Raw genomic sequence first — 68,916 nt, 5'->3', positions numbered from 1 at the left:
TCCTCCTGACTAAGTTGTACAGCCTCCTAGACACACCTGTCTATCTGGATCCAGTGGTGATGGACAGACTTTATCTGATCATCACAACAACGGTCATTATCAACCGTCAGACATGTCGCATAGTGTTGTATTTGAACTGTCCCCATAAGGAAATGTGCGGTTTGGAGACAGTGACAACACGGTCTGAGTCTGCCTGTCTCAATTCTTAATTACAAAATTTGGATTATTGTCAACTGTTGTCAATTGTCAACCTATGAGTCTCACCGCGTGCACATGCTTATCTTGTACAAAGTATGAGGTAGGCTGTACCATTTAAGAACACAGTTGTTATGAGGAAAGTTGTCCTCTTTCTTGCCCAGCTGCAGACATCCTTGTTTACGGATTAGACCGGAGGAAAACCGGTTCAGACTCGACCCGTTAATACGGCGGTCCGTTCTCTGGAGGGATGCGGCCGGGACAACTGTCTCAACAGCGCCCTCTGGTGGCGCAGTGAGTGCGGGAGGAGAGGAGTGTGTAGGGATGATAAAGAAACACGCAAAACCTCAAGGACCAGGGAGAAACGTTAAAACGTAGAACCCGCAGGAGTAGCCGTTCAGTGCTGTTATTGCATATATTACATGCATGTAAAGGATTAGCAACTAAAACCAGCTTCTTTTTTGCATTTGCACCCCTTACTGTTGGGATGAAAAAGTTACATTTTCAAATTAATGTAAAAAAACGATTAAATGACTTTAGAACATTTTATGTGATGTCAGAGTTGTATGTTCTATCATGGTTTGTTGTATTTTGATGATTAATTAAACATTTTAAAATCTACTATTAATTTTGAGCATGTTTTTTGTCAGCCAAAAAAAAAAACACACACTACCCTTTGCACCCCCAGTTTTAAAACCTAGAATCTAAAACCTAGTCTATGGCTGAACTGAATGTGTTGAGCTGAGCTGCTGCTCTGCTGCTGCTGTGCTGTGCTGCTGCTGTGCTGCTACTGTGCTGCTACTGTGCTGCTACTGTGCTGCTACTGTGCTGCTACTGTGCTGCTACTGTGCTGCTACTGTGCTGCTGCTGTGCTGCTGCTGTGCTGCTACTGTGCTGCTACTGTGCTGCTACTGTGCTGCTACTGTGCTGCTGCTGTGCTGCTACTGCTGTGTTGCTACTGTGCTGCTACTGCTGTGTTGCTACTGTGCTGCTACTGCTGTGTTGCTACTGTGTTGCTACTGTGCTGCTGCTGTGCTGCTACTGTGTTGCTACTGCTGTGCTGCTACTGTGCTGCTACTGCTGTGTTGCTACTGTGTTGCTACTGTGCTGCTACTGTGTTGCTACTGCTGTGCTGCTACTGTGCTGCTACTGTGCTGCTACTGTGCTGCTACTGTGCTGCTACTGTGCTGCAACTGTGCTGCTACTGTGCTGCTGCTGTGCTGCTACTGTGCTGCTACTGTGCTGCAACTGTGCTGCTACTGTGCTGCTACTGTGCTGCTGCTGTGCTGCTACTGTGCTGCAACTGTGCTGTGTTGCTACTGTGCTGCTACTGTGCTGCTACTGTGCTGCAACTGTGCTGTGCTGCTACTGTGCTGCTGCTGTGCTGCTGCTGTGCTGCTGCTGTGCTGCTGCTGTGCTGCTGCTGTGCTGCTACTGTGCTGCTGCTGTGCTGCTGCTGTGCTCCTACTGTGCTGCTACTGTGCTGCTGCTGTGCTGCTACTGTGTTGCTACTGCTGTGCTGCTACTGTGCTGCTACTGTGCTGCTACTGTGCTGCTACTGTGCTGCTACTGTGCTGCTACTGTGCTGCAACTGTGCTGCTACTGCTGTGTTGCTACTGTGCTGCTACTGTGCTGCTACTGTGCTGCTGCTGTGCTGCTACTGTGCTGCTACTGTGCTGCTACTGTGCTGCTACTGTGCTGCAACTGTGCTGCTACTGCTGTGTTGCTACTGTGCTGCTACTGTGCTGCTGCTGCTGTGCTGCTGCTACTGTGCTGCTACTGTGCTGCTACTGTGCTGCTGCTGTGCTGCTACTGTGCTGCAACTGTGCTGCTACTGTGCTGCTACTGTGCTGCTACTGTGCTGCTGCTGTGCTGCTGCTGTGCTGCTGCTGTGCTGCTACTGTGCTGCTGCTGTGCTGCTACTGTGCTGCTGCTGTGCTGCTGCTGTGCTGCTACTGTGCTGCTACTGTGCTGCTGCTGTGCTGCTACTGTGTTGCTACTGTGCTGCTACTGTGCTGCAACTGTGCTGCTACTGCTGTGCTGCTGCTGTGCTGCTACTGTGCTGCTACTGTGCTGCTGCTGTGCTGCTACTGTGCTGCTACTGCTGTGCTGCTACTGCTGTGCTGCTACTGTGCTGCTACTGCTGTGCTGCTACTGTGCTGCTGCTGTGCTGCTACTGTGCTGCTACTGTGCTGCTACTGTGCTGCTGCTGTGCTGCTGCTGTGCTGCTGCTGCTGTGCTGCTACTGTGCTGCAACTGTGCTGCTACTGCTGTGTTGCTACTGTGCTGCTACTGTGCTGCTACTGCTGTGCTGCTACTGTGCTGCTGCTACTGTGCTGCTACTGCTGTGCTGCTACTGCTGTGCTGCTACTGTGCTGCTGCTGTGCTGCTACTGTGCTGCTACTGTGCTGCTACTGTGCTGCTACTGTGCTGCTGCTACTGTGCTGCTGCTGTGCTGCTACTGTGCTGCTGCTGTGCTGCTACTGTGCTGCAACTGTGCTGCTACTGCTGTGTTGCTGCTGTGCTGCTACTGTGCTGCTACTGTGCTGCTGCTACTGTGCTGCTGCTGTGCTGCTGCTACTGTGCTGCTACTGTGCTGCTACTGTGCTGCAACTGTGCTGCTACTGTGCTGCTACTGTGCTGCAACTGTGCTGCTACTGTGCTGCTGCTGCTGTGCTGCTACTGTGCTGCTGCTGTGCTGCTGCTGTGCTGCTACTGTGTTGCTACTGTGCTGCTACTGTGCTGCTACTGCTGTGCTGCTACTGCTGTGCTGCTACTGTGCTGCTGCTGTGCTGCTACTGTGCTGCTACTGTGCTGCTGCTGCTGTGCTGCTACTGTGCTGCTACTGTGCTGCTGCTGCTGTGCTGCTACTGTGCTGCTGCTGTGCTGCTACTGTGCTGCTACTGTGCTGCTGCTGCTGTGCTGCTACTGTGCTGCTACTGTGCTGCTACTGTGCTGCTACTGTGCTGCAACTGTGCTGCTGCTACTGTGCTGCTGCTGTGCTGCTACTGTGCTGCTACTGTGCTGCTGCTACTGTGCTGCTACTGTGCTGCTACTGTGCTGCTACTGTGCTGCTACTGCTGTGCTGCTACTGCTGTGCTGCTACTGTGCTGCTACTGTGCTGCTGCTGCTGTGTTGCTACTGTGCTGCTGCTGTGCTGCTACTGTGCTGCTACTGTGCTGCTGCTGCTGTGTTGCTACTGTGCTGCTACTGCTGTGCTGCTACTGCTGTGCTGCTACTGTGCTGCTACTGTGCTGCTACTGTGCTGCTGCTGTGCTGCTGCTGTGCTGCTGCTGTGCTGCTGCTGTGTTGCTACTGTGCTGCTACTGCTGTGCTGCTACTGTGCTGCTACTGCTGTGTTGCTACTGTGCTGCTACTGTGCTGCTACTGTGTTGCTACTGTGTTGCTACTGTGCTGCTACTGCTGTGCTGCTACTGTGCTGCTACTGCTGTGCTGCTGCTGTGCTGCTGCTGCTGTGCTGCTACTGTGCTGCTACTGCTGTGCTGCTGCTGTGCTGCTGCTGCTGTGCTGCTACTGTGCTGCTGCTGTGCTGCTACTGTGCTGCTGCTGTGCTGCTGCTGTGCTGCTGCTGTGCTGCTGCTGTGCTGCTACTGTGCTGCTACTGTGCTGCTACTGTGCTGCTGCTGCTGTGCTGCGCTGCTGCTGCTGCTGTGCTGCTGCTGTGCTGCTGCTGTGCTGCTGCTGCTGCGCTGCTGCTGCGCTGCTGCTCACTCTGATGGAACAGTTTGGGCCACGATAGAGCTTTCCGAGAGCAGTCCTACATGCACCTCTTTCAACTAGAGATATTTCACTGCACAGGCTTCACAACTGTCTGATGCTATAATCGGTTACTAGCTATTGTTCTTCCCACTAGAATCACTCTTGGGACTTACTAGACAAGTAAACAACATTTCACAAATAATTACTGGAACATACCATTTTTTTACTGATCCAATATTTAGTCAAATACACAAGTCAGCTTTGTGTTCCACTAGCTGGTGGTGGAGAAGGCCTGGTGTCATTGGCTGGTTGCAGGAGAGCTTTTTCTAACTCCATAATCTTGTCAAGGGCATCATCTAGCGCACCTGATGAAAAATATAACAGAAAATCAGCATTTTATTTAATTGTACACAATATAAACTGCAAAAGTTTTCCATGGTTGTTTCTATAATATAAAAACCATGAACAACATATGTTCTTGCATTTAACACTAGATTGAATCCTCTCATTGCAAGATGCAACAGCCAATTTGTCAATTGTACTAGAACATGTAATAAGTGAAATTGCACAAACGTTGCATTTGTTTAATAATGGAAATGGCTATTAAATAGGCCTACGATCTAACTGAACACTGTACATGTAACCACATAACATAATTATTCAACAATTGCCACATACCTAGATAACTTGTCACGATCGATAAGTCCGACCACAATGGCTAAGCAATATCTCCCGAACAGTGGAGGTCAAAACTAACTATTTAGCTAACTGGTAGCTTATAGATACGGTTCCACATTTAGCTGGTTAGCTAGTTATAAGTACAGGGCGGGCCCAACCCAATAAACAAAATAAAAATTTGTTAAGGGCCCCGCGATTGGTTCGGGCCCCCCCCCAAACAAACAAAAAAAATATCCCCCAAACCCTAGGGCCGGTGTTGGGCCGAAATCTCACCCCCCCCCCCTCCAGAATTCCACTCCCCTACGCGTGAAGGCGCACTGTCTTCCTAGCGTATGGCTATGTGTAGCTTGGTGAACCAAGGCGATTTTTACGAGTTAAATGTTAAGGTTCCCTCGTCTTAGGCTTGGAGGAAACTATATGATAAGCCCAGCCTGGACCTTCCCTTTGTGACTGGCTCGTGAAAAACATCTAATAAATGATGACATTTTGATTGGTGTTCCATCAAATTTATTTTAAACAAAAAACTAACGATATATTTAACAAAAGGTAGAAAATAAGTGATAATTTAAATAAGAGTTTTAACAAGTTTGAGGCTTGATCATGAAAACAGGTCAGGGATGTTTACAGCAGGCAGCACGGACATATTACATTTACATTTATTCATTTAGCAGACGCTTTTATCCAAAGCGACTTTCCAAGAGAGAGCTTTACAAAGTGCATAGGTCACTGATCATAACAACGAGATAGCCACAAAACATTGCGAGTAGCCAAAACATGAAGCACACATTGTGAACAACCAAAATAAGTGCCAAAGGGAAGAACCATAAGAGCATGTAGTTAAACAAGTTACAATTAAACAACATGAACTGCTATAAGTGCAAGTGTACCTGTGGAAAAAGCAAGCAACAATAATAAAAACAATATATCACAGCGAGTACAAAAATTTAAGTCAGTTACCACTAACCACAAGAGCAACAAGTCTCTAAGCAAGAGTCATTGTGATCCTTGAGGAAACTAACATCGGGTCAAGCGAACCATTCCTAAGTACCGTTGTACTCCCGGAACAAGTGCGTCTTGAGCCTTTTCTTGAAGGTGGAGAGACAGTCAGTGTCTCTGATGGAGGTGGGGAGTTGATTCCACCACTGGGGGGCCAGACAGGAGAAGAGCTTGTGTTGGGACCGGGCGGTCTTGAGCGGTGGGACCACCAGGCGGTTGTCTGAAGAAGACCGTAGGTGACGGGTGGGGGTGTAAGGCTGCAGGAGAGACTTGATGTAGACGGGTGCAGTCCCGTTCACTGCTCGGAAGGTCAATACCAGGGTCTTGAATCTGATACGGGCCATGATAGGTAGCCAGTGGAGAGAATATTCCTCTCAGTTGGATTTGAGCACAACACTGATGGAACCTTCTGAGGCAGCTGTCACAGCCAACCTGAGATTTTGGATAAACATTAAGACGAATTTGTGGAATGATAATGAATGATCAAACATTAGGAAGGGCAAAAACTGTCACTGTCACCTATAATAACATGACCTCTTATACAAAGAAATACCAATGCTTCATTATGAATGTGTCTAGTAGTGAAAAAGTATTGTACTCAACACCAGTTTACAAGCTATTACCCAGTTAGTGTTGCCTTCCAGATTGTCCACATCCCCGCATAGTTAGGGTGTGTCAGATCTTATAGCCCCAAGATATGAGGGGGGGGGGGGATTTCGGCAGGTATGAAACAGTGTTGCCAAAATCCTACTCCCCTTCTAACGTTTACATTTTTGCAACTAGTGTCAAAAGCTTTTTATGGCAAACTTTATAGGGCATGAGGAGCCACCAAAATAAGGAGGATTTACTTACTGTAATTCTCTCTGGATAAGAGCGTCTGCTAAATGACTAAATGTAAATGTAAGTGCAGCGCAACATAACTTATATTTTAATGAAACATGAATAAAATAGCCTACTGACAGTTTCCTCAAAGCCCAAGATGAGACGCACACATTTTTCCACAAGGAATTTGTCAATAAGTATCAAGGTAAGTGAGGGCGATCAGGCTAACTGTTACTGAACTGTTAACTAGAATGACAAATCATTAGCATCATCCACTTAGACATAATGTATGTATAGTATAGAGGATATAGACTACCTTACTAAAGCATTATAGTCTGCTTTTAATGAAGCATTATGGTATCAATTTGTTCTGTATGGTTGTCCTAGTGAACGTCTTGTGTGTAGCGACAATAATGTTCGCCGAATGCTAACATCATCAGTTAACATTTTTCTCTGGAAAATTGCAATGTCTGTGTTTATGTGCGTGTGTTTTCGTGTCAGTATCAAATGTAGTAGACGGGCAGGTTTTTGTGAGGGCTAGATGTCATGCTGTAAATCACTTGTCAGGTGGCTGAGCGGTTAGGGAATCGGGCTAGTAATCTGAAGGTTGCCAGTTCGATTCCCGGCCGTGCCAAATGACGTTGTGTCCTTGGGCAAGGCACTTCACCCTACTTGCCTCGGGGGAATGTCCCTGTACTTACTGTAAGTCGCTCTGGATAAGAGCGTCTGCTAAATGACTAAATGTAGACGCTACCCACCTCAGAGGAAAAATGAGGAGCCTCACAAACTAGAGGTTTGACCACTGCGTGCACATGTTCCCTGTTCTTAATGCTTAGAGCTTCTTACTGCCGTTGCAGTACTGTTCACTCGCTGCAGTTGCAGCTCTTTCTGCTGAGTTTGTGCACAGCTACAGGTATAGAAACATTCTCACACACACTTTGTTTGTGTAGCCTTGCTGGCCACAGCAGTGCTGTGTCTTTTATTCTTTTGATTAAAGAGACAGAAGGTGATTTTCAGCATAAGTCTGGAAATCTACCTGAATTATGTGCAGGAGCTTTGACTCAGCTCTTTCATCTCATTCCATAAGTTATAAATCTCTACTGCCATTTCAACTCTTTCCATAAACTGTTACTACCGCTGAGAGTGATGTACTGTTATGAACAGTGATGTCATGTACACCATTCTTATTAGTATTTCCCTATGTTTTTGTTGTGTATCACTCGCCGCTGACAATGGACGTCTGATGGCCTTTTTCTGCAGCTGCATAGCTGGAAAAGGTTTCTGCAACTACATTGTGGCCCTCCTATATCAGACAGCACATTGTGGCCCTCATATCAGACAGCACATTGTGGCCCTCCTCTATCAGACAGCACATTGTGGCCCTCCTATATCAGACAGCACATTGTGGCCCTCCTCTATCAGACAGAACATTGTGGCCCTCCTATATCAGACAGCACATTGTGGCCCTCCTATATCAGACAGCACATTGTGGCCCTCCTATATCAGACAGCACATTGTGGCCCTCCATTATTTGCAGCTTGGCCAGAAGACTGTTCCTGTTCCTCCACCTCTGGCCTGCACAAGTGATTTACAGCATAGACCAAGAACATCTCATATCATCTAGCATACCTTTGGTAGTCCTTCATTCAATTTAGTGAAATTATAAAGCCCTGTGGATAACAGTATGTCTTTTATCAACTTCAAAAGTTCATGGAAATGAACAATTAGGCATACTTACATAAGTCTAAGATTACGTAGCCATGAAGAATAATTATTTCATCCATTTGTTACGACTGACACCGATCATTTGCATTGCATAGCTTTGTAGCGTTCAACCTGTCAGCGTTACATGACACGTGTTCCTTGACCAAGATGATATCTTGTTCGTCCGGACTTTGGCTACAGTTCAAAATAGTTTAAACATCACGCAGTCCATAAGCCATGATTTACATGAAATTGATAAATTTAAGGAGGGTGATAATGACAGACACCGTTAACAAGTAGGATTGGTAACATGAAGTTTTGCAAAGTAGACTACAACACAAGAACATAGCCAGGGAATTAGGCACAGCGATATGAGGTGAGGAATGCTTTTAAACCCTTTAAATTAGCTGTGGTAAAATATTGACAAACTGTTACAGTGATTGAAGAAGGCAATGCACCATGAAGACATAACGTTATAGGAGGTGGAATTTCTTACCTGCGGGCGGCGACGTCGCAGTCGCATAATCGTGGTCCAGTTTCAAAGCTTTCTTTGCTATTTCCTTTATCTCGACTCCTACAGACGTTAACGGCTGCCGTTTTTGGCACCGCTCACACACATGATCCCTTTTTCCTTTAGGGGTGAAATTGTTCCAAGGAAAAAGGCTAGGGACCGCTTCTGGTTTCAAGCGGCGAAGAGTGATCCCTAAAACGTAGTCGTCTGATGTGAAGTGTCTGCTGCAGACATAAGTGCTCCCCTTTTTAATGGTAAAGTTTGGTCCTTCATCCCGCCGGATAGCCTGGATCCATTTCCGTCGAACTTCACCATTAACAGGGAAGGAATGAAACGACAGATATGGCTGCTTTTGGGAATAACAAGAACAGCCCGGTACGCTACAAGAACTCTTGCTCGTTGCTTGCGCCATTTGTTGCCATGACCGGAGAGGAAGAACATTGCCACGACGATTGCGTATTTCCGGTAAAAAAATACGGAAGTTGGGTGAACGGTCCATAGATATATATAGAACCATAGATATATATAAACATATACATATGTTATTATATGTTATTAACATATGTTTATATATATCTATGTATAGAACGGTCTATTCCGAAATCAAAGTCCAAGCAGGCATAGGTAGACCTATCCCTCTTATTCAGCCCACTAGGTGGCGGCACACACGCGCATACAAGCTTTTGACAAGAAATATTGTAGTGTAGTCAACTGAGTGAGCTCATAAGGTAGCCTATATAGTAAATTTATAATGCATATATAAATATATAGTAAATATGCAAGTTTGATTTTTAAAGATTTGCACAATAAGTTAAGCTCATTCATCCACTGGTTACATTTAGACATTTACATTTAGTCATTTATCAGACGCTCTTATCCAGAGCGACTTACAGTAAGTACAGGGACATTCCCCCCGAGGCAAGTAGGGTGAAGTGCCTTGCCCAAGGACACGACGTCATTTTGCATAGCCGGGAATCGAACTGGCAACCTTCTGATTACTAGCCCGCTTCCCTAACCGCTCAGCCACCTGACTCCCTCTGTACTAAAGCATCACAATTTGGACTGAAAATGCCTAGTTCTTCGTGAGCATAGTCTTGTTCGCTTGTTTATATTTTAGTTTGTTATTAATTTTATTATTGTGTGTGTGTCGTTTTATGTTTTGTTGCAGGCACAAATAAACTATGGTACTGTACAATAAGTAGGCAAGCCGGTGTTATGATTTTAGGATACTCATTTCATTATTTTACAGTGATCATAATGTGTAATACGTTTAATCTATACACCAGTCTCTTACACTGAGAACACAGGGGGAACAGATTTCCCTGGGGGCCTGAGGAAAGTGGTTCCCTCCTGTATATTACAGTCTGGACATTTATAAAGCAATCCAGTGATGCTGGTGATGTCTGTTACTGTGATCATCATGTATAACAGAGGGGAGAGGACAGTAGGAGGTGAAGTCCTGAGCAGAGGGTCATGAAACACTCTGGGTAGCAGTTTAGAAAGCATCTTTTATTGCAATAATTCCAACATTTCACAACCCATATCTCAAGATGTCTCTTTCCAGAGGAGAAAAGAAACAGTACAAAAATGTAAAGATTTTTTTCTTTGTCTTTTCTTTTTTTCAGTTTTACTTCTAAGTGCGAGAAAGAGAGAGACAGGTGGACAGAGGCAGCGAGATCTTTTTTCTATTAATCTATGATGAACAACATTCTCCTACACATGCAGCAGCACAGTCTGTAGAGGGCTCACACACACACACACACACCTAGTCTGCGGTGTCTCCCTCTCTCCTACAGCCTGGGGTACAGGGAGCCCGTCAGGAGGGAGGAAGGGAAGTTTAGTAGCAACACCTCCTCTACCTCCCAGCTGTGCTGAGTCGAGTGTGTGTGTTGAGTTAACATGGTCCCAGCCCCTCCCAGCTGTGCCCTGTGCAGACATGAACAACCACAATAAAAATCCAAACATGGATCCAGAAAACAAGCAAATAACGGCCGCTAACCCTAACCAGCTGCACCCTTTAACAGCTGAGGAAGGCCTTCGGAAGTTTTGGCATCTTGTGTGTGTAATCACTTCAGAATTGTGTGTGTGTGTGTAATCACTTCAGAATTGTGTGTGTGTGTGTGTGTGTGTATGTAATCACTTCAGAATTGTGTGTATGCAGTGGTCCACGGCATATCTCAACATCTCAGTGCATCAATAATACACTTCAGAACCAGAATCAACCTTCAATACACCTGCCTGACTGTGTGCTCTGGAAGTGTGCATGTGTACTGCCTGTGAGGTGAGGGTCTAAGGGACCCTGTGTACTGCCTGTGAGGTGAGGGTCTAAGGGACCCTGTGTACTGCCTGTGAGGTGAGGGTCTAAGGGACCCACATGAAAAGGCACAGAGAGAGCAGGACTTCCCGCCGGGAGCCCCAGGCAGAGCCAGAATAAGAGTCTTACAGCAACACTTAATCATTATAAAAACTTCAGAATAAAATACAAATCTTTAGATTACGATATTACTTTGGTCCCATCCAGTAATTTTTTCTTCATTCATGTCTACTTCCTTCTTCCTTCCTGTCTTTCTTCAGTTAGAAAAATAGACGCTTAAAACAGGGCTATCATTGGAATGTTTCCTTACAAAAATATCATTCATTTTTCTTTTTGTTTCCCAGAGAATGAAGATGAAAGCATGAAAAGGTTTGGCCCATGAGTAGTAGTATATGTGTGTATATATATGAGTATGTGGCATGTATGTCAACAAGTTGATTGTCTGCATGTTTTAAGTGGTACTAACGTGTGTGTGTAGATTGTCAGTGTATTCATACTGTAAAGCCTGTTCTCTTTTATTGATACAGTAATAGGATGTTTAAGTCCCTCTGCAAGTGTATAGTGCGTGTGTGAGCATGTGTGAGAATGTGTAAGCGTGTGTGTAAGCGTGGTCCTGCTGTAGTTTGGTCCTCCGGCCAGCAGGGGCAGGCTGTGATCACTCAGGCTTGGGCTCGGGGGTGTCGCTCTTGGGCTCGCTCTCCTCATCGCTCTCGATGCCTGCACGGCTTACGATGCGACGCATGGTGAAGGGGAGGTCCCCACGCCTGGACACACACACACACACACGCACACACACACACCAGGAGAAAACATAGCCAGTAGATTAGAGTACAGTATAGTAGAAAAGCACATACAAATTAGGCAGTTTATTACACTACAGTAGAGCAGAGCAGCAGGGCTGAGCAGCAGAGCAGGACAGCAGGGTGGAGGAGTGAAGCAGCAGGGTGGAGGAGTGAAGCAGCAGGGTGGAGGAGTGAAGCAGCAGGGTGGAGGAGTGAAGAAGCAGGGTGGAGGAGTGAAGCAGCAGGGTGGAGGAGTGAAGCAGCAGGGTGGAGGAGTGAAGCAGCAGGGTGGAGGAGTGAAGCAGCAGGGTGGAGGAGTGAAGCAGCAGGGTGGAGGAGTGAAGAAGCAGGGTGAAGCAGCAGGGTGGAGGGGTGAAGCAGCAGGGTGAAGCAGCAGGGTGAAGCAGCAGGGTGAAGCAGCAGGGTGGAGGAGTGAAGCAGCAGGGTGGAGGAGTGAAGCAGCAGGGTGAAGCAGCAGGGTGGAGGAGTGAAGCAGCAGGGTGGAGGAGTGAAGCAGCAGGGTGAAGCAGCAGGGTGGAGGAGTGAAGCAGCAGGGTGGAGGAGTGAAGCAGCAGGGTGGGGCAGCAGGGTGAAGCAGCAGGGTGGAGGGGTGAAGCAGCAGGGTGGAGGGGTGAAGCAGCAGGGTGAAGCAGCAGGGTGGAGGGGTGAAGCAGCAGGGTGAAGCAGCAGGGTGAAGCAGCAGGGTGAAGCAGCAGGGTGGAGGAGTGAAGCAGCAGGGTGAAGCAGCAGGGTGGAGGAGTGAAGCAGCAGGGTGGAGGAGTGAAGCAGCAGGGTGGAGGAGTGAAGCAGCAGGGTGAAGCAGCAGGGTGGAGGAGTGAAGCAGCAGGGTGGAGGAGTGAAGCAGCAGGGTGGGGCAGCAGGGTGAAGCAGCAGGGTGGAGGGGTGAAGCAGCAGGGTGGAGGGGTGAAGCAGCAGGGTGAAGCAGCAGGGTGAAGCAGCAGGGTGAAGCAGCAGGGTGGAGGAGTGAAGCAGCAGGGTGAAGCAGCAGGGTGAAGCAGCAGGGTGGAGGGGTGAAGCAGCAGGGTGGAGGGGTGAAGCAGCAGGGTGAAGCAGCAGGGTGAAGCAGCAGGGTGAAGGAGTGAAGCAGCAGGGTGGAGGAGTGAAGCAGCAGGGTGAAGCAGCAGGGTGGGGCAGCAGGGTGGAGGGGTGAAGCAGCAGGGTGAAGCAGCAGGGTGAAGCAGCAGGATGGAGGAGTGAAGCAGCAGGGTGGAGGAGTGAAGCAGCAGGGTGAAGCAGCAGGGTGAAGCAGCAGGGTGGAGGAGTGAAGCAGCAGGGTGGAGGAGTGAAGCAGCAGGGTGAAGCAGCAGGGTGGAGGAGTGAAGCAGCAGGGTGGAGGAGTGAAGCAGCAGGGTGGGGCAGCAGGGTGGAGGAGTGAAGCAGCAGGGTGAAGCAGCAGGGTGGAGGAGTGAAGCAGCAGGGTGAAGCAGCAGGGTGGAGGAGTGAAGCAGCAGGGTGAAGCAGCAGGGTGGAGGAGTGAAGCAGCAGGGTGGAGGAGTGAAGCAGCAGGGTGAAGCAGCAGGGTGGAGGAGTGAAGCAGCAGGGTGGAGGAGTGAAGCAGCAGGGTGGGGCAGCAGGGTGAAGCAGCAGGGTGGAGGGGTGAAGCAGCAGGGTGAAGCAGCAGGGTGAAGCAGCAGGGTGAAGCAGCAGGGTGGAGGGGTGAAGCAGCAGGGTGGAGGGGTGAAGCAGCAGGGTGAAGCAGCAGGGTGAAGCAGCAGGGTGGAGGGGTGAAGCAGCAGGGTGGAGGGGTGAAGCAGCAGGGTGAAGCAGCAGGGTGAAGCAGCAGGGTGAAGCAGCAGGGTGGAGGAGTGAAGCAGCAGGGTGAAGCAGCAGGGTGAAGCAGCAGGGTGAAGCAGCAGGGTGGGGCAGCAGGGTGGGGCAGCAGGGTGGGGCAGCAGGGTGGGGCAGCAGGGTGGAGCAGCAGGGTGGAGCGTACCTGAGCTTGCTCTTCAGGGTGCTGACTTCTCGGTTCATGGCGTCGGCAGACTCGGTGGCGTCCTCCAGCTCCCGCTGCAGCTTCCTGCGGTTGGCATTGGCTCTCTGGGCCTCCTCCTCTGCCTCCTCCAGCTGCCTCTTAAGCTGCTTCATACGTGAGTTCAGCTTGTCTGACTGGACACACACCACACAGGGGAGTCAGGGGAGCGCACACACACACACAGGGGAGTACACACACACACACACACCACACAGGGGAGTGCACACACACCACACCAAGCAGTCAGGGGAGCACACACACACACACCAGGGCCTTGTACACACACACACACACACACACCTGGTCCTTGTATTGTTCGGTGTTGCGTCTCTCGTCGTCCACCTGCAGGATCACCTCCTTCAGCTTCTTCTCTGTACGGCGCACCAGCTTGGAGGCCTGCTGCCTCTCCCTACACACACAGGTCAGACACACACACAGAGGTCAGAAAGAGCCAGACACACACACAGACAGAGGCAGACAGACAGGGGGAGGGTATTACTTGGTCTCCATGTCCAGCTGTTCCTCCAGCTGGGCGATCTTGGCCTCCAGGGCGGAGATAGAGGCCTTGTACTTGCTCTTGATGGTGCCCTCCAGCTCTCCCAGCTTCAGCTTCAGCTCCTTGTTCTGGCGCTCCAGCTGAGAGCGCGCCCCCTCCAGGCGCTGGGAGGTACTGCGCTCTGCTGTCAGCTCCACGTTCATCTGGTCAGTCTGGGGGGGGGGGGGGAGACTCAATTTCTACATGCCACGCAACATTCTGTGCCAATAGCCTCAGCTCCGCTCCCTCTGATAGGCTGCCGTACCTGCAGCATGGCTCTCTTCAGCCTATCGTTGACCAGCTCAGTGTTGCACTGCTCCTCCTCCAGCTCCTCCTCCAGCTGGGCGATACGAGCCTCAAGCCTCCTCTTCTCCTCCGCTATCAGAGAGCTGGGGGGATGACAGCTCGTGAACTATCTGCAGCATCCTGACGGTTGATGTTTAAGAAGAGAATCAAGAGGAACGTGGAGGAGGATGTGGAAGCAGGAAGTGGAGTTACAGGACAAGAGGAGGTGACGGAGGGAGGTGCAGGAGTTAGAGGAGACAGGACAGGTGGAGGTGATGGAGGAGACAGGACAGGACAGGTGGAGGTGATGGAGGAGACAGGACAGGTGGAAGTGATGGAAGAGTCCTACTTCTTGCTGGCCTGGTTGTTGATCTCATCCTGCAGCTCGTCTCTCTCCTGCTGCGCCTGTCTTTTCACACGCTCTGCTGCTGCCAGCTCCTACGCACGCACACACAAGTTGGAGAGAAGACCGAAGTGAGCTTGATTATAGTTGATAGTCAACAATGTCTCTATGGATGGATAGAGAGACAGGTGAAGGTAGAGAGGGATAGAGAGAGGTAGAGAGAGAGAGAGTGACAGACCTCTTGCATCTGGATCATGTCTGCCTCCATACTCTTAATCTTCTTCTCGTTCTCTTTGGCCTGGGCCAGAATCTCGTCCCGGGACTGCCTGGTGTCCTCCAGCTCTCTCAGGAGTTCCTTCATCTGGGCCTGGGGGAGGGGGGGGGGAGGGGGGGGGAGGGGGGGAGGGGGGGAGAGGAAGACATGTTAGTGAGGCTGAACACAGTAGGGACAGTAGAGCGTCAGTGGAGCGTCAGTAGAGCGTCAGTAGAGCGTAAGTAGAGGGGCAGTAGAGGGCCAGTAGAGCGTCAGTAGAGGGCCAGTAGAGGGCCAGTAGAGGGCCAGTAGAGGGCCAGTAGAGGGCCAGTAGAGGGCCAGTAGAGGGCATGTACCTGCAGCTTCTTCAGCTGTTTCAGGGCTTCGTCTCTGTTCTTGTTGGCCATGTCGATGGCCGCCTCCAGCTCCTTCAGATCCAGCTCCAGCTTCTTACGCGCCGCCATGGCAACCGACCGCTGCTTCCTCTCGTCCTCCAGCTCCATCTCCATCTCCCGCACCTGACGCACACACACACACGCACACACACTATGAGGAGCAGAGTCACAGGCTCTCACTGGAGAAACTACACAGATCATAATGCAACACTAAATAACCAATAGGTGTCAGTTTGTATTGAGCCCAGGAGAACATGGGAGTTGATGTAGCTAGCAGGTCAGCTAGCAGGACTGATCCCCAACAGCTAGCAGAGCCTGTACCTGTTTGACCAGCTGTCTCTTCTTCTCCTCCCCCATCTCGTCGCGTCCGGCCAGGTCGCGGTCGTACTGGGCCTTCATGGCCTGCATGTTGACCTCCAGGCGCAGCTTGGCGTCCTCCGTGGCCTGCAGCTCGTCCTCCAGCTCCTCCAGCTGCACCCGCATCTCCTCCAGCTGCTGCTCCATGCCCCGCTTCGACTTCTCCAGCTCGTGGACCTGGAGGGGTCACACACACACACGTTTGTTTTTCTATCCCAGTGGAACCCAATCATTCACTTCCATTCAAAATCATGTTCTCTCACCCCTAATCCTAACTCTTAATGTAATTCTAAACCCTAAAACACTGACAAAAGCATATGAAGTTATGGGGCCCAGCAAAGGGGCCCCACAGGATAATTTTTTTCATGTTTAACTATACTTGGTAGGACATTTGGTCCCCACAAGCATAGTTAGACCAGACCAGATACACACACCACTTACGTTCTTGCCCACGTCGTCCTTGGAGGAGACTAGGTCCTCCATTTCTGCACGGAGCAGCTTGTTGGAGCGGTCCAGCTCCTCCTTCACCTCCATCAGGCTGTCCAGCTGGCGGGCCAGGGCCAGCGCCCGTGTGTCCTTCTCCCTCGCCTCAGCCTCCGCACGGTCGCGCTCCTCCGCATAGCGGGCCGACACGCTCTTCTCCTCCGCCAGCATCTGGGGGGGAGGAGGAGGTCAGACTTCTACAATAGGTTGGAGATAATCAGTCATCTTTCATCCCTCCCTTGTTCTCCTCCTCCTCCTTCCACTCCCTTCCTCCCTCCCTTCCCTCCCCTCCCTCCTCCTCCTCCTCCTCCCCTCCTTCCCACCTGATCAAACTTCTTCTGCTTCTTCTCCAGGTTGGACACGATCTGTCTCAGGTGGTCCTGGTCCACCAGCAGATCGTCCAGCTCCTGCTGGAGGCGGGTCTTGGTCTTGTCCAGCTTCTCAAAGGCTGCGTTCCTCTCCTCCAGGCGCTGGGCCACGCCCTCCAGGTCCCTCTGCACACGCTTCCTGCCCTCCTCAGCACTCTCCAGGCATCCCGCCTCCAGCTCTGCCTTCTTCTTCATGTCAACCAGCTATTGGATGAGCAGGTATGTCAATCAAACACATTTGAGAGGCGGGGCTGGTGTGCAGCGTGTGCGTTGTATGTGGAACTGTGTGCAGTGTGTGTGTATAGTGGGTGGTACCTGGGCCTGTGTATAGCTGGTGGTACCTGGGCCTGTGTAGTGTGTGTACAGCGTGTGGTACCTGGGCCTGTGTAGTGTGTGTGCAGTGTGTGTACAGTCTGTGGTACCTGGGCCTGCACGGTCAGCAGCTGTCTCTCCACGTTCCTCTTGGCCTCCTCCTCCTCCTCCATCTGCTCCCTCAACACGCCCTGCTCCTCCTCCAGCTGGCGCAGACGGGTCCCCAGGGACAGCTTCTGCCGCGTCTCCTCCCCCAGCAGCTCCTGAGGGGGGGAGGAGAGGGGGGGAGGGGAGGGTCCTACTATAAACCCCTTCACATGTATATTTGACATTCTTGTTTCTCCTGTGTGTGTGTGTGTGTGTGTGTGTGTACCTGGACATCCTGGAGCTGGGACTCGACAGTAGAGCAGTCCTTGCTGGCCTTGATGGACTTGCCCTCCACCTCGCACAGAAGCCCGTTCACGTTCTCCAGCTCAGCCTATCACAACACACCCCCGCCGCACACACACACACACATCAGACACAGCCAATCACAGCTCACAATGACCAGGCATGTAGCAGAGGTGTTGACCAGGTGTGTAATAGTAGTATTGACCAGGTGTGTGACCAGGTGTGTACCTGCATCTTGGCGACTCTGTCGGCCAGCTCTGCCCGCTGCCTCTCGCTCTCAGCATGTTTGACCTGCAGCTCAGTGACCTGTGACTCTGCCTTCTTCCTGCGCTGCTCGGAGTCTCCCTTCCCCTGCAGGAGCCCCTGCATCTCGATGGCCAGCTCGTTCCGCTCGCTCTCCAAGGCCTGCTTCGTCTTCTCCACAGACACCTTGTTCTGGGGGGAGGAGGGGGAGAGGGGTTTAAAGTATGTGTGTGTTCATGTGTATGTATGTGCATTAGCACACGCGTGTGTGTGTTAATGCTGGTGTGTGTGTGTGTGTGTGTGTTGGTGTGTGTGTGTACCCTCTTGGCCTGCTCCAGCTGTTCGTTGAGCTCGTCGAAGGCCTGGCCATGTTTCTGTCTCATCTCCTGGACCTGCTGCTCATGAACTCTGACCTCATCCTCCAGCGCCTTCTTCAGCTGAGTCACCTCTGTCTCCCTCTTGGTCCTTGGGTGGGGGGGGGGTCACTCAGCTGTTAGACCTGTGTGTGTGTGATATATACACACACAGGTGTGTGTGTGTGTGTGTGTGAGTGTGAGTGTGAACCCACCTGAGCTCCTGCTGCGCGGCGGTGGAGTCCAGCGTGTCCTCCAGCTCAGTCTTCAGAGCCTCCAGCTCTTCTCCCAGGTCCCTGCGGTGCTTCTCAGCCTTGGAGCGCGCTGCCCGCTCCAGCTCCAGGTCCTCCTGCAGCTCGGACAGCTGAGCCTCCAGCTCCCGGATCTTCTTCTGGGCCAGGTTCTTCTGGGCCGCCTCCTCCTCCATCCTGGGAGACGGAGGAAGCAGGTGAGTTGACATGTCCAAACCCACAACACCTCTCTGCCACACACACACACTCACCTGGCGAGCGCAGCCTGCAGTTCCTCCTCCTTCTTGGCCAGCTGTGCGCGCAGCTCTGCTATCTGGGCCTGCAGCTCTGAGATCTGGTCGGTCAGCTCTGTGGAGTCTCCCTCCAGCTTGCGCCGGTTCTTCTCCAGCTCCTGCCGCTGCTTCTCCTCCCGCCGCAGACGGTCCTCCAGGTCGGTGATCATGGCCTCGTGTTTGTTCTTTAACTTCTGCAGACTCTTGCTCTTCTCCTCCTCCTCTGCCAGGTTGGTGGTGAACTCAGAGATCCTCTCGTCCATCAGCTTCTTCTCCTGCAGCACCACCACCACCACAACCACAGGTTACATGACCTCACCACAACCCTGGTTAGAACACCACAGGACAACCTCCCTCTCCCTCTCCCTCCCCTCCTCACCTTCATCAGCTTGTTGTTCTGGTCGTCCAGCACCATGACGTCCTCCTCCACCTTCTTCATCTTGGCCTCCATGGTTACCTTCTCCAGCTGCAGCCTCTGACGCGCTGCCTCCTCCTCATCCAGCTGCTGCTCCAGGTCCTGCACGCACACACACACACACGGTTAGATAGGTCTGTCTGAAACCTTCTGTATGATGGTGTGTGTGTGTGTGTGCAGTCGTGTGCGCGTCCTCACGGTGATGTTCTGCTGCATCTTCTTCTTCTCTGCCTGCAGGTGCGTGGCACGCTCCTCCTCCTCCTCCACCCGGGCCTCCAGGTCGTGCAGGATCTCCTCCAGCTCCTGCTTCTTAGCAGACAGCCGCGCCCTCATCTCCTCCGCCTCCGCGCACAGCTCGGTCTCCGCCTGCAGCTGCTCCTGCAGGGCCTGCTTCTCCACGCTCAGCTGGGGGGGGGGGGGGGGGGGGGGGGGTCAGGGTGGGTGGTGTGTCAGGGCGGGTGGTGTGTCAGGGCAGGTGGTGCATCAGGAGGCTCACCTGCTGCTGCTTGTTCTGCATCTCCTGCATCTGCTCCTCCACGTACATCTGCTTCTCCTTCACCTTCATCAGCTCCTCGTCCTTAGCCTGCATCTCCTCCTCCTGCCTGCTCACCTGCAGCAGGGGCTTCACCTGGGGGGGAGGGGGGGGTTAACTCAGGGACTGAGTGTGTCTCAGGGTGTGTGTGCGAGTGTGTGTGTGTGTGTGTAGGTGTGCGAGTGTACCTTGGTGAACAGCCTCCACCACTGCCAGTTCCTGAGTTTGAGGTAGGCAGCACAGTTCCTCTGGATCACCTTCATGGCTGTCAGCTGCTGCTGCCTCTTAGTAAACGCCCTGAGGACACACACACACTCAGGAAGAGCACAGCCTCACCCAGCACCTCTTCCTCCTCCCCTCCTCCTCCTGTGGTGTTTAGAGGTGAGCATGGCTCCTTACTTGCGGGCCACGTATCCTCGGCACCAGGCCTGGAAGCTGATGATGACGTCGGTGATCTTCATGTCCCGCTCCTCCTCCAGGTGAGCCAGGACTCCGGCCCGGAAGAACACCTTGCTCTGGCCGATCCGGTACAGGTTGGGGTCCAGCTCCAGGGTTTTGATCTGAGATACAGGGAGCGGTCACACAGGAGAACACAGCTGGAGAGATCTGAAGGGTTCTAGAGCTAGTTAGAGAGATCTGAGGGGTTTGTGAGCTATTTAGAGAGATCTGAATCTTACCATGAGCACGCAGGCCTGCTTGCCGTCCATGAAGCCTTTGGGGATGGAGTTAGGGGTCAGGATCTCATACCTGCCACACACACACGGATTAGGACCACATCCTCTGTCTGTGTGTGTATGCACGTGTGTGTGAGTGTGAGAGTGTGTTTGTACCTCTGTCTGAACTCCTGGAACACGATGCGATTGGGGAAGCCCTGCCTGCAGATCCTGATGCCCTCCAGAACCCCGTTACACCTCAGCTGGTCCAGCACCAGGTAGGGTTCCAGCTTCCCAGCCTGGGGGCGGAGACTGGTCAACACACACAAACACACACGCACACAAACCTACACACACACCTACACACACCTGTCCTCTACACAACAAACAGACATTAAAACTCCCGTCTCCACCCAGTCTGCTACGGCATTGCCACGGCGACACACCTTCTTCTCGTGGTTGGGGATGATGCAGCGGACGAAGTTGGGGTTGGTGTTCCTGAGCGTGGCCATCAGCTTGGACAGCTGCTCCTTGTACAGCTGGCCCACCGTGCGGAACATGCCCTTACGAGTCTTAAACGCTCCCGGCATCTCCGACATGCCCGCCACCTTGTCCAGACCCACGATACGGTCCACTGAGGGGGGAGAGGGGAGAGGCTTAGAGTCTGGTCAGGGGAGAGGCTGAGTGTCTGGTCAGGGGAGAGGCTGAGTGTCTGGTCAGGGGAGAGGCTGAGTGTCTGGTCAGGGGAGAGGCTGAGTGTCTGGTCAGGGGAGAGGCTGAGTGTCTGGTCAGGGGAGAGGCTGAGTGTCTGGTCAGGGGAGAGGCTGAGTGTCTGGTCAGGGGAGAGGCTGAGTGTCTGGTCAGAGGAGAGGCTGAGTGTCTGGTCAGGGGAGAGGCTGAGTGTCTGGTCAGGGGAGAGGCTGAGTGTCTGGTCAGGGGAGAGGCTGAGTGTCTGGTCAGGGGAGAGGCTGAGTGTCTGGTCAGAGGAGAGGCTGAGTGTCTGGTCAGAGGGTGATCAGGCTGCACAATGAGACACCACCCAGACACCACGGTGCTGCTGGAGGAAAAGTCTTCACCTGCTCCTCTACCAGCAGAGGAGCAGGGAAGGAGAGAACATGAGAATGGTGACACACACACACACACACACACTAGTGAAGGAGGGGGGAAGAGCAGGGAAGGGGGGGGGGGAGTGAGGCGTGAGGGAAGTCACACCAACAAGATGGAACAATGCAGTGTGTGTGTGTGTGTGTGTGTGTGTGTGTGTGTGATGAAGGCGTGTGTGTGCGTGTGTGTGTGTGTGTGAGGAGGGTGTGTGTGTGTGTGTGTGACGAGGGTGTGTGTGTGTGTGTGTGAGGTGTTCCTGTGGTGTTGGTGAAGACAAAACCAAACCCATGCAGTATATACCCATTGCTGTAGTACCCATGACCAACACCAGGGGGCACTATTACACAGGGGAGAGAGCAGAGGTCATGAGACGCTGGAGGGAGCAGGAGCTGGCTGGTCCTAACCCTAACCCTGACTGACTGGCTGGTCCTAACCCTGACTGACTGACTGGTCCTAACCCTGACTGACTGGCTGGCTGGCTGGTCCTAACCCTGACTGACTGGTCCTAACCCTGACTGACTGGCTGGCTGGTCCTAACCCTGACTGACTGACTGGTCCTAACCCTGACTGACTGGCTGGCTGGCTGGTCCTAACCCTGACTGACTGGTCCTAACCCTGACTGACTGGCTGGCTGGTCCTAACCCTGACTGACTGGTCCTAACCCTGACTGACTGGCTGGCTGGTCCTAACCCTGACTGACTGGTCCTAACCCTGACTGACTGGCTGGCTGGCTGGTCCTAACCCTAACCCTGACTGACTGGCTGGCTGGCTGGTCCTAACCCTAACCCTGACTGACTGGCTGGCTGGCTGGTCCTAACCCTAACCCTGACTGACTGGCTGGTCCTAACCCTAACCCTGACTGACTGGCTGGCTGGTCCTAACCCTGACTGACTGGCTGGCTGGTCCTAACCCTGACTGACTGGCTGGCTGGTCCTAACCCTGACTGGCTGACTGGTCCTAACCCTGACTGACTGGTCCTAACCCTGACTGACTGGCTGGCTGGTCCTAACCCTGACTGACTGGCTGGCTGGTCCTAACCCTGACTGACTGGCTGGCTGGTCCTAACCCTGACTGACTGGCTGGCTGGTCCTAACCCTGACTGACTGGCTGGCTGGTCCTAACCCTGACTGACTGGCTGGCTGGTCCTAACCCTGACTGGCTGACTGGTCCTAACCCTGACTGACTGACTGGCTGGCTGGTCCTAACCCTGACTGACTGGCTGGCTGGTCCTAACCCTGACTGACTGGCTGGCTGGTCCTAACCCTGACTGGCTGACTGGTCCTAACCCTGACTGACTGACTGGCTGGCTGGTCCTAACCCTGACTGACTGGCTGGCCTTAACCCTGACTGGCTGACTGACTGGCCTTAACCCTGACTGGCTGACTGACTGGCCTTAACCCTGACTGGCTGACTGACTGGCCTTAACCCTGACTGACTGACTCACTGGCTGGTCCTAACCCTGACTGACTCACTGGCTGGTCCTAACCCTGACTGACTCACTGGCTGGTCCTAACCCTGACTGACTGGCTGGCTGGCCCTAAACCTGACTGACTGGCCACAGGTTAACAGTGTGTCAGTACAACTTTACATACACATCAGTTAAAAACATGGTCATGGTGGGGAAATAAAAGGAGGAGGGATAAAGGCAGGAGGAGGATGAGGTCACCTGGTGGGAAAGCAGGAGGACAGAAGGAGCAGGAACGGAGAGAATGTAGAAATGAAAGAGAAGTCACCTGAGTCTGAGTGGAGGAAAGGAAAACGCTGATAGAAATAAGCTCTCTGGCATCTGAGCACCTCTAGAGAGACAGGGGAGGGGACGGGGAGGGAGAGAGAGAGAGCGAGGGGGGACAGAGAGGGAGAGCGAGGGGGGACAGAGAGGGAGAGCGAGGGGGGACAGAGAGGGAGGACAGAGAGGGAGAGCGAGGGGGGACAGAGAGGGAGAGCGAGAGAGACAGAAAAGTAAAATATCTCGGAGTGACAGCAATTGAGAGGAGAGAGAGAGAGAGAGAGAGAGAGGAGACACCAGGTGAAGGAAGACAGAGAGAGAAGTAGAGATAAGATAAGACACCAGATGACGGGTCACCAACATGGTCGAGTTTGACCCAGCTGCCCAGCATCACTTCCTGTATAGAGCCCCGCATCACTTCCTGTATAGAGCCCCGCATCACTTCCTGTATAACTCACCGTCCTTCCAGAGCTCAGAAACAAACTTGTCTGTTGATTGGTTGAGCAGCGTGGCCACGTTGTCGTTCAGAGGGTCCATGTTCTTCATCAGCCACTCATCAGCCTTGTAGTCCACCTGACAGGAAGAGGAGGGGCTTACTCACCCACTACTACGCTAGGAACCTGGGAAGTGGAGTTGTAACCAGGGCTGAGGATCAACCTAGAGAGCGTTTGGTGTGAGTGTGTGTACCTTCCCGGCGTAGTGCAGGATGCAGAAGTCAGCCTCGTCCTTCAGTTTCTTGGGCTTGTGGAACTTGGGGTGTGTTCCCTGTTCCTGGAGAACCTTCTCCACAAAGCTCTTATCTGTGGCCTTGGGGAACCAGCACTCCTCATCCAGCAGAGCCAGGATACCTGGGGGGCTGGCCTGTACACAGGAGACAGGGGGGGTCAGACAGGGGGAGAGAGAGAGGGAGAGCTAGATAGAGAGACTCCCAGAAACTCACAGGTTTCTCGATGAGGTCGATGCAGGGCTGCAGGTCCAGACCAAAGTCGATGAAGCTCCACTCGATGCCCTCCCGCTGGTACTCCTCCTGCTCCAGGATGAACATGGTGTGGTTGAACAGCTGCTGGAGCTTCTCGTTGGTGTAGTTAATGCACATCTGCTCAAACGAGTTCAGCTGTAGAGGAGAGCGGAGGGGAGAGAGGGAGAAGGGAGAGAGAGAGGGAGTCACAAAACAGAAGACAAATGCCAGGTTAGAGACATGCTTCAACATAACACTGCAATACACCATCCCTCCCTGTCTCCCTTCCCCTCCCCCCTTCACTCCCTCTCCCCCCCCCCCCCCCCCCCCCCACCCCTTCACTCCCCCCCCTTACATCGAAGATCTCAAAGCCAGCGATGTCCAGGATGCCGATGAAGGAGGCTCCTTGTCTCTTGGTCTTGTCCAGCGCCTTGTTGATCCTCATGACCAGCCAGCGGAACATCCTCTCGTACGTGGCCTTGGCCAGCGCCTCCACCGCAAACTCCGCCTGCTCCTGCGTCTGGGCCTTCTGGACGTAGTCACGACCCACCTTGATCCTGGGGGACAGGATGGCCCGGGTGAAGTCTGTCACACTCATCCCCATCAGGTGGCACACCTTCTGGGCAGCTGGGGGGGAGGGAGGGAGGGAGAGCACCAGGTGATAAAGAGAGTAGAGAACTGTAAATATGTAATCTCTCACATGTGTATACCCATGTGTGTGTGTGCGTGCGTGTACCTGTGTGCGCGCGCGCATGTGCTTGCATGTACATGTGTGTGTGTGTGCAAGCGCGTGTGTGTGTGTGTACCTGTGTGTGTGTGTGTGTGTGTGTACCTGTGTCATCGGGCATGGAGGCCTGGTCAGAGTGGCGTTCCTGTGTGTGTGTGTGTGCGTGTACCTGTGTCATCGGGCATGGAGGCCTGGTCAGAGTGGCGTTCCTGTGTGTGTGTGTGCGTGTACCTGTGTCATCGGGCATGGAGGCCTGGTCAGAGTGGCGTTCCTGTGTGTGTGTGTGTGTGTGTGTGTACCTGTGTCATCGGGCATGGAGGCCTGGTCAGAGTGGCGTTCCTGTGTGTGTGTGTACCTGTGTCATCGGGCATGGAGGCCTGGTCAGAGTGGCGTTCCTGTGTGTGTGTGTGTGTGTGTGTACCTGTGTCATCGGGCATGGAGGCCTGGTCAGAGTGGCGTTCCTGTGTGTGTGTGTGTGTGTGTACCTGTGTCATCGGGCATGGAGGCCTGGTCAGAGTGGCGTTCCTGTGTGTGTGTGTGTGTGTGTGTACCTGTGTCATCGGGCATGGAGGCCTGGTCAGAGTGGCGTTCCTGTGTGTGTGTGTGTGTGTGTGTACCTGTGTCATCGGGCATGGAGGCCTGGTCAGAGTGGCGTTCCTGTGTGTGTGTGTGTGTGTGTGTACCTGTGTCATCGGGCATGGAGGCCTGGTCAGAGTGGCGTTCCTGTGTGTGTGTGTGTGTGTGTGTACCTGTGTCATCGGGCATGGAGGCCTGGTCAGAGTGGCGTTCCTGTGTGTGTGTGTGTGTGTGTGTACCTGTGTCATCGGGCATGGAGGCCTGGTCAGAGTGGCGTTCCTGTGTGTGTGTGTGTGTACCTGTGTCATCGGGCATGGAGGCCTGGTCAGAGTGGCGTTCCTGTGTGTGTGTGTGTGTGTGTGTACCTGTGTCATCGGGCATGGAGGCCTGGTCAGAGTGGCGTTCCTGTGTGTGTGTGTGTGTGCGTGTACCTGTGTCATCGGGCATGGAGGCCTGGTCAGAGTGGCGTTCCTGTGTGTGTGTGTGTGTGTGTGTACCTGTGTCATCGGGCATGGAGGCCTGGTCAGAGTGGCGTTCCTGTGTGTGTGTGTGTGTGTGTGTACCTGTGTCATCGGGCATGGAGGCCTGGTCAGAGTGGCGTTCCTGTGTGTGTGTGTGTGTGTGTGTACCTGTGTCATCGGGCATGGAGGCCTGGTCAGAGTGGCGTTCCTGTGTGTGTGTGTGTGTGTGTACCTGTGTCATCGGGCATGGAGGCCTGGTCAGAGTGGCGTTCCTGTGTGTGTGTGTGTGTGTGTGTACCTGTGTCATCGGGCATGGAGGCCTGGTCAGAGTGGCGTTCCTGTGTGTGTGTGTGTGTGTGTGTACCTGTGTCATCGGGCATGGAGGCCTGGTCAGAGTGGCGTTCCTGTGTGTGTGTGTGTGTGTGTGTACCTGTGTCATCGGGCATGGAGGCCTGGTCAGAGTGGCGTTCCTGTGTGTGTGTGTGTGTGTGTGTACCTGTGTCATCGGGCATGGAGGCCTGGTCAGAGTGGCGTTCCTGTGTGTGTGTGTGTGTGTGTGTACCTGTGTCATCGGGCATGGAGGCCTGGTCAGAGTGGCGTTCCTGTGTGTGTGTGTGTGTGTGTGTACCTGTGTCATCGGGCATGGAGGCCTGGTCAGAGTGGCGTTCCTGTGTGTGTGTGTGTGTGTGTACCTGTGTCATCGGGCATGGAGGCCTGGTCAGAGTGGCGTTCCTGTGTGTGTGTGTGTGTGTGTGTACCTGTGTCATCGGGCATGGAGGCCTGGTCAGAGTGGCGTTCCTGTGTGTGTGTGTGTGTGTGTGTACCTGTGTCATCGGGCATGGAGGCCTGGTCAGAGTGGCGTTCCTGTGTGTGTGTGTGTGTGTGTGTACCTGTGTCATCGGGCATGGAGGCCTGGTCAGAGTGGCGTTCCTGTGTGTGTGTGTGTGTGTGTGTGTACCTGTGTCATCGGGCATGGAGGCCTGGTCAGAGTGGCGTTCCTGTGTGTGTGTGTGTGTGTGTGTACCTGTGTCATCGGGCATGGAGGCCTGGTCAGAGTGGCGTTCCTGTGTGTGTGTGTGTGTGTGTGTACCTGTGTCATCGGGCATGGAGGCCTGGTCAGAGTGGCGTTCCTGTGTGTGTGTGTGTGTGTGTGTACCTGTGTCATCGGGCATGGAGGCCTGGTCAGAGTGGCGTTCCTGTGTGTGTGTGTGTGTGTGTGTACCTGTGTCATCGGGCATGGAGGCCTGGTCAGAGTGGCGTTCCTTCTTGAAGCTCATGTTCCCCAGCTGGAGCACCGAGGACACCACCTTCAGCATCCCTGCAGGACGGGAGGAGGTACTGCAGTCAGACACACACACACACACACACACCCCTCTTCCTACTCAAACCCTTCAGCATCCCTGCAGGACGGGAGGAGGTACTGCAGTCAGACACACACACACACACACACACCCCTCTTCCTACTCAAACCCTTCAGCATCCCTGCAGGACGGGAGGAGGTACTGCAGTCAGACACACACACACACACACACACCCCTCTTCCTACTCAAACCCTTCAGCATCCCTGCAGGACGGGAGGAGGTACTGCAGTCAGACACACACACACACACACACCCCTCTTCCTACTCAAACCCCCCCTCCCCTCCCCCCCTCCTGCTCCTCCTCTACCTATCTGCTCATCCTCAGGTATTCCCATGATGGTCATGGCGTCGGTGGTCTCAGTGAACAGATCCTTGTCCTGCTGGCCAGGGATGGTCAGGTTCCCGTTGGACATGAAGCGGTAGCTGCTGTAGCTCTCCAGACACAGCTCCTCTGGGGAGGGAAACACATATCACAGCCCTGTACTCCTAGATTAGGCTGATTATGCAGGGAGTCTGTCTGTCTGTCTGTCTGTCTGTCTGTCTGTGTGTGTGTGTGCTCACTGCGCAGCTTGTCTCCAGCTCCAGTCAGCATGTAGTAGAAGATGTGGAAGGCCCTCTCGTCTTTGGCCTGTCTGATGGCACGAGACTTCTCCAGCAGGTCTGGGAGACGGTCAAGGACTCTAGCACTGTGTGTGTGTGTGTGTGCGCCTGTGTGTGTGTACGCCTGTGTGTGCGCGCCTGTGTGTGTAGGCCTGTGTGTGTGCGCACAGTATAAAGGATACAGGTCTCAATATTGGCTCCAACGATGTATCCGTTCACATCAAAGTTGATCCTGATGAACTTTCCCTAGAGACAGAAAGACTCAGACAGGACATACACAACACACTACCCCCAGCCTTCATGCTTCACAGGAACTGAACACACCACAGGAAGTAAAACCTGGTAACTAAGGAAGTCAGCCAGGTAACATAGGCGAGGTGGGCGTGTGAGAGGAAGAGAGAGTGTGCAGTTCTTACAAAGCGAGAGGAGTTGTCGTTCTTGACGGTCTTGGCGTTCCCGAAAGCCTCCAGGATGGGGTTAGCCTGCAGCAACTGCTTCTCCAGCTCCCCCTGCAGGACACAGGCGGAACAGCAGCCCCGTCACACAGCAGCCCAGGCAGACACCGGGCCCCAGACCCCAGGCCTGCAGTGGTAGCTAGTGATGTGTGGCGGTGCATTGTGGGAACTCCAGATTCATAAGGAGGTCATAGCAGAACACCTTGGCTCGAAGACAGGCGGGAGATGCCACACACACACACACACACACACACACACACACACACAGCTGACTTACCTCAGTTGACAGACCCGTCACATGCATGCAGAGAGGTGAAGATGATTACACATACTTTAATCAACATATAGACCACACACAAGTGTAAACCAACATAGACTACGCCAACACCCACAAGCCTGCACATTACACACACACCTGCACAGTATTAGGGCCCAAACCTCATCCACAAACCATCCCAGGACCCTCGTCGGTGACCCTTCACCTTTGACCCCGACAGAGGAGACTAGAAACATGCAGCCTCCTATGACCCCTAATCTTAACCCTCCTACGACTCCTAACCCTAACCCTCCCACGACCCCTAACCCTCCTACGACCCCTAACCTTAACCCTCCTACAACCCCTAATACTAACTTTAACACTTAACTCTGGGAATCAGACTTAAACCATAGAAGTCTAACTGTAAACATTGCTTAAACAGCTAGGAAATATAACACTGCTAGCACAGCTTCCATTTCTAAACACCGCTAGCACCGCTAACACTGCTTGCACCGCTAACACAGCTAGCTTTGCTAGCTCAGGCAGGATTGGATGGTCAGAGGTCTGTGTGAGCAGGAGGGAAGAGGCAACAGTGTACAACGACCAGACCTCTGAACACACACACACACACACACTCCTGACAGACAAGCGCACACACACACACACTCCTGACATACAAGCGCACACACACAAACACAAGCGCACACACACGCAGTGTCCAGAGAATCACAGCAACAGATGCCGTCTTCATCCAGACAATACTGGGATCAGAGGTGTCGTGCTGAACTTCAGCTTCACACCCCTGTGGTCAGGGGTCAGAGGTCATTCTCAGTACCCCTCATTACATCACCACCCTCTGATCTCAGTCTGGTCTGGCTGAATGACACACAGCAAGTTCATTGACATACTTCCTTCTAGATCCCAATTGGCTGATAGGACTTGTGACCCCTGACCTTTTGACCCTCTATCCCATCACAACAGGAGGTAGCACACAGGGGGGGGGGGGGGCGGGGGCGGGGCATCCCAATAGTCTAAGAAGCCTCACTAGGGGTGAGGAGAGGGGAGGGCTGTACTGTAGAGTATTGGGACACACCCAGGAAGGTAGGGAGTGGGGGAGGGAGCGAGGGGAGGAGGAGGGCCGGGGGTGAGGACGGCAGCGTGAAGGAGAGGTGGAGAGAGGGATGGAGGGATGGAGAGAAGGGTAACTCACATGTGACAGGAACGAGCTGTTCTGTTGGCGGGAAGAGAGAACACACAACCTCAACAGGACTGATGGACACGAGACAGGAGAGGACCAGGTCTATAGGCCTCTAGTTCAGAACGGGATGCTAACCTGAAGCTAGCATGAAGCTAAAGTGAACCTAATGTGATGATAATGTGAAGCTAACATGAAGCTAACATGGAGTTAGCATGATGCTAACAATAGCTCTCCAAGAGAAACTCCTTGGTGACAGATGGTCTGTGCAGCCAACCGATTTCACACACACACACACACACACTATAACTCCTCTTCTGTTCACTCACTGAGTACCAAGAGTCAGGGAGGGGGGACACTACAGTAGCACTGTAGAGGAGAGGAGGTTAGAGGAGAGCAGGGTAGAGGAGAGCAGGGTAGAGGAGAGCAGGGTAGAGGAGAGCAGGTTAGAGGAGAGCAGGTTAGAGGAGAGCAGGTTAGAGGAGAGCAGGGTAGAGGAGAGCAGGTTAGAGGAGAGGAGAGCAGGGTAGAGGAGAGCAGGGTAGAGGAGAGCAGGTTAGAGGAGAGCATGGTAGAGGAGAGGAGGGTAGAGGAGAGCAGGTTAGAGGAGAGCAGGGTAGAGGAGAGCAGGTTAGAGGAGAGCAGGGTAGAGGAGAGCAGGTTAGAGGAGAGCAGGGTAGAGGAGAGCAGGGTAGAGGAGAGCAGGGTAGAGGAGAGCAGGGTAGAGGAGAGCAGGGTAGAGGAGAGCAGGGTAGAGGAGAGGAGGGTAGAGGAGAGGAGAGGAGGGCAGAGGAGAGGAGAGCAGGGTAGAGGAGAGCAGGGTAGAGGAGAGGAGGGCAGAGGAGAGGAGAGCAGGGTAGAGGAGAGGAGAGCAGGGTAGAGGAGAGCAGGGTAGAGGAGAGCAGGGTAGAGGAGAGGAGGGCAGAGGAGAGGAGAGCAGGGTAGAGGAGAGCAGGGTAGAGGAGAGCAGGGTAGAGGAGAGCAGGGTAGAGGAGAGGAGGGCAGAGGAGAGGAGAGCAGGGTAGAGGAGAGGAGAGCAGGGTAGAGGAGAGCAGGGTAGAGGAGAGCAGGGTAGAGGAGAGCAGGGTAGAGGAGAGGAGGGTAGAGGAGAGGAGAGCAGGGTAGAGGAGAGCAGGGTAGAGGAGAGGAGGGTAGAGGAGAGGAGGGTAGAGGAGAGGAGAGGAGGGCAGAGGAGAGGAGAGCAGGGTAGAGGAGAGCAGGGTAGAGGAGAGCAGGGTAGAGGAGAGGAGGGTAGAGGAGAGGAGAGCAGGGTAGAGGAGAGCAGGGTAGAGGAGAGGAGAGCAGGGTAGAGGAGAGCAGGGTAGAGGAGAGCAGGGTAGAGGAGAGGAGAGCAGGGTAGAGGAGAGCAGGGTAGAGGAGAGCAGGGTAGAGGAGAGGAGAGCAGGGTAGAGGAGAGCAGGGTAGAGGAGAGGAGGGTAGAGGAGAGGAGGGTAGAGGAGAGGAGAGCAGGGTAGAGGAGAGGAGAGCAGGGTAGAGGAGAGCAGGGTAGAGGAGAGGAGAGCAGGGTAGAGGAGAGGAGAGCAGGGTAGAGGAGAGCAGGGTAGAGGAGAGGAGAGCAGGGTAGAGGAGAGGAGAGCAGGGTAGAGGAGAGGAGAGCAGGGTAGAGGAGAGGAGAGCAGGGTAGAGGAGAGGAGAGCAGGGTAGAGGAGAGGAGAGCAGGGTAGAGGAGAGCAGGGTAGAGGAGAGCAGGGTAGAGGAGAGGAGGGCAGAGGAGAGGAGAGCAGGGTAGAGGAGAGCAGGGTAGAGGAGAGCAGGGTAGAGGAGAGCAGGGTAGAGGAGAGCAGGGTAGAGGAGAGCAGGGTAGAGGAGAGCAGGGTAGAGGAGAGGAGGGTAGAGGAGAGGAGGGTAGAGGAGAGGAGAGGAGAGCAGGGTAGAGGAGAGCAGGGTAGAGGAGAGCAGGGTAGAGGAGAGGAGAGCAGGGTAGAGGAGAGGAGAGCAGGGTAGAGGAGAGGAGAGCAGGGTAGAGGAGAGGAGAGCAGGGTAGAGGAGAGGAGAGCAGAGGAGAGGAGAGCAGGGTAGAGGAGAGGAGAGCAGAGGAGAGGAGAGCAGGGTAGAGGAGAGCAGGGTAGAGGAGAGCAGGGTAGAGGAGAGCAGGGTAGAGGAGAGCAGGGTAGAGGAGAGCAGGGTAGAGGAGAGGAGGGTAGAGGAGAGCAGGGTAGAGGAGAGCAGGGTAGAGGAGAGCAGGGTAGAGGAGAGCAGGGTAGAGGAGAGCAGGGTAGAGGAGAGGAGGGTAGAGGAGAGGAGGGTAGAGGAGAGGAGAGGAGGGCAGAGGAGAGGAGAGCAGGGTAGAGGAGAGCAGGGTAGAGGAGAGGAGGGCAGAGGAGAGGAGAGCAGGGTAGAGGAGAGGAGAGCAGGGTAGAGGAGAGCAGGGTAGAGGAGAGCAGGGTAGAGGAGAGGAGGGCAGAGGAGAGGAGAGCAGGGTAGAGGAGAGCAGGGTAGAGGAGAGCAGGGTAGAGGAGAGCAGGGTAGAGGAGAGGAGGGCAGAGGAGAGGAGAGCAGGGTAGAGGAGAGCAGGGTAGAGGAGAGGAGGGTAGAGGAGAGGAGGGTAGAGGAGAGGAGAGCAGGGTAGAGGAGAGCAGGGTAGAGGAGAGGAGGGTAGAGGAGAGGAGGGTAGAGGAGAGGAGAGGAGGGCAGAGGAGAGGAGAGCAGGGTAGAGGAGAGGAGGGCAGAGGAGAGGAGAGCAGGGTAGAGGAGAGCAGGGTAGAGGAGAGCAGGGTAGAGGAGAGGAGGGTAGAGGAGAGGAGAGCAGGGTAGAGGAGAGCAGGGTAGAGGAGAGGAGGGTAGAGGAGAGGAGGGTAGAGGAGAGGAGAGGAGGGCAGAGGAGAGGAGAGCAGGGTAGAGGAGAGCAGGGTAGAGGAGAGCAGGGTAGAGGAGAGGAGGGTAGAGGAGAGGAGAGCAGGGTAGAGGAGAGCAGGGTAGAGGAGAGGAGAGCAGGGTAGAGGAGAGGAGAGCAGGGTAGAGGAGAGCAGGGTAGAGGAGAGCAGGGTAGAGGAGAGCAGGGTAGAGGAGAGGAGGGTAGAGGAGAGCAGGGTAGAGGAGAGGAGGGTAGAGGAGAGGAGGGTAGAGGAGAGGAGAGGAGGGCAGAGGAGAGGAGAGCAGGGTAGAGGAGAGGAGAGCAGGGTAGAGGAGAGCAGGGTAGAGGAGAGCAGGGTAGAGGAGAGGAGGGTAGAGGAGAGGAGAGGAGGGTAGAGGAGAGGAGAGCAGGGTAGAGGAGAGGAGAGCAGGGTAGAGGAGAGCAGGGTAGAGGAGAGGAGAGCAGGGTAGAGGAGAGGAGAGCAGGGTAGAGGAGAGCAGGGTAGAGGAGAGGAGAGCAGGGTAGAGGAGAGCAGGGTAGAGGAGAGGAGAGCAGGGTAGAGGAGAGGAGAGCAGGGTAGAGGAGAGGAGAGCAGGGTAGAGGAGAGGAGAGCAGGGTAGAGGAGAGGAGAGCAGGGTAGAGGAGAGCAGGGTAGAGGAGAGCAGGGTAGAGGAGAGCAGGGTAGAGGAGAGGAGGGTAGAGGAGAGGAGGGTAGAGGAGAGGAGAGCAGGGTAGAGGAGAGCAGGGTAGAGGAGAGCAGGGTAGAGGAGAGCAGGGTAGAGGAGAGGAGAGCAGGGTAGAGGAGAGGAGAGCAGGGTAGAGGAGAGGAGAGCAGGGTAGAGGAGAGGAGAGCAGAGGAGAGGAGAGCAGGGTAGAGGAGAGCAGGGTAGAGGAGAGCAGGGTAGAGGAGAGCAGGGTAGAGGAGAGCAGGGTAGAGGAGAGCAGGGTAGAGGAGAGCAGGGTAGAGGAGAGGAGGGTAGAGGAGAGCAGGGTAGAGGAGAGCAGGGTAGAGGAGAGCAGGGTAGAGGAGAGCAGGGTAGAGGAGAGCAGGGTAGAGGAGAGCAGGGTAGAGGAGAGGAGAGCAGGGTAGAGGAGAGCAGGGTAGAGGAGAGGAGGGTAGAGGAGAGGAGGGTAGAGGAGAGCAGGGTAGAGGAGAGCAGGGTAGAGGAGAGCAGGGTAGAGGAGAGGAGAGCAGGGTAGAGGAGAGGAGGGTAGAGGAGAGCAGGGTAGAGGAGAGCAGGGTAGAGGAGAGCAGGGTAGAGGAGAGCAGGGTAGAGGAGAGCAGGGTAGAGGAGAGCAGGGTAGAGGAGAGCAGGGTAGAGGAGAGCAGGGTAGAGGAGAGGAGAGCAGGGTAGAGGAGAGCAGGGTAGAGGAGAGCAGGGTAGAGGAGAGCAGGGTAGAGGAGAGCAGGGTAGAGGAGAGCAGGGTAGAGGAGAGCAGGGTAGAGGAGAGCAGGGTAGAGGAGAGCAGGGTAGAGGAGAGGAGGGTAGAGGAGAGGAGGGTAGAGGAGAGGAGAGGAGGGCAGAGGAGAGGAGAGCAGGGTAGAGGAGGGTAGAGGAGAGGAGAGCAGGGTAGAGGAGAGCAGGGTAGAGGAGAGGAGAGCAGGGTAGAGGAGAGCAGGGTAGAGGAGAGCAGGGTAGAGGAGAGCAGGGTAGAGGAGAGCAGGGTAGAGGAGAGGAGAGCAGGGTAGAGGAGAGCAGGGTAGAGGAGAGCAGGGTAGAGGAGAGCAGGTTAGAGGAGAGGAGAGCAGGGTAGAGGAGAGCGTGACAGGGGCAGAGCAGCAGGTTAGAGGAGGGCAGAGCAGCAGGGTGTTTGGGTGACAGTACAGACCTGGTCTTTCTTGGTCTTGTGGGAGGAGGCCACATGGGCTAGGTACTGGATCACCTTCTTTGTGTTCTCAGTCTTCCCTGCTCCAGACTCCCCCCTGACGAAGGGAGGGAGGCGTGGAAGGGGAAAGGGGGGGAGCACAAATGTTATTAATACAATTACTAAAATAAATAGTGGAAGGTAATCCTCAGAGAGATGGTGAGCGTGATAAAGGGTTAATGTCTGATCCACACTCACGTGCAGAGGATGGACTGATCTTCACGGTCTGTGAGGAGAAAAAAAAAAGAGAGAGAGAGAGAGTTTAGTCAAGGATTCAAGGGCAGCTTTATCATTGCCTACCCTTAACCATGAATAAGTCAGGGGTCAGGGTCAGGGGTCAGGGCTCACCCTGCATCATGCTCCTGTAGGCCGTGTCGGTGATGGCGTAGATGTGAGGGGGCATCTCGTGCCTCTTCTTGCCCTTGTACATCTCCACGATCTCCTCAGAGTAGATAGGCAGGTTCTTGTAGGGGTTGATCACCACGCAGAACAGCCCAGAGTACGTCTGCAACACACAGCATCATCAGCACTTCCCTGAACAAGTCTCTCTCTCTCACACACACAATCACTCACTGAACACTTATGTTTCATGACACGTGAAAGTTGTGTGTGTGTCTTTTATTCAGTAAAAGGAGAAGTGAGTGTGTGGTTGATTGGTTATATAACAGCCAAGATGAAGACAGAACATTACTCAGTATCTCCTTCTCCTCCCTATCCTCCAAACTCAGAATAAACTTGAGATTTCCCAATCTCTGCATGCCTCACCCACAACTCCCCCTTCCCCTCCCCCCAGTCCCCCTCCCTTCTTGTTCACCAGCCTCTAGGACAGTGAACCCAGGCTTGAACATTCAACCTCACAACCGCTGCTCTCCTTCTTTCCTCCCCCTCTCTAAATCATCTCTTCCTCTGGCCTGGATATCTGCTGTGTGTCTCTGTTCATCCCTCTCTCCATATTTCTCTGCTACATTCCTTCCTCCCTCTGTGCCCCAGTCCTGGCCTGGTACTGATCTGATCCCCCCCCCTCCCCCTCCCCTGTGGAGGCACGGGGGGGGCTGGCCGTCTTGACTTGACCCAGCCAAACACAAATGCCCTCCAGGCAGTAAGGGGCAGGCAGTAAGGGGCAAGGCTCCTAGCCCCCTCATAGATGATGGTATTAATTATGAGGCAACAATAAACTACATTCTAGAACATTTCAAATGCAACTCTGACAGGACCACTCTCTCTCTCCCCCTCCCTCCCTCCCTCTCTCCCTCCCTCCCTCAGCTTCCTTCCCAGGAGAGGTTTGTTCCTGGTAGCTTCCTGTTTACTGCCGAACTCTAAACAGAGGGAGGGAGAGGAGGGCGGGGAGAAGGGAAGGGAGAGAGAGAACAGGACAGCACCGAGAGAGAGAGAGAGAGAGAGAGAGAGAGAGAGAGAGAGAGAGAGAGAGAGAGAGAGAGAGAGAGAGAGAGAGAGAGAGAGAGAGAGAACAGGACAGCACCAGGAGGAGGAGGTGTGTGTTTGGAACCAGGCCGAACAAGGAAATAGATAACCTTTGTCTTCAAGACAGTATCTCTGGTTATAACCACAGAGACTACAGACAACAGACATTAAAAGGGCACAAAGAGAGAGTGACAATCTGTGTGTGTGTGTGCGTGCGTGCGTGTGCTCATGCACAAACTCACGTAGATGAGTCCTGAGTAGTATCTCTCCTTCAGGTTGTGCAGCACGGACGCCTCGTTCAGGCAGGTGAGCTCGGCCATGTCCTCCACCTTGCTGAACTTGGGCGGGTTCATCTTCTGGATGTCGTCCTTGTTCACCTTCACCTTCTTCCCGGAGTCGGCCAGCTCCACGGTGCAGTCGTCTCCCCGCTCCTCCTTCACTGAGCCGGCCTCGAAGCCCAGCCGCTCTGACGGCACCCACACCAGCTTCTTGGTGGCCCAGTCGGCCTGGGCCAGAGGGTTGTTGACCATGTTGCGGTCCACATACAGGAACTTGTCAGCATCCGTCATGGTGGCTGAGGGAGGGAGATAGAGGGGGGGGGGGGGGGTGAGTACTGGAAGGGTCTCTGACCAGAGTCTTGAGGAATGCAGCTCTCAGGGTTAGAGTTCAGGGTCAGGGGTCAGTCTTGTTGACACTGGTAGTCTTGTTTCTACAATATTATCTCCGGCTAACACTGCTCACCACCCTCAGGAAGGTGGAGGAGCAGGTCTGTGGGTGCCTGTGACACTGCTTGTAAAAGGGGCTGGATGTGATTGGACCAGAGGTGCTGGGGGTCTGGATGGAGAGAGGGGGAAAGGGATGGATGAATGGAAGGAGAGAACATTGTGTGCTTCTCACAGCTCCAGGGGGTCTGGGGGAGGTGCCTGTTGGAGGGCGGGGGGGCAGGATTGAGAGTCCTGGGTTTTTAGCTCATGTTGGGGTTTATTGGGACAGAGATTGGGAAAGAGACACAGAGGACTTGGCTGTAGACACACTTCTCACGACCCTCACACACAGCTGACGTCCATCATTACCCCCCCCCCCCCTTGTTAGAGAGAGAGAGAGAGAGAGCGAGAGAGCGAGAGAGCGAGAGAGCGAGAGAGCGAGAGAGCGAGAGAGCGAGAGAGCGAGAGAGCGAGAGAGCGAGAGAGAGAGAGAGAGAGAGAGAGAGAGAGAGAGACCCACAGGGTCAGATTCTTCCTGTACCTTCATCACTGTGGCAGAGAGCAGACATTCCACACATTCCTGTTCCATGTCCTTCACCTCTACTCACCCCTCGCCTCCCCTCCTCACCCCTCTCCCACAGTAACAGGTCTCCCACAGTAACAGGTCTCCGCGGTAACAAGTTCGAGGTGTAATCTTGTTGTTTTCGCAGTTTGTCAGAAAAAAGCAGAGCAGGAGCACACCCTGCCAACTCCAGCACCCAGACCCGGCTCTGTGTGTGTTTGTGTGTGTGTTGGATGAAAACAGTTGCGAAATCAACAACATAACAACAATGTCAAATAAACCACAGTAACACACCCCATCTGCTGCTAAGCACTAAAGGCCAGGGGGGCTCTCTCTCTCTCTCTCTCTCTCTCTTTGTGTCTCTCTGTCTCTCTCTCTGCGTCTCTAACTCTCTCTGCGTCTCTCCCTCTCTCTCTCTAACTCTCTCTGCGTCTCTCCCTCTCTCTGCGTCTCTCTCTCTCTGCGTCTCTCTCTCTCTGCGTCTCTCCCTCTCTCTGCGTCTCTCTCTCTCTCTGCGTCTCTCTCTCTCTGCCTCTCTCTCTCTCTCTCTCTCTCTCTGCGTCTCTCTCTGCGTCTCACTCTTTCTCTCTCTGCGTCTCTCTCTGCGTCTCTCTCTGCGTCTCTCTCTGCGTCTCTCTCTGCGTCTCTCTCTGCGTCTCTCTCTGCGTCTCTCTCTGCGTCTCTCTCTGCGTCTCTCTCTGCGTCTCTCTCTGCGTCTCTCTCTGCGTCTCTGTGTGTAGACGGTATTGGTACGGGGCCTGCTGCTCTGACATAGATTGCTGTGTTTCTGGGTGACACAGTTCAAGCTCTCCTGAAGAAGGCAGCAGAGCATATTTACACCCAGTCAGTGACACAGTTCAAGCTCTCCTGAAGAAGGCAGCAGAGCATATTTACACCCAGTCAGTCTGCTCTCTCTGAACAGTAAGACTGCCTCTACACCAGAGCACAGCACTGAGATCAGCACAGACTGGTAGGGCTGTTCTAGACTGGTACCGGGGCTAGGGCTGTTCTAGACTGGTACCGGGGCTAGGGCTGTTCTAGACTGGTATTGGGGCTAGGGCTGTTCTAGACTGGTACCGGGGCTAGGGCTGTTCTAGACTGGTACCGGGGCTAGGGCTGTTCTAGACTGGTACCGGGGCTAGGGCTGTTCTAGACTGATGCTGCTGGGGCTAGGGCTGTTCTAGACTGGTGCTGGGGCTAGGGCTGTTCTAGACTGGTGCTGCTGGTACTAGGGCTAGGGCTGTTCTAGGCTGATGCTGCTGGGGCTAGGGCTAGGGCTGTTCTAGGCTGATGCTGCTGGGGCTAGGGCTGTTCTAGACTGGTACTGGGGCTAGGGCTGTTCTAGACTGGTACTAGGGCTAGGGCTGTTCTAGACTGGTACTGGGGCTGTTCTAGACTGGTACTGGGGCTGTTCTAGACTGGTACTGGGGCTAAGGCTGTTCTAGACTGGTGCTGCTGGTACTGTTCTGTACTGGAGTGTACTGGTGCTGACCAGCCCCTGGCAGACACAGGGCCAGGCAGAGCCAGACAGAGCCAGGCAGAGCCAGGCAGAGCCAGGCAGAGCCAGGCAGACCCAGGCCAGACCCAGGCCAGACCCAGGCCAGACCCAAGCAGGGACAGGCCAGACCCAGGCAGGGACAGGCCAGGCCCAGGCAGACCCAGGCCAGACCCAAGCAGGGACAGGCCAGACCCAGGCAGGGACAGGCCAGACCCAGGCAGGGACAAGCCAGACCCAGGCAGACCCAGGCCAGACCCAGGCAGGGACAGGCCAGGCCCAGGCAGACCCAGGCCAGGCCCAGGCAGACCCAGGCCAGACCCAGGCAGGGACAGGCCAGACCCAGGCAGGGACAGGCCAGGCCCAGGCAGGGACAGGCCAGGCCCAGGCAGACCAAGGCAGACCCAGGCAGGGACAGGCCAGACCCAGGCAGGGACAGGCCAGACCCAGGCAGACCCAGGCCAGGCCCAGGCAGACCCAGGCCAGGCCCAGGCAGACCCAGGCCAGACCCAAGCAGGGACAGGCCAGACCCAGGAAGGGACAGGCCAGACCCAGGCAGGGACAGGCCAGACCCAGGCAGACCCAAGCCAGACCCAGGCAGACCCAGGCCAGACCCAAGCAGGGACAGGCCAGACCCAGGCAGGGACAGGCCAGGCCCAGGCAGACCCAGGCCAGACCCAGGCAGGGACAGGCCAGACCCAGGCAGGGACAGGCCAGGCCCAAGCAGGGACAGGCCAGACCCAGGCAGGGACAGGCCAGACCCAGGCAGGGACAGGCCAGACCCAGGCAGGGACAGGCCAGACCCAGGCAGGGACAGGCCAGACCCAAGCAGGGACAGGCCAGACCCAGGCAGGGACAGGCCAGGCCCAGGCAGACCCAGGCCAGACCCAGGCAGGGACAGGCCAGACCCAGGCAGGGACAGGCCAGACCCAGGCAGGGACAGGCCAGACCCAGGCAGGGACAGGCCAGGCCCAGGCAGACCAAGGCAGACCAAGGCAGACCCAAGCCAGACCCAGGCAGACCCAGGCCAGACCCAAGCAGGGACAGGCCAGACCCAGGCAGGGACAGGCCAGACCCAGGCAGGGACAGGCCAGACCCAGGCAGACCCAGGCCAGACCCAGGCAGGGACAGGCCAGAACCAGGCAGACCCAGGCCAGACCCAGGCAGGGACAGGCCAGGCCCAGGCAGACCCAAGCCAGACCCAGGCAGACCCAGGCCAGACCCAAGCAGGGACAGGCCAGACCCAGGAAGGGACAGGCCAGACCCAGGCAGGGACAGGCCAGACCCAGGCAGACCCAAGCCAGACCCAGGCAGACCCAGGCCAGACCCAAGCAGGGACAGGCCAGACCCAGGCAGGGACAGGCCAGGCCCAGGCAGGGACAGGCCAGGCCCAGGCAGACCCAGGCCAGACCCAGGCAGGGACAGGCCAGACCCAGGCAGGGACAGGCCAGACCCAGGCAGGGACAGGCCAGACCCAGGCAGACCCAGGCCAGACCCAGGCAGGGACAGGCCAGACCCAGGCAGACCCAGGCCAGACCCAGGCAGGGACAGGCCAGACCCAGGCAGGGACAGGCCAGACCCAGGCAGACCCAGGCCAGACCCAGGCAGGGACAGGCCAGACCCAGGCAGACCCAGGCCAGACCCAAGCAGGGACAGGCCAGACCCAGGCAGACCCAAGCCAGCCCAGGCAGACCCAGGGACAGGCAGACCCAGGCCAGACCCAGGCACAGGCCAGACCCAGGCAGACTCAGGCAGACCCAAGCCAGCCAAGGCAGACCCAGGCAGGGACAAGGACAGGTTATCGGCGGGTGCATCAGATAGCCAAGTCAGTGTTCCCAGCTGAACTGGTTCAGCCAGTTAGGGTATTAGATAATCATTATATAAGCACTTAACAGCCGAGGGGGGTGGGGGGGGGGGGGTGGAGGGAGGGGGTGTCGGTGTAAGTGACAGGTTGACAATATCAGAGTGAAAGTAGCAGGGGTCAAAGTTCACTGACAATGTGAAACATGGCTGGAGATATGGCAGGGAAACCCTATCATCGGAGGCCACGCTAAACACACCAGATGTGCAGGTCACACACCCTTCCCAGCTCAAAGTCTACTCTAACACAGCCACGTCCCTCTCTCCCTCTCTCCCTCTCTCCCTCTCTCCCTCTCTCCCTCTCTCCCTCTCTCCCTCTCTCCCTCTCTCCCTCTCCCCCTCTCCCCCTCCCTCTGGTCCCTCTGGTCCCTCCCTCCCTCTGGTCTCTCCCTCCCTCTGGTCCCTCCCTCCCTCTGGTCCCTCCCTCCCTCTGGTCTCTCCCTCCCTCTGGTCCCTCCCTCTGGTCCCTCCCTCCCTCTGGTCCCTCCCTCCCTCTGCCTCCCTCCCTCCCTCTGCCTCCCTCCCTCTGGTCCCTCCCTCCCTCCCTCTGGTCCCTCCCTCCCTCCCTCTGGTCCCTCCCTCCCTCTGGTCTCTCCCTCCCTCTGGTCCCTCCCTCCCTCCCTCTGGTCCCTCCCTCCCTCTGGTCTCTCCCTCCCTCTGGTCCCTCCCTCCCTCCCTCTGGTCCCTCCCTCCCTCCCTCTGGTCCCTCCCTCCCTCTGGTCTCTCCCTCCCTCTGGTCTCTCCCTCCCTCTGGTCTCTCCCTCCCTCTGGTCCCTCCCTCCCTCTGGTCCCTCCCTCCCTCTGGTCTCTCCCTCCCTCTGGTCTCTCCCTCCCTCTGGTCCCTCCCTCCCTCTGGTCTCTCCCTCCCTCCCTCTGGTCCCTCCCTCCCTCTGGTCTCTCCCTCCCTCTGGTCTCTCCCTCCCTCTGGTCTCTCCCTCCCTCTGGTCTCTCCCTCTCATACACAGGAAGTGGCTTTAGCCGGTTCCATGTCAGAAGGAGGCCCTAACCCTAACCCATGACATCATCCATTGTGTAGCCTTAGCCTAACCCTAACCCATGACATCATCCACTGTGTAGCCTAACCCTGGCTGCCTTTAATAAGCACCTGGCCTCACCTAGCCTCTACAGGCCTGGCCTCAACTAGCCTCTACTGGCCCCAGCCTCTACTGAGCCGAGTTGGCTTGTTTGGACGCCTCGTCACGGAAGAGTCATTTCCTGGTATTGTTGCATTGAACACAAGCCTGCAGGTGCTCCCTGGTGGAGGGGGGGGGGGGGGAGGGGGAGGGGGATCAGGCCTAATGAGCTAATGAGGGAGAGGGAAATGGAGAGAGGTTCTGAGAGTTAAGAAGTAGGAAACTAAGACTTTCAGAAAGCAGATAGGAAGGCCAAGCGAGCAGGGAAACAGCCTGCCAAGCCAGCCAATCAGATTGACCCAATTCAATCAAACTGTTCCCCTCACACTGATAACATTTACGACCTGAAAACAGACGGACGCTGAGGTATTACTGTTGTGGCAATGAAACAGCCTCACAGGATGGGTAGCTGACTGACTACCTAGCTGGCTGGTGTTATGGTTGACTAGCTCGCTGGCTGATGTCTGGAAGTATGAATGGCTGAATAGATGGCTGGTGTCTGAAAGGATGAGTGACTGGCCTTAGTGGGATGTGAGTCAGACAGACAGACCATATTCTGCTCAGATATGTGGAGACTGTCCTGTCTGGAGGAGAAGGAGGATGCTGGAGGAGAAGAGGAGGGGAGGAGAGTAGAGGGCAGGAGAGAAAGGAGGGGGGGAAGACAGAGGAAGGGGAGGAGAGGAGAAGGAGGAGCCAGTTATGACAACATAGTTGTTTTGAGTATTCTACTAGGATCTGTTTTCCAACAAGGGATGACGAGAGGAAGGAGGAGAGCAAAGACGAGAGGAAGGAGAGGAAGGACGAGAGGAAGGAGGAGAGCAAGGAGGAGAGGATGGACGAGAAGGAGAGGAAGGACGAGAAGGAGAGGAAGGACGAGAGGAAGCAGGAGAGGAAGGAGGAGAAGGAGAGGAAGGAGAGCAAGGAGGAGAGCAAGGAGGAGAAGGAGAGGAAGGAAGAGAGGAAGGAGAGAAAGGAGAGGAAGGAGGAGAGGAAGGACAAAAGGAAGGAGAAAGGGAAGGACAAAAGGAAGGAAAAGAAGGAGAGGAAGGAGGAGAGGAAGGAGAGCAAGGAGAGTATATATGTTTAGTGTTTTGCACCTCCCTGCCACAGTAAATTCTGTGTTTGTATAACATACATGGCGAATAAACCGAATTCCCCCCCCCCCCCCCCCCAGCTGAATGTACAGCCAGTCAGCCAGCCAGCCTCTAGCCTACATGCTAGTGGTGATCATATGAGCTGGGGCCCTAGACCTCACCAGCTCCTGTAGACAACAGGAAGCTACAATACCATGTCATTTCCTGTCCGCAAGTCACACAGAGATCAAAGAAGGTATAGCTCAGTGGTAGAGCATGGGGATGGGTATAGCTCAGTGGTAGAGCATGGGGATGGGTATAGCTCAGTGGTAGGGCATGGGGATGGGTATAGCTCAGTGGTAGGGCATGGGGATGGGTATAGCTCAGTGGTAGGGCATGGGGATGGGTATAGCTCAGTGGTAGGGCATGGGGATGGGTATAGCTCAGTGGCTTTAGATAAAAACATTGCTAAATGAGAATTATTATATATCCTTGAGTCATCACAGTAATGTACTCGTCCAGCCAGCTTCCTCTCATTACAGCAGCTGCAGGCCCCGGCTCTAAACCCGTTCCAGACAGACAGGGTTTATTTATACAACCATGTAACATCTAAACCAGGTCATGTCTTCCAGCTGTGACACAGCGACACGAACACTCCGCCGTGTCTGTCTCCGTTCCACCACGGCAGCCAAACCCGTACCGACGACACAAACGGGTAATTTACCGCAACTTTGCAGTTTCGGAGTTTGAGATGATCGAAATCAAAAGGGCGTGCACGCATTCCCGTGAGTCGGTTTCCTTCCTGCCTTTTACCGCCGTGATCTATACACAGTTCACACCGAGCAAACAGCGACCATGACGCAGAAACACAGCCAAGGCCAGACTTTACACAGACGCACTGGTGCCACGATACAGCCGTGTCATACGTGCGTAGCTAAGTAGATCACCGCTGAGAAAAGTGAATCAAGTTGAGTTCAATTAGCTACAAAAACTCGCGTCAGGAGCAATCTGTGGCGAGTCGGCCAGACCGAATGTTAACCAGACAAATCGTCACGGGTCCTGGTATGTCTAGTTGGGAAAAGCACACAAGACTTGAGGAATGACGCAAATGTGTGTGCAGGAGAAAGAGCAGTGTGGAGCTTGTAAAGCGAACTGATCAGTGAGTGACGTAATGCTTTTCTCAAGAGTCTCTTCCCAGGGTTGCTTACTTTAACTGCGTGTCCTGGTCCGGCCACACACGCCGACACTCACACACACCAAACAACAGCAATACAAACATTCCTACAAGTCTCTAACTCGTTCCAAGAACGCACTTCCAATGTGTTTTCGCCCCCCTCTCCCTCGCAGTTCAGTCGCTGCCTCTCGTTCTGCAACTCATTCAAGCAAATCACTTCCTGTAGCTAACTTAGCCCAGCTAGCTGCTGCCTCGCTACGGCTGCTGCCGCGGCCCGAACCTGCGGAACGATACGGTGTGTCGGTTGCGAGGAAGACATAAGTTACAATGAAACGGCTAATGCTGCCGATAATGATTGTGTCGAGTGTAGAGTGTGAAATGTTACATTCATTTGCAAGTAGAAAAAAGTTACTAATAACACATTAACGGCTAGAATAAATCTGAGTTTGATACCACCCAGCGAGCGGTGATGAAGTTGCAATTTTGGGTTCTTCCTGGTTGGCAACGCTTGAGCAGCTAACCTTAGACAAGTAACGGACACAGCAAATAAGCGGGATAATTGATGAAACACGTAGATAAGATGTAATATTACCTGCTAAGATGATGCAGACGCTTTAATCGGTCTCTAACTACTACCGGTAGATCTGTCGTCGGTCGCCGTGATACAAACTCCCTTTAAATCGAGTGCAGCTTTCTCAAAGACCTCGAAACGCTCGGTCCAAACTACACTCTTCGCTTCCTCCCTTTCTTTCTTTCTCTCCCTCCCTCACTCTATCGTTTTTTTCTTTCTTTCTCCCTCCCTCTCAACTAGTTAAACTCTCTGCGTTGTCAAACGGGGTGCGGTCCAGGGCAGGACAGGCCAATGTGGAATGTTCCCACCCGCTCAGCCTCTCTCAGCCAATCAGAGCATCATGCTGCATCATCCCACCAATCGAGAAGTTCGAGGGGCGTGTTCCGGGGAAATTCGTAGTGCCACAGGGCAACAAAAAATAAAAACTCCGAACTTGAAATAGTCGAGAGGAGGAGAGAGGAGGAGGTCCGTGATGAGGTGCTTGTTAATGGAAGTGGTATGTGCATGGTAAGGATTTTCATGACCATATAAGTACCAGTGAGGGTGAAGGATGGACTGAATCATCCGGTCCTGTACAGTCATCAGGACACTAAACAGACTCACCTCTGTTGAAGATGAGAATATAGAATATATCCCACTTCTATTGTCTACTTTGAGGAAATACGTTAACATCTGTCAAGCCAATTCCACATGGATTGTAGACAAGGTTATACGAATACAAATGTGGATTTGACTTGAACCAGCCACTTAAGAACAACACTACAGCATGTTTACTAATGTTACAGCTGCCAACCAGCTGTCTCACTGCTGGGGTTAGAGATACAAACAGACAGACAGACCAGGCTGGTGAGGGGAGGTGTGGGTGAGAGTGTGTGCGAGCGTGTGAGTGTGTTTGTACACGTGTGTGTATGAGAGTGTGTGTGAGAATGTGTGTGTGAGATGAGGGGTCTGTGGAAGAGATGAAAGTGGAAAAGGGGCTAATGATATAACAGCTAAACTCTCTCCCCCTCCACCCTGCCCCCCCCATGTCCCCCCCCTTGTCTCCCCCCCATGCCCCCCCATGTCCCCCCCCCATGCCCCCCCCCCCTTGTCTCCCCCCATGTCCCCCCCCATGCCCCCCCCCTTGTCTCCCCCCATGTCCCCCCCCCCTTGTCTCCCCCCTTGTCTCCCCCCTGTCTCCCCAGATGATGCTGGGAGGGCAGAGAGCAGCAGAGGACATCAGAGAGGAGACATGCTGACTCGTTTTCATCTGCAGACATCACAGTGTCACCTGACCCCTGCCCCCCCTGCTTCCCTACTGCCCCCCCCTGCTTCCCTACTGCCCCCCCTGCCTCCCTACTGCCCCCGCTGCTCCCCTGCCCCCCCTGCCTCCCTACTGCTCCCCCCCTCCCCCCTGCCCCCCCCCCCTGTTCCCCCTGCCTCCCTACTGCCCCCCCTGTCCCCCTGCCTCCCTACTGCCCCACCTGTCTCCCTACTGCCCCCCCCTGTCCTCCCTGCCCCCCCTGCCTCCCTACTGCCCCCCCTGTCCCCCTGCCTCCCTACTGCCTCCCTACTGCCCCCCCTGTCCCCCCTGCCTCCCTACTGCCTCCCTACTGCCCCCCCTGTCCCCCTGCCTCCCTACTGCCTCCCTACTGCCTCCCTACTGCCTCTCTACTGCCCCCCCTGTCCCCCTGCCTCCCTACTGCCCCCCCTGTCCCCCTGCCTCCCTACTGCCTCCATACTGCCCCCCCTGTCCCCCTGCCTCCCTACTGCCCCCCTACCGCCCCCCTGCTTCCCCCCCTGTCCCTTCTGCCTCTGCTGTGGTGGGTGTCCTCCAGCAGCCTGTGTAACATGTTGGGGGTTGTGAGGCTGTGTTCAGCTCTCTGTGTGTTCAGCTCTCTGTGTGTTCAGTATGTCAGGAATGTTCCTGTGTCTGTTCTCATGAATGATTAGCAGCTGTATCATACACACATACACATGCAAACAGACACACACACACACACACACACATGCAAACAGACACACACACACACATGCAAACAGACACACAAGTAAACGTGCGTGCACTGCTCTCCGCGGTGACGAACCTGGCGTGTGGCTGGTAGAATCCTGCCGAGGGCTTCTGGGTCGGACCTGGGAACTACCACCCAGGGTCAGAGGTCACACTGCCTGAGCAGAACCAGATGCTGGGGGGGAGGGAGAGATGAGGGAAGAAAGAGAAGAAGAGTGAGAGAAAGGGGGAGAAGGGAGAGAGGGAGGAAGAGGGAGGGAGAGAGACTGGAAGATAAATATTTCTAAAGTCCTACTTCAGGACACAACATACACCAGCAGCCCAAACTGGAACAACAAACACAGAGAGATGGAGAGAGAGAGAGAGAGAGAGAGAGAGAGGGGATCAAAACAGAGGAAAAGGCTGGATCACCAAATATGGACACTTTTGACCTCCCTCCCCTCACCCTCCTCCATCCTCCCTCCTCCCTCCTCCCTCCCCCCTCCCCCCTCCCTCCTCCCTCCTCCCTCCTCCCTCCCCCCTCCCTCCTCCCTCCTCCCTCCCCTCATCATCCTCCCTCCTCCCCTCTTCCCTCCCCTCACCCCCCTCCCTCCTCCTTCCTCCCTCCTCCCCTCCTCCCTCCCCTCACCCCCCTCCCTCCTCCTTCCTCCCTCCTCCCTACTCCATTGTAATGACCCAGTGTCCCTCCCCCCCTCCTCCCTGAGAGCAGGGTGTAACTGTGGGTGTGTCCCATCATTACAGGCTGTCAAGGAAAGAGGAAACACACACACACGCACACAAACACACACACACACACACACACAAACACACACTCACTCACACACACACACACACACACACACAACTTCCCAAGAGCTACTGGAGAGTGCAATGCTCAGTGAGCTCATAATGTGAGTGTAGTGTGTGTGTGTGTGTGAGTGTGTGTTTGTGTGCGTGCGGGAGAGAGGGAGAGTTTGTGTGTGTGCTTGATGATTGACACGACTCTGCATCCTGTACATTTTAGATAAGCACTAAACTAAACTCATACACACACACACACACACACACACAGACACACACACACACTCACTCACAGACACACACTCACACACACACACACACACACACACACAGAGACACAAGCAGACACACACAGACAAAACCATTCTGAGTATCAGTGGATATGTTGTTGTGTCTGTCAGACAGCAGCTTGGTTCAGCAGCGGTCAGGGATCATGTCTCTCTTGACAAGCTCTTCCTGCCTGCCTGCCTGCCTGCCTGCCTGCCTGCCTGCCTGCCTGCCTGCCTGCCTGCCTGCCTTTCTGTCTGTCTGTCTGCCTGCCTGCCTGCCTGCCTGCCTGCCTGCCTGCCTGCCTTTCTGCCTGCCTGCCTGCCTACCTTTCTGCCTCCCAGCATGCTGTAATGAAAGCAGAACTCTTTTTATTGTTTTCACTGTCACTCTCATCGTTGTCCTCCCTAAATCCTTCTCTCCTCCCCCTTTCCTCCCTCCCTCCTCCCTGTTGTCTGGTAATCAGTTCTCAGGAAGGGTGATAAGCATGTTGACTCACACAACACAGGAATGTGGAGAAAAGGGAAAACGTGGGGGGGATAATTAGATCCTTCTTTTCTTGTCTTCTTTCCAGAGAGAGAGAGGTAGAGAGAGGTAGAGAGAGGTAGAGACAGAGACAGTCTTCTCAACCCGAACTGTCATGCCAATAAAGCATACTGAACTGAGAGAGGTAGAGAGAGAGAGGCAGAGACAGAGAGAGAGGTAGAGAGAGAGAGGTAGAGAGAGAGAGGCAGAGACAGAGAGAGAGGTAGAGAGAGAGAGGTAGAGAGAGAGAGGTAGAGAGAGAGAGGCAGAGACAGAGAGAGAGGCAGAGAGAGAGAGGTAGCGAGAGAGAGGCAGAGACAGAGGTAGAGAGAGAGAGGTAGAGACAGCGGTAGACAAAAAGGGAGGTAAAGAGAGAGAGAAGCCCAGGAATTCTGCTGCTCTCCCTCTCTTTCTCTCCCTCTCCCTCTCTCTCTGTCTCTCCCTCTCTCTCTCCCTGTATGTGAGTTCAGCAGGCGCAGTCTTCCCTGACTTTTTCTCCATATATGGTAAGAGAGAGAGAGAGAGAGAGAGGCGGAGAGAGGATGGGGGTGTGGTCTATTGTTTTTGGCGGAAGAGGTGTAGGGTTACGCTACAGTGAACTCAGACTTTCGTCATCTCCCTTACCTCTCTCTCTCTCTCTCTCTCTCTCACACTCACACACTCACACATGCTCACACACACACAGAGGATGAGACAGAGGTAACCAAGCACCATTTTATTATAAAACTCAGAATGGCACAGCGGGGGCACCAGCACAGAAAACAGAGGGAGAGAGGGAGGGAGAGAGTAGTTGATCATTAATGGAGGTAGTGTGTGTGAGGAAGGACTTTCTGCTAACCTCAGAGAGAAGCTCCAGAACCTTCAGGCCTTTGTCATGTCATCATGTCCCTGTGTGATGATGTCATTATGTCCCTGTGTGATGATGTCATAGCAGATGATGTAATTATGCCCCTGTGTGATGACATCATAGCAGATGAGGGGATGTCTGGAGAGAATAGACTTCCCATAAGCCCCTGGGCTACCTGCCCCCCCCCCCCCCTCACACACACCTGTGAGGGGGGGCTCAGCTGAGGTGGCAGCGAGGGGGACAGACAGGAGGGAGGGCTCAGGTGAGGTGGCAGCGAGGGGGACAGACAGACAGGAGGGAGGGCTCAGGTGAGGGGGGAGCGAGGGGGACAGACAGGAGGGAGGGCTCAGGTGAGGGGGGAGCGAGGGGGACAGACAGACAGGAGGGAGGGCTCAGGTGAGGGGGGAGCGAGGGGGACAGACAGACAGGAGGGAGGGCTCAGGTGAGGGAGGAGCGAGGGGGACAGACAGGAGGGAGGGCTCAGGTGAGGGGGGAGCGAGGGGGACAGACAGAAGGGAGGGCTCAGGTGAGGGAGGAGCGAGGGGGACAGACAGGAGGGAGGGCTCAGGTGAGGGGGGAGCGAGGGGGACAGACAGGAGGGAGGGCTCAGGTGAGGGAGGAGCGAGGGGGACAGACAGGAGGGAGGGCTCAGGTGAGGGAGGAGCGAGGGGGACAGACAGGAGGGAGGGCTCAGGTGAGGGAGGAGCGAGGGGGACAGACAGACAGGAGGGAGGGCTCAGGTGAGGGAGGAGCGAGGGGGACAGACAGGAGGGAGGGCTCAGGTGAGGGAGGAGCGAGGGGGACAGACAGGAGGGAGGGCTCAGGTGAGGGAGGAGCGAGGGGGACAGACAGGAGGGAGGGCTCAGGTGAGGGGGGAGCGAGGGGGACAGACAGGAGGGAGGGCTCAGGTGAGGTGGCAGCGAGGGGGACAGACAGACAGGAGGGAGGGCTCAGGTGAGGGGGGGAGCGAGGGGGACAGACAGGAGGGAGGGCTCAGGTGAGGGAGGAGCGAGGGGGACAGACAGACAGGAGGGAGGGCTCAGGTGAGGGAGGAGCGAGGGGGACAGACAGGAGGGAGGGCTCAGGTGAGGGAGGAGCGAGGGGGACAGACAGGAGGGAGGGCTCAGGTGAGGGAGGAGCGAGGGGGACAGACAGGAGGGAGGGCTCAGGTGAGGGAGGAGCGAGGGGGACAGACAGGAGGGAGGGCTCAGGTGAGGGGGGAGCGAGGGGGACAGACAGGAGGGAGGGCTCAGGTGAGGGAGGAGCGAGGGGGACAGACAGGAGGGAGGGCTCAGGTGAGGGGGGAGCGAGGGGGACAGACAGGAGGGAGGGCTCAGGTGAGGGAGGAGCGAGGGGGACAGACAGACAGGAGGGAGGGCTCAGGTGAGGGAGGAGCGAGGGGGACAGACAGGAGGGAGGGCTCAGGTGAGGGAGGAGCGAGGGGGACAGACAGGAGGGAGGGCTCAGGTGAGGGAGGAGCGAGGGGGACAGACAGGAGGGAGGGCTCAGGTGAGGGAGGAGCGAGGGGGACAGACAGGAGGGAGGGCTCAGGTGAGGGGGGAGCGAGGGGGACAGACAGGAGGGAGGGCTCAGGTGAGGGGGGAGCGAGGGGGACAGACAGGAGGGAGGGCTCAGGTGAGGGGGGAGCGAGGGGGACAGACAGGAGGGAGGGCTCAGGTGAGGGAGGAGCGAGGGGGACAGACAGGAGGGAGGGCTCAGGTGAGGGGGGAGCGAGGGGGACAGACAGGAGGGAGGGCTCAGGTGAGGGAGGAGCGAGGGGGACAGACAGGAGGGAGGGCTCAGGTGAGGGAGGAGCGAGGGGGACAGACAGGAGGGAGGGCTCAGGTGAGGGGGGAGCGAGGGGGACAGACAGGAGGGAGGGCTCAGGTGAGGGGGGAGCGAGGGGGACAGACAGGAGGGAGGGCTCAGGTGAGGGAGGAGCGAGGGGGACAGACAGACAGGAGGGAGGGGGGGCAGAGAGAAGATGATCACAGTTGATGGATCGAGACGGGTAATTTAGTGAGGTGTTAGGTGGAGGGGTGTGTTTGAGGAATGTGTAGGATAGTGTTAGTTTTAGTGTCTGAGGGAGTGTGTGTGTGTGAGTCTTCCAGTCCGTTAACCTAACTGTCAGGTGAGTAACACCCAGACATGTTCAGACAGAGATACCAGCTGCAGAGCCCATGTGTCTGCTTGGATAACGGTCATGTCTGACAGGCTAGCACACTGAACACGGTGCTTCAACTGCTTTTTAGTGACAATACAAATGAAATACAATACAGCTGCTGTCAGGCTGTCACACAGAGCTTCAGCTGGCGTCAGGCGGGATGTGACAACACAACACCTGCTGGTTCAGGTACTACTTTCTCAGACTGGGGTCAGAAATGCATCCTGACCTGGACTACATGGAGAGAGGGAGGGAGAGAGGGGGGGAGGGAGAGAGAGGGAGAGAGGCAGGGAGGGAGAGGCAGAGAAGGAGGGAGAGAGAACGGGAGGGGGGGAGGGAGAGAAGGAGGGAGAGTGAACGGGAGAGGGGGGGAGGGAGAGGCAGAGAGGGAGAGAGAACGGGAGGGAGGGGGGGAGAGAACGGGAGAGGGGGGAGGCAGGGAGGGAGAGGCAGAGAGGGAGGGAGAGCAACACATCATCCTGCTCTTCATTTTAGCAGCAAACATCACACCATCATCCTACTTCAGCACTCCGTTCCTGCTCTGCTAACTGGGCAGTCTGGGGAGACATGGAGGGAGATATGGAGGGAGACAGAGGGAGGGAGGAGTGAGAGAGAAGAGAGAGTCTCTCCACCATCTCTGGGTCACCAAGTCTGGTCTCGAACCAAGAGTCTCTTCAATAAAGACTTGTCTGTGGTGTGTTTGTGTGTATGAATGTGCATGTAGGTTTGTGTGTATGTGTGCATCATCATTCATAATATCAGAGAGGTCAGGACCACTCCTAGCTCCTGAGACAGACACACCTCCAGATATAACTCACTTTTATTCCCCAGTATTGACTTGTTAATATTACAGCTCATCATTGAAATAATATCTAAATCAAACCCATAACCATAGCAACCACTACTGTGATTGCACTTGTTTACATTTCACAGTCAGGACACACACACAAGCTCTGAGAACACTTGCACTCTTTTGTACAACACTCTCTCTCAGGCAGTGGAGTGGTGTGTGACTACAGAACTCTAGAGGAAGGGCGCCCTCATGTGGACACAGGGGGGAGCTGCAGAGAGCAGCATCATTCACTGTGTCGTGTTCTGCTGTGAATCTTCTCCCAGGCTGCAAGTACAGACTGTCCTGTAGCTGTACCCTACACCCCCACCACCCCACTGGAGCACAGGACGAGGGGGGGAGAGGAACCTGGCGATGCAGTAGAACACAGGAACACCCCCATCACTACACACCTGGGGCAGACTGATGGGCAAGACACAGCGAGACAGAGTAGATATCTTAGTGATGGGGGTGTGTGTGTGTGAGAGTCCAGGGTGAGCAGGGGTGTGTGAGAGTCCAGGGTGAGCAGGGGTGTGTGAGAGTCCAGGGTGAGCAGGGGTGTGTGTGTGTGAGAGTCCAGGGTGAGCAGGGGTGTGTGAGAGTCCAGGGTGAGCAGGGGTGTGTGAGAGTCCAGGGTGAGCAGGGGTGTGTGTGTGTGAGAGTCCAGGGTGAGCAGGGGTGTGTGTGTGTGAGAGTCCAGGGTGAGCAGGGGTGTGTGTGTGTGAGAGTCCAGGGTGAGCAGGGGTGTGTGTGTGTGAGAGTCCAGGGTGAGCAGGGGTGTGTGTGTGTGAGAGTCCAGGGTGAGCAGGGGTGTGTGTGTGTGAGAGTCCAGGGTGAGCAGGGGTGTGTGTGTGTGAGAGTCCAGGGTGAGCAGGGGTGTGTGTGTGTGAGAGTCCAGGGTGAGCAGGGGTGTGTGAGAGTCCAGGGTGAGCAGGGGTGTGTGTGTGTGAGAGTCCAGGGTGAGCAGGGGTGTGTGTGTGTATGTGTGTGTGCGCGTGTGTGTGTGTGAGAGAGAGAGAGAGAGTCCAGGGTGAACAGGGTTTTCTGGTGCTGTAGAATGGGCCAGGTTCAGACAGGACGAGGGTGGGACAGAGATTGGAGGACAGGGATTGGAGGACAGGGCCATGACTGACAGGTTCATTGTCCAATGACCTTGCTGACGAATGAGTCCAGCTGGTCGTCATCTTTGATCCCCACAAACTGGTCGATGACATCACCACCCCGCATGGCGATAACCGTAGGAACCGCTGACACCTGAAGATTGAAGCACCATACTGTCATATGCATCCCATAATATTCTTATCATATACTGTATACAATTACCATCTCATTACACCTGCTTAAAGACAACCTGTCAGTCAGTAATGGGCAGTAGTATAACAAGTACTAATGTCTATTGTCTTTATGTAAAGCACTTTGAGCTGCAATTCTTGTATGAAATGTTCCATATAAATAAAGTCTTATTATTATTATTATTGGTACTAGTACTGGTGTGTATTGGTACTAGTACTGGTGTGTATTGGTAATAGTACTTGTATATTGTAGTACTCACCCCATACTCAATAGCAAGGTCTGTGTGGTCGTCTATGTCAACCTTCGCCATGGCAACCTTGCCTTTCTGCTTGGCTACAGCTTTCTCTAGTCTGGGACCCAGAATCTTACAGGGACCACACCACCTGGAACACACACACACACACACACACACACACAATACTTCTGATTTATTGAACACACTTCATAATTTATATTTATTACATACATTTAAAAAGGAATGTATTGCTTATTATTTCACAGAAAGTTTGCGACCACTTATGGACACAAATAACATTGTCTCCTCTCTTCCACACTGGAGGATTAGGGTTCCCGTCCCGCCCCCCTGTCCTGACCCCCCATCCTGACCTCCCCCCGTCCCTCCCTTCCCCCCTGTCCTGACCTCCCCCCTGTCCTGACCTCCCCCCGTCCCTCCCTTCCCCCCTGTCCTGACCTCCCCCCTGTCCTGACCTCCCCCCGTCCCTCCCTTCCCCCCTGTCCTGACCTCCCCCCTGTCCTGACCTCCCCCCGTCCCTCCCTTCCCCCCTGTCCTGACCTCCCCCCTGTCCTGACCTCCCCCCGTCCCGCCCTTCCCCCCTGTCCTGACCTCCCCCCTGTCCTGACCTCCCCCCTGTCCTGACCTCCCCCCTGTCCTGACCTCCCCCCTGTCCTAACCTCCCCCTTGTCTGTCCTCAACTGGTCTGATCCCTCATGGAAACACTGCAGTGCTGCCAGACATACGCATGGCTGTATCACACTCACACTCACACTCACACTCACACTCACACTCACACTCACACTCACACTCACACTCACACTCACACTCACACACTCACACACTCACACACTCACACACTCACACACTCACACACTCACACACTCACACACTCACACACTCACACACACACACACACACACACACACACACACACACACACACACACACACACACACACACACACACACACACACACACACACACACACACACACACACACACACACACACACACACACACACACACACACACACACACACACACACACACACACACACACAGGACTTACTGTGCGTGGAAGTCTATGAGGACAGGCAGCTGGTTGTTGATGACTCTCTCTGTGAAGTCCTCATGATCCTGCACATTGAAGGACACCTGGCGACGGGGTGCGAGGTGGAGGGAGGGGGAGAGGAAGGAGAGGGAGGCGCTGGAGGAGCGCAGGAAGGGGGAGGAGGAGGAGGAGGGGCTGCAAAGCTCTTTCAGAGACAGGGACCAAACTCTGCAGACAAGCAACCTGTGAGCCATCTGGAGGAGGAGAGGAGGAGGGGTAGGAACAGAAGAAAGGAGAGGGAAGAGAGGAGACAGGAGGAGAGGAGCAGAAAGAGGGTTAGAGTTCATTAATACATGTGATAAAATGCTGTTATCAAAACAAGGCTAGTCCAAAACAAAGCTATGAGCTGTGAACAGCTGGTCACCATATCCTGGGACATGGGAGAGAGACAGAGAGACTTCCTGTTTACCTCTTCAGTGTCAGGTATGTGGGGCTACATATCTTTGAGGTCAGCTGGTTTGACATCACGAGGTTATCTGCCCTATTGGCACCTATCCTCTACTCTGTCAAAGGCTGGTGAGAAGGCGACCTGGCAGCAAGCAGGCTAGCTGTCAACTCAATCCAAGTTTCCAAGAACTTATACAACACGTACGGGAGTTCACGTCTGGCTAGATTTAAGATATTGTTAATGACTTGAGATCTTCTAAATCAATAATTTTCATGATGGGCAATCTGATAATGCAAGATAGCTAATCGTGGTAACCTGTAAATAGTAACATTTTGTATTCGTTTGCTAAATCGGTGTTATCTTTTCTCCCGCATACGACAGTAAAGACGTATAGCGGGCGGTCCGGAGCGTGGTAGGCTAGCTATCCGTGTTTCTGGGGGTGAACTGCCGCTTGAACATCCCCGGGAACAGGGTTCATCTGGGCTGTTTTGCAACCCCCACCGCCTGGCTGTTTATGAAGTGCTTTTTCTTCGAATAACCTCCGTGTGACTTTGTCCGCTTCTTCCTACTCTCCTCTCCTGCCTCGCGGCCACTTTCTCTCGATATATAACAGGACGAGTTTCACACCGGTGCCAGATTTAAGCACGAATTCACCTATGTCAGCAGCAATATTACAGATGTACTGGCATCAATAAATAATGCTCTGTGCTTACCGTGCTGTGCGATGAAGATGTTCTTGGCCGCCCGGACCCCTATATATGATGTACTTCCGCTTACAGTACACACAAAAGAGACCGCTGACTTTATTTTGAGAGGATCTCTAGCTCACGTTTAGGCGAGTAGCGCCGTCCTGCGGCCAATATGAGAACGGCAATAGAGTAAACAACGTGTACGGTTATTTGGTGGATAACCTCAGTTTGTGTTTAGTCGTTTTGGACTCTACTAACCCTCGAACTGATAAGATAGAAACTCTGAAAGAGCCACGTAGCAGACCTGGCAACAGTCTGATATCATACCGTTAGCAGTGGTGTAGTGGTCCCTGGAGAAGTGGGTATACTCTCAGTATTCACCTTTTTTTTTTTTTTAAGTAGTCCAGAAAAAAGCCCTGTTTTAGAAACAGTGACATGTAAGACTATGATTTAGTTTACCCAAAAATATGTAATTTCTACTTGCACACTATTATAAAATGATCATGACTTGATTAGGAGCAGTTTGTAGTTACTACTGGTCACAAGAGCAGCCTGGATGAATGTAAAATGTATTTATCATGAGGCAAACAGGAAATGGTGTTTCGATTATTTTTTGCACATTGTTCATATTGCTATATGCTTTGTTTTGAACATGTTCATTTACCGGTAAATCATTCAACAAAATATGTTACAACAATATTTAGTTACCAATTAACAAAAATATATGCATTAACAACACATCAACAGTGATATACTCTCTCAACCCAGCACTGGGTTTCTGACCTTTGCTCATACTACAGTATATTCCAGACAAATTTGCTTTCTGCAGGAGCTTTCACACTGCACTGTCTGGTGGTAGACTGGATCCTTGTCTATGCTCACACTGACTTGCCTGGCTAGCTCCCGGTTGAGAGCTGCCAGGGCTGCTGGTTTTAGGGGTGGGGTCTGCCTGGGCCTGATCTGGGCCTGATTTGTGCCTCTTTACAAAAAAGTCAGCAATATCTCCCTTCCTTTTCATGGTTACCTGTCCCTATACAAAATAAGACAGCCTGATTAGACCTCAATATTGTTTTAGGCTGAATCTTAAACTATTTGTCCCCATTCTTGTGTTTTAACTTACTTAAAAATCAACTACCAGCTTAGCTACTATGCAATTAAACTAGATCATATAGGTTAGTTAGGGCTAAGTAACTTGGCTAATGTTATAATTTAGGGCTTAGTAACTTGGCTAACGTTATAATTTAGACCTTTACAATAATAAACAAGCTTCATAAACATTGAGATAATCAGTTTCATCAGTCTGGTATGAAATTCTTATGAACTGGGTTGATTAAACACTTACTGAAAACCAACAATGCCCCGGTTTCCCCACATTATCCCAATCTACGTAGCTAGCTTCATAACGTTAGCCGACTCGCACTAACTATTGGCGGCAACATCTCTTCTCCTCTAAATGTGCAGTCACTGGCAATTTGCCAGTAGTTTAAAATAATGATTCATTTGGAAACCACCTTAAAACTTACCTCAGAATGATGTCTTCCATCAACTGGGGTGGCACACCGCCGCTTGTGTCATTTCTTCATCTGTTGTTTGGTCTGCTGCCGTTATCGTAGTCAAGTGGCACCGGCACCTGAGTTTTTTTTTGTTTTTTTTTCACTGGCACCTGAGGTATTAGCGATATTTTCCTCGGCATGACCCGCCCTACTCTGCCTCTGATTGGCTCATCAGTCCTCATGCCTAAAGTTAACCAATCTAATCAGTGAAAGCAGCGAGTACCAGCCAATTAGAGGCAGAGGAGGGTGGGTCATGGCTTCACTATCCCCGAGGAAGAAAATAGGCAATCTGACTCACAGATATTACTGAATGATGCGCATCAGGGGGGATTTAGAAGTGGGTATACGCAATGCTGACTGAAAAATAAGTAGGTATACGCCGTATACCAGCGTATACCCTGGACTACACCTCTGACCGTTAGTATGTCCAGGTTACGGGATGGTCGAGCGGAGGACGCAGGTCAAGTCGGTCTCTAGGTTTGGGATCCCAACATACTCAATAAGTTCCCGGACTCGCAGACCCACTCATACATAATAAATGGGGACCGCTTTCATCAATTTCACGGGATGAAAGCGAGAGGAAGGAGGGAGGAAGGTGTGGCACGCGGAGAAGTAGTTCATCTTAAAAAGAAAACTCAGAAAAGTGCAGACAACAATAAGCAGACGCGCGGGAAACAGCACCGCGATGGACGAAGGTAAAGACAGGCGAATGCAGACGCGCAGGAAGGTATTTTGAGTGGGGGTGCTGAGGTACTGTCTATAATCTAGGCTACAGTATTTGCATGGGGAAAAAATAAGGGTTGTTGCATATGCAATACTTGTCGCATATGGAAAATAAAAACTCGGACATGAACACTCTCGGTCTCTCGCTCACTAGCGCTCGCTCACACACAAAAAGTTATAATTGGCCCATGTTCAAATCAAAAATCAAATCAAATCAATGTTCTGTTCGTTCACGATCTTCTTTATCCGTTAGCAATTAACAACTTCCGTGAACCCCATATAGCAAGATGCATGCCTGTGATAACTAAAAACTAGCAAACACATTTTTCCCACGTCTATTTTCTTCCCCAAAGCAAAATTATTTATTATGTCGTTATATTTAATTTAAAAAACCTTTATTTTTTCCTTCCTGCAGCTAGGGGGCGCTGCAGCACCCTCAGCACCCCCCTTCCCGCGCCACTGGGCAGATGCTACCGGAGGACTGATACTGGAGCGGTAGGACTTGTTTGTAGCGCACAGCACGAGGAGATTCTTCACTGGTGACTGTCATGCTGCCCGTGTCTCCATGTAAGATGGATGGATGGATGGACATATAAATAGATGACATGCAGACAAAAACCATAGATAGTTAACAGACAAACTCCCTCTCTCACTCTCTGTGTTGTATCAACTGTATTAAAACTCATGCATCAACACATCACTACATGGTAACTTTCTACACTTGTTAAGCGCAATGACAAGAAATAGGGGTCAGATGGCTGAGCGGTTAGGGAATCGGGCTATTAATCAGAAGGTTGCCGGTTCGATTCCTGGCCGTGCGAGTGACGTTGTGTCCTTGGGCAAGGCACTTCACCCTACTTGCCTCAGGGGAATGTCCCTGTACTTACTGTAAGTCGCTCTGGATAAGAGCGTCTGCTAAATTACTAAATGTAAAGTAAAATAATATTGATCATGCCACCAAATGAAGCTTAGTGTGACACGAGTGTCGTCATAATAAACTGAGATTCTAATACCATTGTATACTGTCCTTCCCTTGATTCAACAACAGAGGGAGCCCTCTTAAGGTGGAGGCAGGAGGGGAGGGGGGGGAGCCAGGAGAGGAGGGGGGGAGGAAGTGGAAAGAAAAAGAGGCAGGTTGTTTGTGAGCTGGGCTGTGAACAGAGCGGCAGTGTGTCAGCCCCCCCCCAGCCCAGGCTCTTCCCCCCATGTGTCAGCCCCCCCCAGCCCAGGCTCTTCCCCCCATGTGTCAGCCCCCCCCAGCCCAGGCTCTTCCCCCCATGTGTCAGCCCCCCAGCCCAGGCTCTTCCCCCCATGTGTCAGCCCCCCCCCAGCCCAGGCTCTTCCCCCCATGTGTCAGCCCCCCAGCCCAGGCTCTTCCCCCCATGTGTCAGCCCCCCAGCCCAGGCTCTTCCCCCCATGTGTCAGCCCCCCCCAGCCCAGGCTCTTCCCCCCATGTGTCAGCCCCCCCCAGCCCAGGCTCTTCCCCCCATGTGTCAGCCCCCCCCAGCCCAGGCTCTTCCCCCCATGTGTCAGCCCCCCCCCAGCCCAGGCTCTTCCCCCCATGTGTCAGCCCCCCCCCAGCCCAGGCTCTTCCCCCCATGTGTCAGCCCCCCCCAGCCCAGGCTCTTCCCCCCATGTGTCAGCCCCCCCCCAGCCCAGGCTCTTCCCCCCATGTGTCAGCCCCCCCCCCAGCCCAGGCTCTTCCCCCCATGTGTCAGCCCCCCCCCCAGCCCAGGCTCTTCCCCCCATGTGTCAGCCCCCCAGCCCAGGCTCTTCCCCCCATGTGTCAGCCCCCCAGCCCAGGCTCTTCCCCCCATGTGTCAGCCCCAGCCCAGGCTCTTCCCCCCATGTGTCAGCCCCCCAGCCCAGGCTCTTCCCCCCATGTGTCAGCCCCCCAGCCCAGGCTCTTCCCCCCATGTGTCAGCCCCAGCCCAGGCTCTTCCCCCCATGTGTCAGCCCCCCCCCCAGCCCAGTCTGTTTACCTTCAGAATGCTGCCATGGCTGTTTGTGAGGCTCTTCCCACATGTCAGCCCCCCCCACATGTAAACTCTGCACCGGAAATTGCAGGGATTTCTGGGATGTTTGAGGGTCTCTGCGGACGAGGCTGATGGGAGAACAAGGGTGCTCTCTGTCATATCCTGGAGGTGAGGGGGGAAAGGGGGAGGTGAGAGGTGAGGGGGAGAGATGAGGGGGAGAGATGAGGGGGAGAGATGAGGGGGAGAGGTGAGAGATGAGGGAGAGAGGTGAGGGGGGAGAAATGGGAGGTGAGGGAGAGAGGTGAGAGGGAGAGGTGAGGGGGAGAGGTGAGAGAGAGGGGGTATGTGGGAGGTGAAAGGGGGAGAGGCGGGTGAGGGGAAAGAAGCAGAGGTGAGGGGGGAGAGGGATGCAGGTACAAGGTCAGGTGACCTACTTTCTATCTGACCTATGACCCTGTCTGGATAGTCAGACCCGGGGGTGAGGCCTAGCTTGTCGCCATGGCGACCCAGAGCTGTAGAACACACAGCTGGTGACATCACACAGCTTGCTACTATAACATCACACAAGCCCTCTTTCTCTTGTGTGTGTGCATGAGTGTGTGTATTTGTATATTTTTGTGTGTGTGTATTTGTATAATGTGTATTTGTATTAAATATGTGTATGTTTGTGTGTGTATTTGTATAATGTGTATTTGTATTAAATGTGTGTATGTTTGTGTGTGTGTTTGTTTTGTGGATGTTTATGTGTTCTGGGGCCCTGTCCCCTGTTTGAGATGTTGGGAAGTCAACAGTATAGTTCCTGTTTTAGGTTCAAAAATAACTGTAGGTCTCAAATACACCTCCCTTTCTCCCTCTCCCTCTCTCCCTCTCTCTCTCTGCCTCTCTCTCTCTTCTTTTATGCTTGTTTGTCCTTACCTTGTCTTCTGTTTTGGAACAGCCTGTGCTCTCTCTCCTCCACCCTGCCCTCTCCGCCTCTCTTTCCCTCCCCCCCCCCCTCCCTCCCTCCCTCCCTCCCTCCCTCCTCTCTCTCTCTCTCTCTCTCTCTCTCTCCCTCTCTCTCTCTCTCTCCCTCTCCCTCTCCCTCTCCCTCTCCCTCTCCCTCTCCCTCTCCCTCCCTCCCTCCCTCCCTCCCTCTCCCTCTCTCTCCCTCTCTCCCTCCCTACCTCCCTCTCTCCCCTCCCTCCCTCCCTCCCTCCCTCTCCCTCTCTCTCCCTCTCTCCCTCCCTCCCTCTCCCTCTCTCTCCCTCTCTCCCTCTTCACAGATGTGTTTTGGTGTTTGATCTGTTTCTGCCTCCCACCTTTTCCAGCTCTGTCCTTCCCCTACCTCACACACACACACACACGCACACACACACACACACATACACACACACACACACACATAAACAAACACACATGTGTATGTGTGTGTCACAGTAAGGGGGCAGTTCAATCAACAAGTCTTCATAAAAGTCTCGCCACACTATAGAGAAGTGAGACTACCTGGTTTATAAAACAGCTGGATCCACCTGGCTTCTAAGACTGTTCCACCTGGTTTATAAGACTGCTGGTTTCACCTGGTTTATAAGACTGTTCCACCTGGTTTATAAGACTGTTCTACCTGGTTTATAAGGGACTTAAATTTGTCCACTCGGAACAGCTGGGTATATTTATCTAGCCTTTTACAAAGCATCAGCCAGACAGAGCTATGCGTGTGAAAACGACTTAAAAGCATCAATAATATTATTTTGACTTGAACATAAATAAATAAACAGTTGGAGCCAGCTCCTCTATGGAATGTTGTCATTCCCAGTTTTTATGAATGACGGTATTCATATGATGACCACGCCCTCCACCTCAGCTCTCAGCCAATCACCTGGCCGTGTGGAATTCCTTGGCCAAACGCCCGCTTCACGATTGGCCCGATGGCCTGTGGTGGGCGGAGCTGACATGAAAGATCACGAGAGCAATATAAAACCAAGGCGCATATTTTACTGTAATCGATTAAACGTCTCCGGTGATGATGGAGTATAAAGAATGTCTTTTCTGAAAAATAACCCGCTGGAATACAGCGCCTCTCTGGATGAAGCTGTTGTCTTTTGTCGTGGATCATCTGCGCGTGGATTTGTTTCGGCGTGACAACTGAGTTGACGCTTTCTTAATTCTGGTTTTGTCGTTAACTCATCATCATGCGGGTGTTAATATTCTTAACTGCGCTTCACGTCGCGAGCTTTCGTCCGGTAAGTGTGCATGTTTGTTAGTGTCTTTCAGCGGCGCTTGTGTCAACACCGGGAGCGCTGCCTCACGTGTCTAGCCTCCGGTCAGTACAGTGGAACTACAGTATAGCCAACTGTCGACTTTATACATGACTCGTGTCTGCCCGTTAATGGAATCCCCTGCCCTGCACAAGAGACTCTGCTCTGGTGGCAGTTGCTTCCGCCTGGATATATGCATTCAGGGGTTGGAGTGGTCAGTGGTTTTGCTCGGTCTCCTCCCCGGGGATCTATCGTGGCTGTGTGGCGTGACGTCCTTCAGTTTTATTGATCATCGGTTTGTACCGCGAACTTGAATCTGTAAACAGACAGGCAGAAAAGCAGACAGGCAGGCAGGCAGGTAGGCAGACAGGCGGTTGATAAAGTGACACACATTCAGGACTGGAAATAGACCAAGCTCTCTGTGCGGAAACAATTTATCCCTCCCTCACCCTCCCTCACCCTAGCTTCCCTCTCCTCTCCTCTTCTCCCTCCCTGACCCTCCCTGCCTCCCTCTCTCCCGCCCTCCTTCCCTCAGCCCTTTCCCAGCCCTCCCTCCTAGACTCCAACTGTATGACTGTGTCCTAGACTCCAGCTGTATGACTGTGTCCTAGACTCCAGCTGTATGACTGTGTCCTAGACTCCAGCTGTACTAGATGACTGTGTCCTAGACTCCAGCTGTATGACTGTGTCCTAGACTCCAGCTTTACTAGATGACTGTGTCCTAGACTCCAGCTTTACTAGATGACTGTGTCCTAGACTCCAGCTGTACTAGATGACTGTGTCCTAGACTCCAGCTATACTAGATGACTGTGTCCTAGACTCCAGCTTTACTAGATGACTGTGTCCTAGACTCCAGCTTTACTAGATGACTGTGTCCTAGACTCCAGCTTTACTAGATGACTGTGTCCTAGACTCCAGCTGTACTAGATGACTGTGTCCTAGACTCCAGCTTTACTAGATGACTGTGTCCTAGACTCCAGCTATACTAGATGACTGTGTCCTAGACTCCAGCTATACTAGATGACTGTGTCCTAGACTCCAGCTTTACTAGATGACTGTGTCCTAGACTCCAGCTGTACTAGATGACTGTGTCCTAGACTCCAGCTGTATGACTGTGTCCTAGACCTCCAGCTGTATGACTGTGTCCTAGACTCCAGCTTTACTAGATGACTGTGTCCTAGACTCCAGCTGTACTAGATGACTGTGTCCTAGACTCCAGCTTTACTAGATGACTGTGTCCTAGACTCCAGCTTTACTAGATGACTGTGTCCTAGACTCCAGCTTTACTAGATGACTGTGTCCTAGACTCCAGCTGTATGACTGTGTCCTAGACTCCAGCTTTACTAGATGACTGTGTCCTAGACTCCAGCTTTACTAGATGACTGTGTCCTAGACTCCAACTGTATGACTGTGTCCTAGACTCCAGCTTTACTAGATGACTGTGTCCTAGACTCCAGCTTTACTAGATGACTGTGTCCTAGACTCCAGCTATACTAGATGACTGTGTCCTAGACTCCAGCTTTACTAGATGACTGTGTCCTAGACTCCAGCTTTACTAGATGACTGTGTCCTAGACTCCAGCTGTACTAGATGACTGTGTCCTAGACTCCAGCTATACTAGATGACTGTGTCCTAGACTCCAGCTATACTAGATGACTGTGTCCTAGACTCCAGCTGTATGACTGTGTCCTAGACTCCAGCTGTATGACTGTGTCCTAGACTCCAGCTGTACTAGATGACTGTGTCCTAGACTCCAGCTGTATGACTGTGTCCTAGACCTCCAGCTGTATGACTGTGTCCTAGACTCCAGCTTTACTAGATGACTGTGTCCTAGACTCCAGCTGTACTAGATGACTGTGTCCTAGACTCCAGCTTTACTAGATGACTGTGTCCTAGACTCCAGCTTTACTAGATGACTGTGTCCTAGACTCCAGCTGTATGACTGTGTCCTAGACTCCAGCTTTACTAGATGACTGTGTCCTAGACTCCAGCTTTACTAGATGACTGTGTCCTAGACTCCAACTGTATGACTGTGTCCTAGACTCCAGCTTTACTAGATGACTGTGTCCTAGACTCCAGCTTTACTAGATGACTGTGTCCTAGACTCCAGCTATACTAGATGACTGTGTCCTAGACTCCAGCTTTACTAGATGACTGTGTCCTAGACTCCAGCTTTACTAGATGACTGTGTCCTAGACTCCAGCTGTACTAGATGACTGTGTCCTAGACTCCAGCTATACTAGATGACTGTATCCTAGACTCCATCTGTACTAGATGACTGTGTCCTACACTCCAGCTATACTAGATGACTGTGTCCTAGACTCCAGCTGTATGACTGTGTCCTAGACTCCAACTGTATGACTGTGTCCTAGACTCCAGCTGTACTAGATGACTGTGTCCTAGACTCCAGCTGTATGACTGTGTCCTAGACTCCAACTGTATGACTGTGTCCTAGACTCCATCTGTACTAGATGACTGTGTCCTAGACTCCAACTGTATGACTGTGTCCTAGACTCCAGCTGTACTAGATGACTGTGTCCTAGACTCCAGCTGTATGACTGTGTCCTAGACTCCAACTGTATGACTGTGTCCTAGACTCCAACTGTATGACTGTGTCCTAGACTCTATCTGTACTAGATGACTGTGTCCTACACTCCAGCTATACTAGATGACTGTGTCCTAGACTCCAGCTATACTAGATGACTGTGTCCTAGACTCCAGCTGTATGACTGTGTCCTAGACTCCAGCTGTACGAGATGACTGTGTCCTAGACTCCAGCTGTATGACTGTGTTCTAGACTCCAGCTTTACTAGATGACTGTGTCCTAGACTCCAACTGTATGACTGTGTCCTAGACTCCAGCTATACTAGATGACTGTGTCCTAGACTCCAACTGTATGACTGTGTCCTAGACTCCAACTGTATGACTGTGTCCTACACTCCAGCTATACTAGATGACTGTGTCCTAGACTCCAGCTGTATGACTGTGTCCTAGACTCCAGCTGTACTAGATGACTGTGTCCTAGACTCCAGCTGTATGACTGTGTCCTAGACTCCAACTGTATGACTGTGTCCTAGACTCTATCTGTACTAGATGACTGTGTCCTACACTCCAGCTATACTAGATGACTGTGTCCTAGACTCCAGCTGTATGACTGTGTCCTAGACTCCAGCTGTACGAGATGACTGTGTCCTAGACTCCAGCTGTACTAGATGACTGTGTCCTAGACTTCAGCTGTATGACTGTGTCCTAGACTCCAGCTGTACTAGATCACTGTGTCCTAGACTCCAGCTGTTGTAGATGACTGTGTCCTAGACTCCAGCTGTATGACTGTGTCCTAGACTACAGCTGTACTAGATGACTGTGTCCTAGACTCCAGCTGTACTAGATGACTGTGTCCTAGACTCCAGCTGTATGACTGTGTCCTAAACTCCAGCTGTACCAGATGACTGTGTCCTAGACTCCAGCTGTATGACTGTCCTAGACTCCAGCTGTACTAGATCTCACTGTGTCCTAGACTACAGCTGTACTAGATGAATGTGTCCTTGACTCCAACTGTATGACTGTGTCCCAGACTCCAGCTGTATGACTGTGTCCTAGACCCCAGCTGTACTACATGACTGTGTCTTAGACTACAGGTGTACTACATGACTGTGTCCTAGACCCCAGCTGTACTACATAACTGTGTCCTAGACTGTACTTTATGGCTGCTTAAGAACGTGGTAGAACGTGCTAGCCTGGCTGGTTAAAATGGAAGCTTTGTGCAGGATGTCCGGTTTTGAGATTCTCTCTGACCAAGTGTACCATGTGTCCTCTACCCTCTCCTGGTCTAACCCCTCTCTTGTCTCCCTTCCTCCCACCTCCCCCCCCCACCTCCTGCAGGTGACTGGTTGCCCAGGTGTGTGTGTGTGCCCCGGGGGCACCCCCTCCTGCCCCCCTGGGGTGAGTGTGCTGCTGGATGGGTGTGGCTGCTGCAGAGTCTGCTCCGCCCAGCTAGGCGGGGCTTGCAGCCAGACACGCCCCTGTGACCATCATAAGGGCCTGGAGTGTAACTACGGCAACGACGTAGGCCGCACACACGGCATCTGCAGGGGTGAGGGGGGGGGGGGGGCTGGGGGTGGAGGGGCCAGCTCTGAGTTCTATTGGTTGTCAGTCACACACACACTTTATACTCACACATACACTCGTAAATACACACACTAATACCCCCCCCCCCCACCCACACACACACACACACACTCTGGTATTATAAATGTGTTCTAAATGCAGGGGTGTATTCTGGGTACTGTGTGTACTTCCACTGAGACACATTTAACAACATCACATTTAGAATACAGCCTTCATGAAACCTGGAATTAATGCCTATTCTTTTTCTCCATCTTTCATTATCTTTTCTACAACATTCTCTTTCTCCCCACCTCTCTTTCCAAAACCCTCCCTCCCTCTCCTCCTCCTCCCCCCTCTCCTCCTCCCCCTTTCTCCTCCCCCTCCCCCTTTCTCCTCCTCCCCCTCCCCTCCCCCGGTAGCTAAGGAGGACGGCAGGTCTTGTGAGTATAGTGGCAGGATGTACCAGAGTGGGGAGAGCTTCTCAGCGGGGTGTAAACACCAGTGCACCTGCATCGACGGGGCAGTGGGGTGCATCCCCCTCTGCCCCACCCTCCTGCCCCTGGCCACTCCCTCCTGTCCCGCCCCCCGCCTTCTGAAAGCCCCCGGGCAGTGCTGCCTCAGCCTGGCCTGTCACGGAGACTCCTCCCCCCCCAACACGCCCCCCCAGACACCAGCCTACCTCCCCTTCCCCTCCTATCCCAAACCCCACACCAAGCCCTACCCTAAACCCTACTCCAAGGTCCACACCAAGCCCTACCCTAAACCCTACTCCAATGTCCACAGCAAGCCCTACCCTAAACCCTACTCCAAGGTCCACAGCAAGCCCTACCCTAAACCCTACTCCAAGGTCCACACCAAGCCCTACCCTAAACCCTACTCCAAGGTCCACACCAAGCCCTACCCTAAACCCTACTCCAAGGTCCACAGCAAGCCCTACCCTAAACCCTACTCCAAACACTACATCAAGCCATACTCCAAACCCTACAGCTCACCTCCCAAGGTTGCCCTTGGTAACGAGTTGGTGGAGGCGTGGCCGGCATGGGAGCAGCGATCAGGTCAGATGGCAGGTAACCATGGCAACCCCGTGTCTGACTCCTCCCGTCTGGCTAACTCCACCCCCTTGTCAGTATCCCTGCCGTTAAGAGAGGCGTTTGTGCGTTTAGCTTTTTACCGCCCTGACCCTCACACACACACACACAAATGGCCCCACTGTGCTGCTCTGCATCCCTGTTCGTGTGTGTGTACGATAGTGTTTGAACACGGCATGTTTTCCACAAGCTCCCTGTGCACCAGAGGCGCACACACACACACACACACAGCCCATACCTGTTTAACCCAACTTTCCTCTGCATGTATCTGGCCTCTATGAGTCAGTGTCGCAGTGAATGAGGTCTGTGTGCTTCCATCTCTCTCTCTGTCTTTCAATCTCTCCCTCTTTCTATCTCTCTCCATCTCTTTCTCCATCTTTCGATCTCTCCATCTCTCTCTCCATCTTTGTATCTCTCCCTCTCTCTCCCTCTCTCTCTCTCCATCTCTCTCTCACCTCTACCGCCCTTCATGCCCCCCCCAGCTTGGAGGCAGGTGGGGGACCAGTGTGTCGTCCAAACGACCAGTTGGTCTCAGTGTTCCCGGAGCTGTGGGATGGGCGTGTCCTCACGCGTAACCAACGACAACGGTCAGTGTAAGCTGGTGAAGGAGACACGCCTGTGTAACATCAGACCCTGCAGCTCCCTGGCTCTTCCTGCCAAGGTAAAGCCCTTTGGGGAGGGGGACAGCAGTGTGCCAAAGAGGTCACATTTATATTAATATCAAATTCATACAGCTATCAAGTAGACCCCTCTCCTCTCTCCCCCTCCCCTAACTTACTCTAATAATTGTAATAATACTGTCATAATAATCTAAACCTGCACCCCTACCCACTCCCATCTCCCTCACCCCCACCTCTCCATCTGTCTCCTTTTCTCACCCTCCAACCTGCTCTGCCCCCCCTCTCCATTTATCCAATGTGCTCTCCCTCTCTCCCTCACTCACCATCTCTCCCCCTCACTCTCTCCCTCACTCACCATCTCTCCCTCACTCACCATCTCTCCCTCACTCATCTCTCCCCCTCACTCATCTCTCCCCCTCACTCTCTCCCTCACTCATCTCTCCCCCTCACTCTCTCTCCCCCTCACTCACCATCTCTCCCCCTCACTCTCCTCTCCCTCACTCTCTCTCCCCCTCACTCACCATCTCTCTCCCCCTCATTCTCTCCCTCACTCACCATCTCTCTCCCCCTCATTCTCTCCCTCACTCACCATCTCTCCCCCTCACTCTCCTTCCCTCTCTCTCCCTCACTCACCCTCTCTCTCTCTCTCTCTCTCTCCCCCCCCTCCAGAAAGGTAGAAAGTGTTCCCGCACCCACAAGGCTCCAGAGCCCCAGCGTCTGTCCCTGGCCGGCTGTCGCAGCGTGCGTCTGTACCGGCCCAACTACTGCGGCGTGTGTGTGGACGGCCGCTGCTGCTCCCCCCGCCGCACGCGCACCGCGCCCGTGACCTTCGCCTGCCCTGATGGTGAGCGTTTCCAGCGCAGCGTGATGTTCGTGCAGTCCTGTAAGTGCAGCGAGGAGTGCGACCACTTGAATGACGTGGCCCTGCCCCCTCAGCGCTGGCTCCACGGAGACACACACAAGTTCGCCGACTAGCCCCCCTCACCCCCCCCCCCAAACCCCTCAGATTACCTCCAGCCATTAGCCCCCCCCAGTATACAGTAGCCCACAGCCCTGTTCAGGTTCAGGGCTGCTAGATTGACACCACATCACACACTCCTGAACTCTGGGACTGAACCCCAGTGATGGGACAGAGAGGGGTGGTGCACACACACTCAGCGAAGACTACTGCTCTTGCTGATGCAGCTCTTCCTAGAGACAGGACACTGGGTGAGGAGGAGAGGACTGAAGAGGACAAGAGGAGAAACT

The 68,916-nt window shown here is 53.9% G+C and overlaps 3 protein-coding genes across 4 annotated transcripts in view; 1 reads left to right on the top strand and 2 right to left on the bottom strand.

Annotated features, from left to right (window-relative positions):
* Positions 1-11,553: 11,553 nt before the first annotated feature.
* myh9b (myosin, heavy chain 9b, non-muscle) lies at positions 11,554-44,458 on the bottom strand. 2 transcript variants are annotated; one of them, XM_062480421.1, is made up of 40 exons: positions 44,271-44,458; positions 35,920-36,251; positions 34,604-34,760; positions 34,454-34,481; positions 34,220-34,313; positions 29,590-29,610; positions 28,085-28,177; positions 27,851-27,914; positions 27,630-27,728; positions 27,376-27,519; positions 26,930-27,025; positions 24,299-24,570; positions 23,926-24,099; positions 23,673-23,846; positions 23,444-23,558; positions 20,602-20,789; positions 20,333-20,454; positions 20,180-20,249; positions 19,902-20,062; positions 19,691-19,799; positions 19,467-19,598; positions 19,169-19,375; positions 18,935-19,072; positions 18,535-18,830; positions 18,248-18,460; positions 18,000-18,144; positions 17,665-17,871; positions 17,420-17,524; positions 17,157-17,309; positions 16,690-16,938; positions 16,325-16,537; positions 15,848-16,060; positions 15,488-15,649; positions 15,117-15,245; positions 14,885-14,973; positions 14,516-14,639; positions 14,215-14,423; positions 14,016-14,124; positions 13,677-13,849; positions 11,554-11,704 (listed from the first exon to the last, which is right to left on the bottom strand). In XM_062480421.1, exons 2-40 carry the CDS (start codon positions 36,244-36,246, stop codon positions 11,596-11,598), a joined length of 5,883 nt encoding a protein of 1,960 aa, XP_062336405.1. In that variant the 5' UTR covers positions 36,247-36,251; positions 44,271-44,458; the 3' UTR covers positions 11,554-11,595. The 2 variants fall into 2 exon arrangements, with proteins under 2 accessions (XP_062336405.1, XP_062336414.1); XM_062480430.1 differs by lacking the exon at positions 29,590-29,610.
* Positions 44,459-52,647: 8,189 nt separating this feature from the next.
* Positions 52,648-55,518, bottom strand: txn2 (thioredoxin 2). The gene is made up of 4 exons (XM_062481888.1): positions 55,392-55,518; positions 54,249-54,484; positions 53,204-53,327; positions 52,648-52,905 (listed from the first exon to the last, which is right to left on the bottom strand). The coding sequence occupies exons 2-4, from the start codon at positions 54,482-54,484 to the stop codon at positions 52,789-52,791; spliced, it is 477 nt and encodes a 158-aa protein (XP_062337872.1). The 5' UTR covers positions 55,392-55,518; the 3' UTR covers positions 52,648-52,788.
* A 6,047-nt stretch (positions 55,519-61,565) lies between these two features.
* The window catches only part of si:ch211-106h11.3 (CCN family member 1), an 8,008-nt gene continuing 657 nt past the window's right edge, over positions 61,566-68,916 (top strand). Inside the window, exons 1-5 of the mRNA XM_062480904.1 lie at positions 61,566-61,838; positions 65,736-65,946; positions 66,380-67,027; positions 67,531-67,709; positions 68,338-68,916. The exon at positions 68,338-68,916 is cut by the window's right edge and continues 657 nt beyond it. Coding sequence (XP_062336888.1) covers positions 61,788-61,838; positions 65,736-65,946; positions 66,380-67,027; positions 67,531-67,709; positions 68,338-68,643 — 1,395 coding nt within the window. The 5' untranslated portion in view covers positions 61,566-61,787 and the 3' untranslated portion in view covers positions 68,644-68,916. The remainder of the gene's footprint in view (positions 61,839-65,735; positions 65,947-66,379; positions 67,028-67,530; positions 67,710-68,337) is intronic.

This window comes from Osmerus eperlanus, chromosome 2 (assembly GCF_963692335.1).
Source record: "Osmerus eperlanus chromosome 2, fOsmEpe2.1, whole genome shotgun sequence".
NCBI lineage: Eukaryota > Metazoa > Chordata > Actinopteri > Osmeriformes > Osmeridae > Osmerus > Osmerus eperlanus.
This window is presented reverse-complemented; position numbering and strand designations above follow the sequence as displayed.

Coding starts and splice junctions, on each gene's coding strand:
- myh9b (XM_062480421.1), bottom strand. CDS start 36,246: ATGACGGATGCTGACAAGTTCCTGTATGTGGACCGCAACATGGTCAAC. Junction 18,145..18,247: donor GCCGCGCAGCAGGAGCTCAG/GTGGGTTCACAC, acceptor CCCCCACCCAAG/GACCAAGAGGGAGACAGAGG. Junction 14,424..14,515: donor TGAAGAGAGCCATGCTGCAG/GTACGGCAGCCT, acceptor CCCCCCCCCCAG/ACTGACCAGATGAACGTGGA.
- txn2 (XM_062481888.1), bottom strand. CDS start 54,484: ATGGCTCACAGGTTGCTTGTCTGCAGAGTTTGGTCCCTGTCTCTGAAA. Junction 53,328..54,248: donor CTCATAGACTTCCACGCACA/GTAAGTCCTGTG, acceptor TGTGTGTTCCAG/GTGGTGTGGTCCCTGTAAGA. Junction 52,906..53,203: donor ACCTTGCTATTGAGTATGGG/GTGAGTACTACA, acceptor TTCAATCTTCAG/GTGTCAGCGGTTCCTACGGT.